Source organism: Microcaecilia unicolor, chromosome 1 (genome assembly GCF_901765095.1).
Source record: "Microcaecilia unicolor chromosome 1, aMicUni1.1, whole genome shotgun sequence".
In the NCBI taxonomy this organism is placed as follows: Eukaryota; Metazoa; Chordata; class Amphibia; order Gymnophiona; family Siphonopidae; genus Microcaecilia; species Microcaecilia unicolor.
In genome coordinates, this window is record NC_044031.1 from 30,117,674 (window position 1) to 30,189,762 (window position 72,089).

At 46.5% G+C, this 72,089-nt stretch overlaps 1 protein-coding gene across 1 annotated transcript; it reads left to right on the forward strand.

Moving 5' to 3' along the window:
- The first annotated feature begins 15,530 nt into the window (after positions 1-15,530).
- LOC115463080 (zinc finger protein 271-like) lies at positions 15,531-57,840 on the forward strand. The gene is made up of 6 exons (XM_030193320.1): positions 15,531-15,541; positions 15,782-15,887; positions 29,774-29,900; positions 40,223-40,339; positions 55,316-57,217; positions 57,302-57,840. Exons 2-6 carry the CDS (start codon positions 15,861-15,863, stop codon positions 57,838-57,840), a joined length of 2,712 nt encoding a protein of 903 aa, XP_030049180.1. The 5' UTR covers positions 15,531-15,541; positions 15,782-15,860.
- The last annotated feature ends 14,249 nt before the right edge of the window (positions 57,841-72,089 follow it).

The window sequence follows — 72,089 nt, forward strand, 5'->3', positions numbered from 1 at the left end:
AACATGGAGCGATACAAAGGCATTATAACATCCTCATTTTTGTTTTCCATTCCTTTCCTAATAATACCTAACATTCTATTTCTCCTCTTCCTCCACTTTCTATCTCAGTTGATAACACCCTCATCCTCCCCGTCTCATCTGCCCGCAACCTCGGAGTCATCTTTGACTCCTCTCTCTCCTTCTCTGCGCATATCCAGCAGATAGCCAAGACCTGTCGCTTCTTCCTCTTTAACATCAGCAAAATTCGCCCTTTCCTCTCTGAACACACCACCCGAACTCTCGTCCACGCTCTCATTACCTCTCGCCTGGACTACTGCAACTTACTCCTCACCGGCCTCCCACTTAGCCATCTATCCCCCTTCAATCTGTTCAGAACTCTGCTGCACGTCTCATATTCCGCCAGAACCGATATACTCATATCACCCCTCTCCTCAGGTCACTTCACTGGCTTCCGATCAGATACCGCATTCAATTCAAGCTTCTCCTTCTTACCTACAAATGCACTCAGTCTGCTGCCCCTCACTATCTTTCTACCCTCATCTCCCCTTACGTTCCCGCCCGTAACCTCCGTTCACAGGATAAATCCCTCCTCTCAGTACCCTTCTCCACCACCGCCAACTCCAGGCTCCGTTCATTCTGCCTCTCCTCACCCTATGCTTGGAACAACCTTCCTGAACCCTTACGCCAAGCCCCCTCCCTGCCCGTCTTCAAGTCTTTGCTTAAAGCCCACCTCTTCAATGCTGCGTTCGGCACCTAACCCTTACCGTTCAGTGAATCCAGACTGCCCCAATTTGACTGCCCCTATCGGACCGACCGTTCACTTGTCTATTAGATTGTAAGCTCTTTGAGCAGGGACTGTCTCTCTTTGTTAAATTGTACAGCGCTGCGTAACCCTAGTAGCGCTCTAGAAATGTTAAGTAGTAGTAGTAGTATTTGCTTTCTTAGCCGTAGCAGCACACTGAGCAGAAGGTTTCAACTATTTGTGGGACACCGCCCTAACTCATGGGAAATAAGCGGGGTTGACAACATGGTTTCTGTACAGGGAACTTGCCCACTTGGTTATATGAACCGTCAATCTTGTCAGTCCGGCCAGTTCTCAGTCACTATTGGCTGTCTCGGTTGCAGAGGCGGTGTCCATGCTGCTGCTCATGGATTGGCTGCTTCCTAGCCTGTTCGGGCAATTCAATTTGGCTATTGTGAATTAACTTATGAACTCGGGAGGGTGATGAGCAGTTGTGGTACTTTTAGGGTTTCCTGTAAGAAAACATCACCTTCATTTTTAGCGACTTGGTTGGGGAAATTGATAACGTATTAGTTAGCGTAACCAGAAATTACCATGGAAGTCCCATTACTTCAAGAGCTACAAGTACTCAAATACTCAAAGCTGCAAAAAGTCACCAAGAAAGCGGGGCTGAGGGCAAATTTGAAGGTGAGTGTGGAGAAGGACTTTGTGGTACATGGGTTCTGTGAACTGCGGAATGTTGAGCTGGGAACTGCCCCGTCAGTGCATCAAGGTTTTTCTTAGTGTGTTTGTTGTTATGGGCTTGGTAGGTTCCCCTCGCTCCTTTGGGCTTTCAGCTTAAGTGGAACCGACCTTCGTGCTGGGGTTATTTGCTGTCTGCAGCCTGTCAAGACAGGGTGATCTAGTTCTGTATTTTATTTAAAGCAGGTAGGGACTCTTACTCTTGTTTTATTACAGACTATCTTGGAAAATCAGTATTGTAAGTTTCTGCATATGATCGAGTAAAACCAGTTTTGAAAAGCTGGAGCCACTCAGAAATTCTAAATATGTTACTGTCAGAGACAGATGTAACCTTAAGGTAGACCAGGCGTACAGGAACGCTCTTCTTTTTTTTTTTTTATAGTTTACAATATTATTTTCAAGCTTACATTCTTGAAAGAAAGTGATAAATATGAAGAAATTTTTAAATTAAATTACTTTCTTTAAATATTACTAATACCACTCAAGTCCTCAATTAGGGATTCCAAAATCAAAACAGAGGAATTAAATAAAGAAAAAAATCAGAGGAAACAGCATTTGCGAAAAGACTGGTGTTACATTTTGTTATGAAGATCCAGAAGTTGTCTTGGAGGCGATGAGTGTTGAGAGCTGAGATGGATCCATAAAGGTATATTTAGTAGTACCAAACCTTATTATGCACTTGCAGGGGTATCTCAGAAAAAAAGGTACCGCCTGCTTGAATTACTGCTGGTTTCATTATGAGAAATTGTTTCCTTCTTCTTTGTGTCTCTCTTGAGAAATCCGGAAATAAGGAAATATGTAAACCCAAAAATGGCTTTTCCTTATGTTTAAAAAAACATCTGGAATATCCATTGTTTGTCTGGAGGTAAAGCCACGGTTGCAACCAATGTCGCAGCCGTGGCCAGTTCAGTATCGGATGTCTCTAAGAAAGCAGAAATATCTAAGTTCTTCACTTCCTGTTGTTGTTCCGTTAATTTTTCAAACAGTAACATCATGCTTTTTTGCAAAATAGAAATTACCCAACAAAGTCCAGGGCAAATATGTTAGCAAAACAGTTCTGTAACCAGGCGTGGGCCTCTGAGTATGATAACTGGTCAAATTTGGTGTGCAGATCTGCAATGTTACTTTAAGCCCGAGTTGGTTTTGATAACATTGCAGATCTGCACACCAAATTTGACCAGTCATCATACTCACAGAGCTGTCCAAAAAGAAAATCAACGCAGCTTTGTGAGTTCGTTACCAACACATCCCGCTTTTCACTAGCAGTTATTCATCCTGGGCACTCCTTGCAGCCAGGCTAGAGCCCCTTCCGGGGACTTGTAAGATCGCCGTTGCCCCTGGTCAAGAATTCGCAATTGCGCCGGATAACGCAACTGGAATTTATAGTTTCACTCCACTAGTTTCACACATATAGGGGAAAATAGCTTGCGTTTCGCTGACAACTCTACAGAGTAATCCTGGAACACCCAAATCAGAGCTCCCTCGTAGCGTGTCTCCTCCCGGTGTGTTCGATAATGTTGTAAAATCAGATCTTTTTGAGCTGAGCGATGGAACTTCTCCTCTTATCTCTCCCACCGTACCTTCAGAGTACATTCTCATGGATCTTCCTCCACCCCCATCCCGCTCTCTGTTGGAGTTCCTCAGGGATCTGTCCTTGGACCCCTTCTTTTTTCAATCTATACCTCCTCCCTGGGCTCGCTGATCTCATCTCATGGTTTCCAATATCATCTTTATGCTGACGACACCCAGCTTTATCTCTCCACACCAGACATCACTGCGGAAACCCAGGCCAAAGTATCGGCCTGCTTATCTGACATTGCTGCCTGGATGTCCAACCGCCACCTGAAACTGAACATGGCCAAGACCGAGCTTCTTGTCTTTCCACCCAAACCCACTTCTCCTCTCCCTCCACTCTCTATCTCAGTTGATAACACCCTCATCCTCCCCGTCTCATCTGCCCGCAACCTCGGAGTCATCTTCGACTCCTCCCTCTCCTTCTCTGCCCATATCCAGCAGACAGCCAAGACCTGTCGCTTCTTTCTCTATAACATCAGCAAAATTCGCCCTTTCCTCTCGGAGCACACCACCCGAACACTCGTCCACTCTCTCATTACCTCGCGCCTTGACTACTGCAACCTACTCCTCACTGGCCTCCCACTTAACCATCTATCCCCCCTTCAATCCATTCAGAATTCTGCTGCACGTCTTATCTTCTGTCAGGATCGATATGCCCATATCAACCCTCTCCTCAAGTCACTTCACTGGCTTCCGATCAGGTACCGCATACAGTTCAAGGTTCTCCTACTTGCCTACAAATGCACTCGACTGCAGCCCCTCATTACCTCTCTACCCTCATCTCCCCTTACGTTCCTACCCGAAACCTCCGCTCACAGGTCAAATCCCTCCTCTCAGTACCCTTCTCCACCACTGCCAACTCCAGGCTCCGCCCTTTCTGCCTCGTCTCACCCTATGCTTGGAATAAACTCCCTGAGTCCATACGTCAAGCCCCCTCCCTGCCCATCTTCAAATCCTTACTCAAAGCCCACCTCTTCGATGTCGCCTTCGGCACATAACCATTATACCTCCATTGAGGAAATCTAGACTACCCCAACTTGACATTTCGTCCTTTAGATTGTAAGCTCCTTTGAGCAGGGACTGTCCTTCTTTGTTAAACTATGAAGGTCAACAGACTTCAGCACATCCTGTTCACGGTAGCTAGAGGCCTGATAACGGTCATATCTGCAAACTAGAACAAAACAGTTTTAGCTGGAAATATAAGAATAACTGTAGGTAAAACGTGGTAATGACCAGACACATGGGCGGAGCCCTGTGTATGTGCAAGATTGCTGATTGGGTGATATATGAGGTGGTCCTCTGTGATGGGAAGGGCATATAAGTGACTGCTCATCTAAGGAGTCCTGAAATACGCCTCCTGGACAAGTTAGAGTTTTATTTCCTTGCTAGGGGCTATTTCCTGGGGGGGGGGGTGTACTCCCCCCCCCCCCAGGACTAAATCTTTGCAGCTAAGAATCTTTCTCTTTCTTTCTTTCTTTCTTATCTCCACCACTAACGCCTATGATAATGTAGTAATTTTCCAAACACTGTTTAGTTATTCCCCGGTAGTTAGGACCTGAATTGTTTCCTATTCTTTCTACAACCTTTCATTCTCTAACTTTGTCTTTTTAGGCTGATGAGCCTGGGTATAATAAAAATAGCTTCTCTGTACTTGCACACAAACTTACTTCCTGTGCTTCTGTGGTGAGTAATAAAACTTCCCTTTTTCTGTCTTTTGGGCTCTGACTGACTTTGTTCTTTTCTAAAGAACAGCATTGCCACATGCAGCATTAACACAACCTAATTAATGTTTAATGTGGGATATAAATGTCATAAATAAGTAAATAAAAAAAAAATAGATAGAAACTGAATGTTGAGCACCTGATTCTCATAACATGTCTGTTTTAGTGGGCCTTTACCAGGAGAAAAAAAATCTCTACACGAATATAAGAGTGCTAGGGTGTCCCTATAACCAGCCCCTCCAAATGACATTTATAACGAATTACTACTGTACCTATGAAAAGTTATTCCATTATTATACTTCCTTTGTGTACATCCGTATGCTGCACAAGCCGGCATATTTGATGAGATTAAATACAAATGCTATCAACAATAAAGAACGACAACGTGGATGCAGCGGCTCATAGGTTTCCTTGATTTGTTTTGAGTGTCCTACGAAGACAGTCCGCGGGAAAGGAGAAACAGAGACTAACCTAATTAGCTTTAATTCCTGTTCTCAATCAAACTTCCTTGACTAGAGCTAACAGCATTATCATCCCCCCTCTTGCGAGTCCAGCATACCTTTCTCATGGGCCGATGATCAGAAGCAAATGTGGGCACTAGAGGCTATTAGCGTCATACTAGCGCTTGCGTTTGCTACGGCCCCATTATCAGAGCCCCCCAAGCACGTGAAACAACGCACTTGTGGGCTCTGACTGCAAGCAGCATGCAAATACATGTTTGTTTGTTTATTTATTTATTTATTGTATTTGTATTCCACATTTTCCCACCTTTTTGCGGGCTCAGTGTGGCTTACAATACATTATGAATGATGGAAATACAATTTGTTACAATTCGGTTATGGATTACATTGTGAAGAGTTATACGAGACAAAATCAAATGTCGTTAAGGAATATATCAATGGAAAAGAACATTGAAACATTGGAAGGAAACAACGGGAAATTAAAGAGCAATATATAATAACAAAACACCATATGGTATACATTTTTCTGTGAGTAAAGGTATGAGTGTGGTGAGAATATGTTAAACATATTCCTCCCCAATGAACAGTGGGCAGCACGCCACACATTGGCGCACTGTCCACAGCAAACCCTATGCCAGCTCAGAGTTGGCATTAGGGTTTGAAGACCATTGGGGGAGGAATGGTAAGCCCTGACCAGCATGCATTAGCATGCTAGCAGGCCCCCAATTCCTTCCAATATAAACCCTCCAAAGGAGCCCATCACTCAGGAGTCACGACTCCCCCACCCAAATCCAGTGACACGGGGGCTGGAGGTTCGGTGGACCTCCAGTCCCTCGAACCCCCTGACACAAGTTTACGGGGCACTGGAGATCCAGTGGATCACCAGTCCCCCTAACTCCTCCTTGCACCCCCCAAGTGGTCTAGTGGCCCTCTTCCCTGTCCCCCTATACCTTAGTGTTGGAGGAGGGAGTATACAGGAATATATTTAGCACTAGGCCACCAGGGCCTTGCTTTTTCAGAGGATCTGATGTTCCCACTGACCTCCAGCCCCTGTGTTTGACAGGTCTGGGCTTTTGACAGCCCAAATCTGTCAATCATAAGTACATAAGTAATGTCATACTGGGAAAAGACCAAAGGCCCAACAAGCCCAGCATCCTGTCCCCGACAGCGGCCAATCCAGGTCAAGCCGGCACCTGACAAGCTTCCCAAACGTACAAACATTCTATACATGTTATTCCCGAAATTGTGGATTTTTCCCAAGTCCATTTAGTAGCGGTCTATGGACTTGTCCTTTAGGAAACCGTCCAACCCCTTTTTAAACTCTGCCAACCTAACCGCCTTCACCATGTTCTCCAGCAACGAATTCCAGAGTTTAATTACGCGTTGGGTGAAGAAAAATTTCTCCTATTTGTTTTAAATGTACTACACTGTAGTTTTATCGCATGCCCCCTAGTCCTAGTATTTTTGGAAAGCGTGAACAGATGCTTCACATCCACTCATTATTTTATATACCTCTATCATGTCTCCCTCAGCCGTCTCTTCTCCAAGCTGAAAAGCCCTAGCCTCCTTAGTCTTTCTTCATAGGGAAGTCGTCCCATCCCTGCTGTCATTTTCGTCGCCCTTCGCTGCACCTTTTCCAATTCCACTATATCTTTCTTGAGATGCAGCGACCAGAATTGGACACAATACTCAAGGTGCGGTCGCACAATGGAGCGATACAACGGCATTATAACATCCTCACACCTGTTTTCCATACCTTTTCTAATAGTACTCAACATTCTATTTGCTTTCCTAGCTGCAGCAGCACACTGAGCAGAAGGTTTCAGTGTATTATCAACAATGACAACCAGATCCCTTTCTTGGTCCGTAACTCCTAACATGGAACCTTGCATGATATAGCATAATACGGGTTATTTTTTTCCCACATGCATCACCTTGCACTTGCTCACATTAAACATCATCTGCCATTTAGCCACCCAGTCTCCCAGTCTCGTAAGGTCCTTCTGTAATTTTTCACAATCCTCTCGCGAGTTAACGACTTTGAATAACTTTGTGTCATCAGCAAATTAATTACCTCGCTAGTTACTCCCATCTCTAAATTATTTATAAATATATTAAAGAGCAGCAGTCCTAGCACTGACCCCTGAGGAACCCCACTAACTACCCTTCACCATTGCGAATACTGCCCATTTAACCTCACTCTCTATTTCCTGTCCTTCAACCACTTTTTAATCCACAATAGGACATTACCTCCTATCCCATGACCCTCCAATTTCCTCTGTAGCCTTTCATGAGGTACCTTGTCAAATGCCTTTTGAAAATCCAGATACACAATATCAACCGGCTCCCCTTTGTCCACTTGTTTGTTTACTCCTTCAAAGAATTGAAGTAAATTGGTCAGGCAAGATTTCCCCACACTTAAGCCGTGCTGACTTGGTCTCAGTAATCCATGTCCTCGGATGTGCTCTGTAATTTTGTTTTTAATAATAGCCTCTACTATTTTCTCCGGCACCGACGTCAGACTCACCGGTCTATAATTTCCAGGATCTCCTCTGGATCCTTTTTTAAAAATAGGCATTACATTGGCCACCCTTCAATCTTCAGGTAGCACGCTCGATTTTAAGGATAAATTGCATATCACTAACAGTAGCTCTGCAAGTTAATTTTTCAGTTCTATCAATACTCTAGGATGAATACCTGGTGATTTGCTACTCTTCAGTTTGCTGAACTGCCCCATTACGTCCTCCAGGTTTACCATGAATTCAGAAAGTTTCTCCGACTCGTCCGCTTGAAATACCATTTCCGACACCAGTATCCCACCCAAATCTTCCTCGGTGAAGACCGAAGCAAAGAATTCATGTGCAGGATGATTGATCCTGGGCGCATGCTCAGGCACAATCCTTCCACACTTTTACCCTATGATCAGAGATAATAGTGTGCATAAATTTGCATGCTATTATCTCTGATCATAGGGGCGATTTTTAGAGCGCTGTTTGGAATAGCGTGGGGCATTTGATCATCTGGGCATCAGCTTCCCACCTCAGATGATCCACTTCCCTCACCGGCCATCCTTCAAACCTCACTACTCTTCCAGCAGCTCTAGTGGCAGTGGCGTAGGTACGTGGGGCCTGAGGGGGCCTGGGGCCCCGTAGATTTCAGCCTGGACCCCCCCTCCCGGTGAACCCACCCCCGCCGCCGCCTACCTTCGCTTTTGCTTGTGGGGGACCCCAATCCCCACCAGCCGATGTCCTTTCCGTACTGCTGCAGTCAAAAAAGTCTTCTTCCTTCTGTTGCATGCTGACGTCCTGCACGCAGAGAACAGAACGTTCTGTTCTCTGAGTCTGACGTGCAGGACGTCAGCATGCAACGTGCAGGATGTACAACGTGCAGGATGTCAGCAGCATGCAACAGAAGGAAGAAGACTTTTTTGACTGCAGCAGTACAGAAAGAACGTCGGCTGCCGGGGATTGGGGTCCCCCGTCAGCAAAAGCGAAGGTAGGCGGCGTGGGGGGGGGGGGCTAAAATGTGCCCCCTCCCCTCGGGCTCTGGACCCCCCCTCCTACCGAAGTCTGGCTACGCTCCTGTCTAGTGGTAACATGCTGCCTCGCTGACCTGGAGCCTTTTCTCTGCCGTGTCATGCCCCACTGATACAACTTCCTGCTTACGTGTGGGCGGGATCTGAGAGAGCAAAGGCTCCAGGTTGGCCAGGCAGCATGTTAACATTAGTGCTGCTGGAAGAGTAGTGATGTTTGACAGATGGCGGTGAGGGGAAGCTAAGAGATATGCTGGACTCACGGGTGGGTGGGTGGGCAGGTGAAAAGGGGAGGAGGGAAAGTGGGAAGCTGAGAAAGTGTTGAAAGTATTTTCATGTAACTTCATTGAGTGTCCCCTGGTGTTTGTACTTTTTGAAAGATTGAAAAATCGGTTCACCACTTCTTGTTCTACACCACTCAGGATTTTGTAGGCCTCAATCATGTCTCCCTCAGCCATTTCTTTTCCAAGCTGAAGAGCCCTAACCTCCTTTAGCTTTTCCTCAAGTGAGAGGAATTCCAACCCACTTTATCATTTTGGTCGCTCTTCTCGGAACCTTTTCTAATTCTGCTATATCTTTTTTAAAATGCGATGACAGAACTGAACGCAGTACTCTAGGTGAGACTGCACCATGGAATGATGAGGCATTATAGTATTCAGTCTTACCATCCCTTTCCTAATAATTCCTAGCATCCTGTTTGCTTTTTTGGCTGCTGCCATACACTGGGCAGAAGATTTCAGCGTATTATCTAGACTGGCACCTAGATATTTTTCTTGGGTGCTGACCTACACAGTGGACCCTAGCATCAGGTAACTTGTTCTTCCCAATGTGCATTTGTCCACATAAATGTCATCTGCCATTTTGATCCCAGTCTTCCAATTTCCTAAGGTCTTCCAGCAATTTTTCACAGTCCGCATGTGTTTTAACAACCTTGAATAGTTTTGTCATCTGTAAATTTAATCACCTCACTTGTCTTTTGTGTCCTAGTACAGATCCCTGTGGCACTCCACTATTCACGCTCCTTCGTTGAGAGAAATGGCCATTTAACCCAATCCTCTGGTTTCTGTTTTATAACCAGTTCCTAATCCACAACAGAATATTGTCTCCTATTCCATGACTCTTTAATTTTCTCAGGAGTCTCTCATGACGAACTTTGTCAGATGTTTTCTGAAAATCTAACTCACCTTTATCAACACATTATTCACACCTTCAAAGAAATGAAAACTGAGTGGACCTGGTTGCTGGCAGACAAATCATCTCTAGCAGGGGCTAGGCTAGCAGTTGGCTCTAAAAAGTGCCCTTTGGGCGGACCCAAAGACCGGGACTTGGGATGGCTCTGGAAAGAGCCTTGGGGTCAGGCCCGGAGACAGGGACGAATCAGGCAGAGACCAGACTGGAAACACAGCTGGAAGCAGGATGCGAAACACGGCTGCAAATGCATTGGGAGGGAGAGTTCTGCCTTCTTAAATAACCTTAAATATGCCCCAACAGTTGAAGTCCACGGAGTGCCTTGTAGCCCTCCCTCTTCGGGTCTACAAAAGGAAGCTGCCTAGGAGGTCCCACCCCTGGCAGCTGTATGTACAAAGGCTCTGAGATTCAAGAAGCAGCAGCTTCCTCACCATTTTATAGTGGAAAAATCCACTGTCACAAGCCAAGACTTCAAGACTCGCTCCTCAGTGTCCCCTGGGGGAAGGTTCACACTTGAATCTTTTGGTAAGAGATTGTTTCAGAACTCTGTGCTCTCATCCCACACAGCACCCTGTCAGCTCTTCATGGGATGTATTTGTGGAATACTGTGCAAAATGTTGCTTAGTTTGTGGATACCCTTCTTAGAAATAAGGCCGACAATATTTTTGTTATGGCATCAAGAACTTGTCATGGGGATGAGTGGCCCAAAGTCTTGGCTGGCTATGAGCCTCAGACCTTATGCAAGATGTGCAGGAAAAGCTTGCTAATGTACAATACCATGAAGAGTATCTCTTTGGAGTTGAGTTGGTAGGAGGCTGCTGCTCTCATCAAGCAGCATAGGGGCACCCTTACCCCACTGAATATATTAGGGGGTTTCTGGGTCCCCTAAATTTAGGCTTAAGTGGGGAAGGCTGTTAGTAACCCCATCTGACTCCAATCATTGGACCCACTATCTTACAATCTAAACTGAATAACCATGAATCAATCATGGACCAGACAATCCTGTCAAGGGTCTGTCTAGGGATGTACATTTCCCCAGTCAGATCCAGAAGTCTTGTCATTGTATTCTGGTTAATCTTTTCACTGTCCATATCAAAGTAACAATTTTTCCATAAGTAAGAAACAAGGAAGATGAAAGACAGATTCAAGCTTGAAGTTTTATTACTCACCCAAATCAGATTACATAGACATAGAGATGGAACAGAGTATTCTTATGAAGTGATCTTTTGACAGAGATGACACAGGTCAGCCTCTAGACTCTAAGTCTTCTGTTACATACCAAAATGCCAACCATATTTATACTTTTTCCTTCCATTAAGTTCTATGGAGCTCTAAAAAAAAAAAACCTGTTCCTATGTAAGTAGCCCAGGTGGCCAAATGACGCTTAACCACAGATTTTGATAATTTTATCCCTGGAACAAAACCTCCCTCTTTTCCGGCAGATGGCCAGTCTTCTTCTAGCCACAATGTTCTTTCACTTCTTTTTTCATACACCTGTTATGAAGTCAGAAACTACCAAGCTAAAGTCAGCTTAGAAAATGTACTTTTTAAAACCAGTTCTTCCCTTAGCCTGTTTTACCCAGAATCCCTTAGGCTGAGCAAAGCTCTTCCAGCAGGTCCCAGGCTGGGTAGTAGGCCTCAGGCTTGTACTATATTTATACACCACTTTGGTCCTTATAAATTTGACCCAGATACCCCAAGCCCTTCAACTCCCATCACAAAAATTTTGTATTAATATTTTCTGAATCACTTTTTTTAACGTGTAAATGAAAGCGATGTTCATTATAAATAAAATTGATAATAAGAAAGGAATGCCAATATTATATAGGAAAGAACACTCATAAGAGCATTCATACAACTGTACACTGAACTGCAAAAGGCCCCTGTGACCCTGTGCACAGGTTTATAAGGGATAGTTTATTTTGCTAAGTAAGTAGGGAGACTGGTATGGATCACTTATCCCACGCATGTTTGAACGGTAACGGAATTCAAACATACGTGGGATAAGCATAAAGGAATCCTGTGCCGAAGGAATGGATCCTCAGGAGCTTAGTCAAGATCGGGAGGCGGGGCTGGTGGTAGGGAGGCGGGGATAGTGCTGGGCAGACTTATACGGTCTGTGCCAGAGCCGGTGGTTGGGAGGCGGGGCTGGTGGTTGGGAGGCGGGGATAGTGCTGGGCAGACTTATATGGTCTGTGCCCTGAAGAGCACAGGTACAAATCAAAGTAGGGTATACACAAAAAGTAGCACATATGAGTTTGTCTTGTTGGGCAAACTGGATGGACCATGCAGGTCTTTTTCTGCCGTCATCTACTATGTTACTATATGCTGGACTCACGGGCAGGTGAAAAGGGGAGGAGGGAAAGAGGATGATGCTGTTGGCTAGGGAAGGAGAAAAAAAAACCAGTGTGCTGGCTGCCTGGCTCTATTCAACAACTGGCTCACAAAATTCTGCAAAATTTAACAAGTGGCTCTTGCAAGCCAGTGAAAGCCTGCTCCAGAACACCACTGTCTGTGGTAATCTGGATTCTTCAGTATTTCCAGTAGGTGCTTCCTTTCCCTAGGTATGGTCCTTGTTATGTGAGTTTTGGGTTATGCCAGAATAGTAGATTTGTTCTAGGTCTTACGTGAATTTTTGTTCAGTTTTGTTTTACTTCACAATATGTAAGCCACATTGAGCCTGCAAATAGGTGGGAAAATGTGGGATACAAATGTAACAAATATGCTGACAAAGTTTATGTTGCTGTTAATGAGATTGTATTAGAAACAAATATTTGGTTTTGAACAGCATGTTTTATGGGGACGTGTCCTAGCTCTGCTATATAACAATTGTTGAGGGAGAGGCCAACCAATTCTATGAACAGAGAACATATTTGTGGATTTAATACTGTGTGGAGGAAGCCTATGTATGTTGAGAGACTTTGGCGGGAGCTGTGGTTCATTGGGGGCTGAAGAGTGCAAGCTGTTGTACTATCTCTTCCCAGCCCTCAATGTGGTGTGCAGGTGCTGAATACTACTACTATTTAACATTTCTAAAGCGCTACAAGGGTTACACAGCGCTGTACAATTTAACATGGAAGGACAGTCCCTGCTCAAGGAGCTTACAATCTAAAAGACAGGTGTACAATCTAGAGACAAGTGTAGAGTCAATCTGATAGGGCATACTATATTTCTCGAAAGGTTAGGTGCCGAAGGCAGCATTGAAGAGGTGAGTTTTAAGCAGAGATTTGAAGATGGGTAGGGAAGGGGCTTGGCGTAGGGGTTGAGGAAGATTGTTCCAGGCATAGGGTGAGGCAAGGCAGAATGAGCGAAGCCTGGAGTTGGCAGTGGTGGAGAAGGGCACTGAAAGGAGGGATTTGTCTTGAGAGCGGAGGTTACGGGTAGGAACGTAAGGGGAGATGAGGGTTGAGAGGTAAGGAGGGGCTGCAGATCGAGCTTACAATCTAAAAGACAGGTGTACAATCTAGAGACAAGTGTAGAGTCAATCTGATAGGGCATACTATATTTCTCGAAAGGTTAGGTGCCGAAGGCAGCATTGAAGAGGTGAGTTTTAAGCAGAGATTTGAAGATGGGTAGGGAGGGGGCTTGGCGTAGGGGTTGAGGAAGATTGTTCCAGGCATAGGGTGAGGCAAGGCAGAATGAGCGGAGCCTGGAGTTGGCAGTGGTGGAGAAGGGTACTGAAAGGAGGGATTTGTCCTGTGAGCAGAGGTTACGGGCGGGAACATAGGGGGAGATGAGGGTAGAGAGGTAGTGAGGAGCCGCAGACCGGGTGCATTTGTAGGTAAGGAGACTACTGCCCTCCAGGGGCATAGCCAGACCTCACGGTGGGAGGGGGCCAGAACCCAAGGTGGGGGGGAATTTTGGTCTGCCACCGCCCGCCCTGCAGCTCCCCCCACCCACTGCTGCAGCAAATACCTTGGCTGGTGGGGGTCCCCAACCCCTGCCAGCTGAAACCTTATCTAGTGCTGGTGTCCGGCGCCACCACGTTGCCTGCCCTGCTGTCTCTTCCCCCTCACGTCCTGCACGCTCCTTTTAGTGAAATTGAGTATGCGGTTTCACTAAAAGGAGCGAACAGGACGTGAGGGGGAAGAAAGAGCAGGGCGGGCAATGCGGTGGCGCCGGAGACTGGTGCTGGACAAGGTTTCAGCTAGCAGGGGTTGGGGACCTCTGCCAGCAAAATCAGGGGTCCAGAGGAAATTTGAGGGGGCCCAGGCCCCCGTGGCCCCACATAGCCATGCCACTGCTGCCCTCACTGCAGTTATTTGTTGGGGGGCGGGATGGGATTCGGCAAGGATCAGAACAGTGATGGAGCAGGACTGTGGCAGATGTCGGGTTTTTGTCAATCCTAGGTGCATCATTCACATAGCTGGTGAGGATCTCCAAGCTCCCATCAACTGAAGACACCCGCAGTCCGTCGAACCCTCTGTCAGAAAACCATGGCAGTCAGTGGTGGTGCTCCAAACCGTTAATACTAGCACCGTGGGCATACTCAGTTCTCATGCGTGTTCAGTTGATGCGCGAGAACTGAGCATGCTTGCGACGCTGGTGTCTGAGGCTTGGAGCACTGCCTTTGACTGCTTTGCTTTTCTAAATATGGTCAGTGGGCTAAGGAGCTTCACCAGCTGAAGTATTTAACTTTCAAAGTTCATTGGGGGGGGGGGGGGAGGGGAGGAAGAGAAGAGGAAATGCATGCCCACCGAACCTATCCACTGGCCCACTCAAAAATTGCATCCTGGCTTTGCCACTGGTATACAGTCACTAACATTGACTGCTTTTCAGTGGGGGAGGCATGTAACCTTCCTGCCTCCAGGTTTTCCCCTATTCACAGTCTTGCTGTCTCCTCAAAAAACAGGTTTAACATGGAATATTTTGGCACCTTTGCTTTTTCTCTCTGTCCAGGGGAGCTGACTGCTTCCTCCCCGTCGCACCAGTTACTTTTAACCTGGATTGGCCACTGTTGGAAACAGGATACTGGGCTTGATGGACCTTCAGTCTGTCCCAGTGTGGCAATGCTTATGTTCTTATATGAAAAAAAATTGTATATAATGATGATTACTGTAAAATGTTTTCTATTCACAGTGAAATTATATATTCAAGTCTAACACAATTTAATGACCGTATAATTCTACATGGTATTTTTGTCTAAGTAAGCTTTAGAAATATATATATATTTTTTGTTACATTTGTACCCCGTGCTTTCCCACTCATGGCAGGCTCAATGCGGCTTACATATACAGGTACTTATTTGTACCTGGGGCAATGGAGGGTTAAATGACTTGCCCAGAGTCACAAGGAGCTGCCTGTACCTGAAGTGGGAATCAAACAGATGTAGAATCAGTAATCACTGCTGGATGGGAAGGTTGGGGGGGGGGGGGTCATTCACTGCCCTTATTGTCTGAGGGCTGAGGTCACTGACAGTCTGTCTCTATCACCCCCCCCCCCCCCCCCCCCCCCCGTCACTTTACAGTCCAGGATCCATTCTGCAGCTCTCATTCCTGTTACTGTGAACACAGACAAACTGATCCACCCCCATAACTCCAGGAACTGGCTTTATTATTTCTAATCTTCTTGCCTTTAGAAGGTAACACAGCACTGTGTGTACAAATTATCCTGTAATACATTTTCTTGGTTTGAGTCTGGGATAGTCTGCACAAGATCAGCTGCTCCTCTGGCTCAGTGCTGGACAAGTGCGGGAGATGGCAGCAGTCAGAACTTGTGTCTCTTCCCCCAGCCTGGCCTCTTCCTTCACTCTCTGTCCTTCTTCTCTCTGAACTGTCACTAGAAAGACTTCCCCCTTCTGTCTCTCTGTGGGAAACCATAGGAGAGAAGCTGAGCGCCTGCACTGAACCAGCAAAGAGGGAGCCAGGGCTGGAAATCCTGCAGTGGAGAAGGGCAGAAGAATGGCTGCAGGGCTTTGTGCTCAGCAGGTAGGAGACTGGCAGGAGGTGGGCAGCAGGGGATGCAGTGCCAGGCAATGTCATGCAACCTCTGATACACACATGGTGCATGGATCAAGCAGATGAAAAAGAAAGTTCTTCTTCCTGGTTCCCCTCCCTTCACAGGGCTGCTGCTCCTGAACCGGGGCTAGAAATGGTGCAGGGCTTTGTGCTCAGCAGGTAGGAGACTGGCAGGAGGTGGGCAGCAGGGGATGCAGTGCCAGGCAATGTCATGCAACCTCTGATACACAAGCAGAAGAAGAAATTAGCCTGGCACTGCTCAGTCCAGTCCTGGGGCTCCAGAAAAGAAAGTTCTGCTCTTTATTTTTTTGTTGCATTTGTATCCCACATTTTCCCACCTATTTGCAGGCTCAATGTGGCTTACATAGTACCGTGATGGCGATCGCCAATTCCGGTAAGAGAAATACAGAGTGGTCTAGTGTTCATGTTCATAGATGACAGAGCATTTTAACTTATCAAGGAGAGAGAGTTTTAAGAAGCAAAACAAAAGGAGCCCAATTTCCTTGCTTAAACCAAACTTTGAAACATAACTGAATTGTCTAACACCAAAGACCAAAGTAATTCATACAAGAGGTGAAAATCAGTGCTGGCTTAAAGACTTTACTTCTATTCAAAATTTAAAAAAAATATATAAAAATCAGCTGATATGAATACTAACCTAACTTGACTTACCTAGTGCTAGATTCTAGAACTGAAGAGTATGAGCACAAGAAAGGACCAAACTTAGCAATTGGAGACAAAACCCTCCCCCCCCCCCCCCATCCCCCTGTTTGTACCATAAACACTTCAATTTCTCATCAATGTCACCAGATGGCCTGGAAGTAGATTACATATTCAGCATGGAAAATATTGAAAATGACACATCCTTTCAGAGGAAACAAGTCACCCTTGCTTCAGATAAGATCTGTTTGTTTTTCCTAAAGTTAATTTTTTAACACAACCACTCATTTCTGAAGCTTTATCCAGAAACTACCACAAAGCAGTAGAGACAATTTCTAGTGATGGCAGAAAGTTGCAGCGACAATAACAAATAAAAACACTTCTGTCAACTTTGTGTTTATCCAAGTTAAAAATAAGTCTATAGCCAATGGAAATCAGAAAAATTAGATTTTATAACAACAGAACAAGTATCAGCATTTTCAAGACCAGAAATTTTGCCAGCTGGAACAAAAAGCCAGCCCAGGGAACCCCCCCCCCCCCCACACACACACACAATACTCCATAGCCATGGCAAAGGCAATACCAACAGGATCAATGAGGATTGTACATCGCTGTGAGAGGCAGTTGGACTCAATTTCCCCACAGAGGAAAGGGTAGCAGAAACAGTACCACAGGACACAGACTATTTTGTGTCTGACACGGAAACAGAGCAAATATCTTTACCAATCTAAGGTGCTGGTGGAAAATCAGCTCATCTTCCTTGAACAATACTAAGTATCAACAATGCATTAACCTAGCAGGCAGAATTGTCTCACAGCCATAATCTGAACCATGCTGGCTGCAAGTTACAAGAATATCTAACAAATAAAACACACAGCCCCAAAAGTTACAGAATAAAGCTAAGAACACGTAACATACTACTACTACTACTATTTAGCATTTCTATAGCGCTACAAGGCATACGCAGCGCTGTACAAACATAGAAGAAAGACAGTCCCTGCTCAAAGAGCTTACAATCTAATAGACAAAAAATAAATAAAGTAAGCAAATCAAATCAATTAATGTGAACGGGAAGGAAGAGAGGAGGGTAGGTGGAGGCGAGTGGTTACAAGTGGTTACGAGTCAAAAGCAATGTTAAAGAGGTGGGCTTTCAGTCTAGATTTAAAGGTGGCCAAGGATGGGGCAAGACGTAGGGGCTCAGGAAGTTTATTCCAGGCGTAGGGTGCAGCGAGACAGAAGGCGCGAAGTCTGGAGTTGGCAGTAGTGGAGAAGGGAACAGATAAGAAGGATTTATCCATGGAGCGGAGTGCACGGGAAGGGGTGTAGGGAAGGACGAGTGTGGAGAGATACTGGGGAGCAGCAGAGTGAGTACATTTATAGGTTAGTAGAAGAAGTTTGAACAGGATGCGAAAACGGATAGGGAGCCAGTGAAGCGACTTGAGTAAAGCGACCCTGGCGGAAGATGAGACGGGCAGCAGAGTTTTGAACCGACTGGAGAGGGGAGAGGTGACTAAGTGGGAGGCCAGCAAGAAGCAGATTGCAGTAGTCTAAACGAGAGGTGACAAGGGTGTGGATGAGGGTTTTGGTAGAGTGCTCGGAAACATACAGGTATGCTTTTGACCAGGGAAGCTCAAATGCTAAATTACATTTGCTTGCATTTCTAGCCTTTTAGTTTTCACAATGCACTAGGTTATCAATAGAAATCAAACAAAATAAAACATGGAAAAGAAAATAAGATGATACCTTTTTTATTGGACATAACTTAATACATTTCTTGATTAGCTTTCGAAGGTCGCCCTTCTTCCTCAGATCGGAAATAAGCAAATGTGCTAGCTGACAGTGTACGTGCAGGACGTCAGACTCACAGAAGCAGAAGCCTGCGCGGCCACATTGGTGATCTACAAGGGCCGACTTCTACATGGAATGTTGCTAGTGGAATAGCAACATTCCATGTAGAATCAATAGAAATCAAACAAAATAAAACATGGAAAGAAAATAAGATGATACCTTTTTTATTGGACATAACTTAATACATTTCTTGATTAGCTTTCAAAGGTTGCCCTTCTTCCTCTGATCGGAAATAAGCAAATGTGGTGACAGATAGTATATATGAGAGAAACAATGCACTATAAAGCAAACTACCAAAAGGTCTGAAAAATTAATGCCCCTTGAATCTCTACAGAAAATGTACTGCACAGCTTTCCCAATGCGCTGTTTTATAGAACTCAGTTAGAGGACCAGTAACTTCATTTGGAAACCAGCCACAAGATGACTAACAAGAAGCTGATGGCTACAGTTCAATTGCTACTCAATCAGGAGCAGCAGTGGGTACAGATTTGGTAGCATGACATCATTAAAAAAACTCCAGACAACCCAAAACACGGCAGCCAGGCTCATCTTTGGAAAACCTAAATATGAAAGCGCGAAGCCCCTAAGAGAGAAACTGCATTGGCTTCCACTCAAGGAACAAATTGAATTCAAGATTTGCACAACCGTGCACAAAATCATTCACGCAGATTGCTAACCCTAGTGGACCTACCGCCCAGAAACGCCAAAAGATCGGCCCGCAAATTCCTAAACCTGAATTTCCCCAGCTGCAAAGGAGTGAAGTACAAACAAGCTTATGCTACGACCTTTGCATACAAAAGCACACAGTTTTGGAATGCGCTACCCAAAACCCTGAAAACCATGAACAATCTAACCAGCTTCCGCAAAGCTCTGAAAACACACCTCTTTAACAAAGCTTACAATATCCACCCTCAATGATACAATTCATCCCCCAAATCACCCAAACACACCTAAAACATTTCTCATACAACCTACCCAACATCAGCCCATCTATCACCTCTCTTACCTCAGCTTATGATCAACTGTATTTAAATCATGTACTGACTTTATCATAACCTTACTCTGTAAGCCACATTGCGCCTGCAAAAAGGTGGGATAATGTGGGGTACAAATGCAATAAATAAATAAGAATTTTTGCTGAAATCGCATTCAGAAAATGTACTACTACACTACAATGTGCACGTTATTGCTAATGCCACCTTTAGATGAAATTCCAGTATTACACAATGCTTTATGCAGGCTCTCTATGCTACACTTCCGTTTACATACATCATAGGACTGTACTGCCAAAAAAAAAAAAAAAAAGCTACTGTCCACAAATTACTGTTTCAATTATACAAATGAAAAAAATCTACTTAAATAATTCTCACCTCCAATTCTGAAGCTCACTGTGTGGCAGGGAAACACTGAAGCCCTGTACTGTTCTTCTAGGCTGTCAGCACCACTCACTGTGACTCTCAGTCATAGATCCGCCCTCAGCCACGCCCCATCCAGACATAATTCACAACCCCAACGTTCTAATGAAGCCTGGAGCTCCGCCCACTTCTGTAGTTGTGTTCTCCCATGAGTGCAAATGGGCTGCAGTGTTACTCCTCCCAGCTTCCCAGACAGCATGCAGGGACTGTGAAGGGAGGAAACCTACACAGACACCCAGGAAGGGCCAGCCCATTCACACAGAAACTCACAGACAACCGAAACAGCTCTGTCTCACACAGAAGGAAACAGCAGGAAGGTATGTGCAACATACAGAAGCATACATAGTAACATAGTAACATATTGCTAGCGCCCGTTTCATTTGGCTTTTTTTTTTGCTAGTGGAGGAGTGGCCTAGTGGTTAGGGTGGTGGACTTTGGTGCTGAGGAGTTGAGTTCGATTCCCGGCACAGGCAGCTCCTTGTGACTTTGGGCAAGTCACATAACCCTCCATTGCCTGCCGCACTGAGCCTGCCATGAGTGGGATAGCGCGGGGTACAAATTGTTAATTGCAGACAATGCCAAGGAAAGCAAACAAATACACTTAAAAAACATTTTTTTGTAATAACAAAGTATACACAGCGCTGCAATTCTGATTAAAGCTTTTTTTTGGGTGTTATGTAAATATTGCTTCCATTTGAACTGCTATAAATATAGCCTTGGGGCCTGTCACAATGATTACAATGAAGCAGCAAAGACTTCACCAGTTCTTTGTGCAGTCACTAGAATCACAGCAGAACTGCTGGAAAATAAAAGGGGTGTGATCACTTCAGAATGGATCCTAAGGAGCTTAGCCGAGATTGGGTGGCAGAGCCAGCCGGTGGTGGGAGGCGAGGATAGTGCTGGGCAGACTTATATGGTCTGTGCCAGAGCCAGTGGTGGGAGGCGGGGCTGGTGGTTGGGAGGCGGGGATAGTGCTGGGCAGACTTATACGGTCTGTGCCAGAGCCAGTGGTGGGAGGCGGGGCTGGTGGTTGGGAGGCGGGGATAGTGCTGGACAGACTTATACGGTCTGTGCCCTGAAGAGGACAGGTACAAATCAAAGTAGGGTATACACAAAAAGTAGCACATATGAGTTTGTCTCGTTGGGTAGACTGGATGGACCGTGCAGGTATTTTTCTGCCGTCATTTTTTTTTTTTTTATTATTATCTCAAAACAAGAAATTTGCTTTCATTCAACAAACAGCAATGGATTAACTGACAGCCAATTTCTAGTTAGAATGCTAGTACCATATACAATTGGCACTCTTTGTAGGGTGAAAGGCTTGACAGTGTTTTCCAGCTGTTGTACGTACTACATATTCACAGTATATTGGGAACGGCCTTCAAAATTTTTCTTTTAATCAGTTCTATCATAGGAAAAAGACAAGTTTTAAAGCAGATCTAGTTTCCCCACATCCATTAACTAAATTTCATATTTAATTACATAAATTTCATACCGCACGGGGGGGGGGGGGGGGGGGGGGAGGAGTTGTTCTTCTACAAAGCCATGCTGGCATTATGTTTATTCCGCACTTGATATACCACCTTTCGACAGATACAGTCAAAGTGGTTTATACATACTATTTTACGCTAAACGTCGAGACGCTCATAGGAGTATAATGGGTGCCTCAGCTTTTAGCAGAAGCCGATTTTTAGCACGGCTTTGTAAGAGACCCCCTATATTTTAACTGAACAAAGTTAAATGCATCAAAACAGGGAGTTTATTCCAAGCATAGGGTGAGGCGAGGCAGAAAGGGCGGAGCCTGGAGTTGGCGGTGGTGGAGAAGGGTACTGAGAGGAGGGATTTGTCCTGTGAGCGGAGGTTACGGGTAGGAGCGTAAGGGGAGATGAGGGTAGAGAGGTAAGGAAGGGCTGCAGATCGAGTGCATTTGTAGGTAAGTAGGAGAAGCTTGAACTGTATGCGGTACCTGATCAGAAGCCAGTGAAGTGACTTGAGGAGAGGGGTGATATGAGCATATCAGTCCAGGCGGAAGATAAGACGTGCAGCAGAGTTCTGAACAGATTGAAGGAGGGATAGGGTATGATACATACCTGTAGCAGTTGTTCTCCGAGGACAGCAGGCTGATTGTTCTCACGACTGGGTGACGTCCGCGGCAGCCCCCACCAACCGGAAATAAGCTTCGCGGGACGGTCGGCACGCAGGGCACGCCCACCGCGCATGCGCGGCCGTCTTCCCGCCCGTGCGCGACCGCTCCCGCCAGTTGAATGACTAGCAAAAAATATGAAACACACAACTCCAAAGGGGAGGAGGGAGGGTAGGTGAGAACAATCAGCCTGCTGTCCTCGGAGAACAACTGCTACAGGTATGTATCATACCCTTTCTCCGAGGACAAGCAGGCTGCTTGTTCTCACGACTGGGGTATCCCTAGCTCTCAGGCTCACTCAAAACAAGAACCCAGGTCAATTAAACCTCGCAACGGCGAGGGTACAACAGAAATTGACCTACGAAGAACAACTAACTGAGAGTGCAGCCTGACCAGAATAAATTCGGGTCCTGGAGGGTGGAGTTGGATTTACACCCCAAACAGATTCTGCAGCACCGACTGCCCGAACCGACTGTCGCGTCGGGTATCCTGCTGGAGGCAGTAATGAGATGTGAATGTGTGGACAGATGACCACGTCGCAGCCTTGCAGATCTCTTCAATAGTGGCTGACTTCAAGTGGGCCACTGACGCTGCCATGGCTCTGACACTATGAGCCGTGACATGACCCTCAAGAGTCAGCCCAGCCTGGGCGTAAGTGAAGGAAATGCAATCTGCTAGCCAATTAGATATGGTGCGTTTCCCGACAGCGACCCCTAGCCTGTTAGGGTCGAAAGAAACAAACAATTGGGCGGACTGTCTGTTGGGCTGTGTCCGCTCCAAGTAGAAGGCCAATGCTCTCTTGCAGTCCAATGTGTGCAACTGACGTTCAGCAGGGCGGGTATGCGGCCTGGGGAAGAAAGTTGGCAAGACAATTGACTGGTTAAGATGGAACTCCGACACCACCTTCGGCAGGAACTTTGGGTGGGTGCGGAGCACTACTCTGTTGTGATGAAATTTGGTATATGGAGCATGAGCTACTAGGGCTTGAAGCTCACTGACCCTACGAGCTGAAGTAACTGCCACCAAGAAAATGACCTTCCAGGTCAAGTACTTCAGATGGCAGGTATTCAGTGGCTCAAAAGGAGGTTTCATCAGCTGGGTGAGGACGACGTTGAGATCCCATGACACAACAGGAGGCTTGATAGGGGGCTTTGACAAAAGCAAGCCTCTCATGAATCGAACGACTAAAGGCTCTCCAGAGATGGCTTTTCCTTCCACACGATAATGGTAAGCACTAATCGCACTAAGGTGATTCCTTACTGAGTTGGTCTTGAGGCCAGACTCTGATAAGTGCAGAAGGTATTCAAGCAGGTTCTGTGCAGGGCAAGAACGAGGTTCTAGGGCCATGCTCTCACACCACACGACAAACCTCCTCCACTTGAAAAAGTAACTCTTTTTAGTGGAATCCTTCCTAGAGGCAAGCAAGACCCGGGAGACACCCTCAGACAGACCCCAACGCAGTGAAGTCTACGCCCTCAACATCCAGGCCATGAGAGCCAGAGACTGAAGGTTGGGGTGCAGCAACGCTCCGTCGTTCTGCGAAATGAGAGTCGGAAAACACTCCAATCTCCACGGTTCTTCGGAGGACAACTCCAGAAGAAGAGGGAACCAGATCTGACGGGGCCAAAAGGGCGCGATCAGAATCATGGTGCCGCGGTCTTGCTTGAGCTTCAGTAAGGTCTTCCCCACCAAAGGTATGGGAGGATAAGCATACAGGAGGCCGGTCCCCCAATGGAGGAGAAAGGCATCCGACGCTAGCCTGCCGTGTGCCTGAAGTCTGGAACAGAACAGAGGCAGCTTGTGGTTGGTCTGAGAGGCGAAAAGGTCCACCGAGGGGGTGCCCCACGCTCGGAAGATCTTGCGTACCACTCTGGCACGGAGCGACCACTCGTGCGGTTGCATGACTCTGCTCAGTCTGTCGGCCAGACTGTTGTTTACGCCTGCCAGGTACGTGGCTTGGAGGAGCATGCCGAACCGACACGCCCAACGCCACATCCCGACGGCCTCCTGGCACAGGGGGCGAGATCCGGTGCCCCCCTGCTTGTTGACGTAATACATTGCAACCTGATTGTCTGTCCGAATTTGGATAATTTGACAGGACAGCCGATCTCTGAAAGCCTTCAGTGCGTTCCAGATCGCTCGGAGCTCCAGGAGGTTGATCTGCAGATCCTTTTCCTGGAGGGACCACAGACCCTGAGTGTGGAGCCCATCGACATGGGCTCCCCACCCCAGGCGAGATGCATCCGTCGTCAGCACTTTCGTGGGCTGCGGAATTTGGAATGGACGTCCCAGGGTCAAATTGGTCCGGATGGTCCACCAGAGCAGTGAAGTGCGGCAACTGGTGGAGAGGCGGATGACATCTTCTAGATTCCCGGTGGCTTGAAACCACTGGGAAGCTAGGGTCCATTGAGCAGATCTCATGTGAAGACGAGCCATGGGAGTCACATGAACTGTGGAGGCCATATGACCCAGAAGTCTCAACATCTGCCGAGCTGTGATCTGCTGAGACGCTCTGGTCTGCGAAGCCAGGGCCAAGAGATTGGTAGCCCTCGCTTCGGGAAGGTAGGCCTGAGCCGTCTGGGTATTCAGCAGCGCTCCTATGAATTCCAGAGACTGAGTAGGCTGGAGATGGGACTTTGGGTAATTGATCACAAACCCCAGCAGCTCCAGAAGTTGAATAGTGCACTGCATGGACCGGAGGGCTCCTGCCTCCGAGGTGCTCTTGACCAGCCAATCGTCGAGATATGGGAACACGTGCACTCCCAGCTTGCGTAGATACGCCGCCACCACCACGAGGCACTTTGTAAACACTCGTGGGGCAGAGGCGAGCCCAAAGGGCAGCACACAATACTGAAAGTGCCGTGCGCCCAGGCGGAATCTGAGATACTGTCTGTGAGCTGGCAGTATCGGGATGTGAGTGTATGCGTCCTTTAAATCCAGGGAACATAGCCAATCGTTTTTCTGAATCATTGGCAGAAGGGTGCCCAAGGAAAGCATCCTGAACTTTTCTTTGACCAGGAATTTGTTCAGGCCTCTCAGGTCTAGGATGGGACGCATCCCCCCTGTTTTCTTTTCCACAAGGAAGTACCTGGAATAGAATCCCTGCCCTTCCTGCCCGGGTGGTACGGGCTCGACCGCATTGGCGCTGAGAAGGGCGGAGAGTTCCTCTGCAAGTACCTGCTTGTGAAGGGAGCTGAAAGACTGAGCTCCCGGAGGACAATTTGGAGGCAGGGAGGCCAAATTCAGGGCGTATCCGCACCGCACTATTTGGAGAACCCACTGGTCGGAGGTTATGAGAGGCCACCTTTGGTGAAAAAATTTTAACCTCCCTCCGACCGGCAGATCGTCCGGTACGGACACTTGTAGGGCGGCTATGTTCCCGTGGATCCAGTCAAAAGCCCGTCCCCGGCTTTTGCTGTGGAGGCGCAGGGGGCTGCTTAGGCGCACGCTGTTGACGAGAACGAGCGCGCTGGGGCTGTCCCTGTGCCTGGCGAGGCCTTCGGGCCGGCTGGTTGTACCTACGCTTTGCAAAAGAATAGGGTGCAGCCTGCCGTGCCCGGGAAAAACGCCCACCCGTGGGGGCGGGTGCTGAAGGCGCCCGGTGGGAGAGCTTGTCGAGAGCGGTTTCCCGCTGATGCAGTTGGTCCACCATCTGCTCGACCTTCTCACCGAAAATGTTATCCCCCCGGCAAGGGACGTCAGCCAGTCTCTGCTGGGTGCGGTTGTCCAGGTCAGAGGCACGCAGCCATGAGAGCCTGCGCATCACTATACCTTGGGCCGCAGCACGAGATGCCACGTCACAGGTGTCAAAAATCCCCCTGGACAGGAACTTTCTGCACGCCTTCAGCTGCCTGACCACCTCCTGATAAGGCCTGGACTGCTCCGGCGGGAGCTTATCGACCAGGTCCGCCAGCTGTTGCACATTGGTCCGCATGTGGATGCTCATATAGAGCAGGTAAGATTGGATGCGGGTCACGAGCATGGAGGATTGGTAGGCCTTCCTCCCAAATGAGTCCAGAGTGCGAGACTCCCGCCCCGGGGGCGCCGAGGCGGTATCCCTCGAACTCCGTGCCCTCTTGAGAGCAGAATCCACGACCGCTGAGTCATGGGGCAACTGGGGCCGCATGAGCTCTGGGTCAGAGTGGATCCTGTACTGGGACTCTGCTTTCTTGGGAATGGTGGGATTAGTTAGTGGTCGCACCCAGTTCCGGAGCAGCGTCTCCTTCAGGACATTGTGCAGCGGTACCGTGGAGGACTCTCTAGGTGGTGATGGATAGTCGAGGACCTCGAGCATCTCGGCCCTCGGCTCTTCCACAGAGACCACGGGAAAGGGAATGCTTATAGACATATCCCGCACAAAGGAGGCAAAGGAGAGACTCTCAGGAGGTGAGAGCTTCCTCTCCGGTGACGGCGTGGGGTCCGAGGGAAGGCCCGTAGACTCCTCTGAGGAGAAATATCTCGGGTCCTCCTCTTCCCCCCACGAGTCCTCATCCTCGGTATCGGACATTAGCTCATGTAGCTGCGTCCGGTACCGGGCCCGGCTCGACGTCGAGGCACCGAGGTCTCGGTGTCGTCGAGCGGTGGACTCCCGCGCCGGCGGGGACGGAGCTCCCTCCATCGACGTCGACGGGGACTCCACCTGCGTGGCTGTCGAGACCGGCACCGCAAGCGGCGGCGGTGTCGACTGCCCCGGCGCCGGGCTAGAGCTCGCCGGCGCCACAGTCATCGGCGCCGAGGGCGCAAGCACCCCCGGCGCCGGCACAGCCTGGCGCATCAGCCCTTCCAGGATCCCGGAAGGATGGCTCTGAGGCACTCGTCCAGGCCCGCTGCCGGGAAAGGCGGTGGTGCGGTAAGGGTGTCGGTGCCGGAAGCTGCTGGGGGCCAGGAGACGGCACCGAGGTGCCGGAACCCCGACGCGTCGGTACCTCCACCACCGACGGAGATCTCTCCTCTCTGCGATGACGCTTCGGCGTCGACTCCTCTTCAGGGTGCACCGAGGGCTCCCGGTGACGGCGCTTCTTGTCTTTTTTCCGGTGCACGTCACCGGTGCCGGAGGGCATGGAGGAGGAGGAGGTCGATCCCCCTCGGTCTCGGGGTACCGGGTCCGACAGGGTTCGGTCCCGTGGCTCACGAGTTGAGGGAGTGACCGGGGCCGACTGCCCACGCGGTCTCTCTACCCCACTCTCGCCGGCGGACCGGCGGGCCGACGGGACCTGTTCTCCTGGGGTCGCTGCCATCGGTGCCGATGTCTCGGGCATCGATACCGGTACCGAAGAACCGGTCTTCGATACCGATGCCGTCGAGGTCGACGTCGAGGGGCCGGCGCAAGTTCCAAAAAGACGGTCCCGCAGAACTTGCCTCGCAACCTGAGTCCGTTTCCGGAGACCGAGACACAAAACGCACGACTTGAGATTGTGCTCCGGCCCGAGGCACTGGAGGCACCAAGCGTGGGTGTCGGTCTGCGAGATCGGCCGGCCGCAGCGACCACACTTTTTAAATCCACTCGGGACCTTCGAGGACATCGACGGAAAAATCGCGTCGGCGAAGTCAAAGTCGGCAATGGTGGCTAAAATCACACCACGAAAACTGAAACCGACCGAGCGGCCACTAGGCCGCAACGAGGCGTCCCCGCTAGAAAGCGAGGGAAAAGAAGGAGCGCGTGCTCCACACGCGCAAAATTCTTTTTTTTTTTTTTTTTTTTTTTTTTTAATAAAAGAGAAAGAAGAAGAAGAAGAGGCCGAACAGGCCAAAAGCGACGATCCGCGTAAACGCGGTCGAAAAAATCCGGCGGCTGAAACGAGAGAGAGGGGAAAACACAACTCTCTCAGTCGCGGAAAAAAAGTAACTGGCGGGAGCGGTCGCGCACGGGCGGGAAGACGGCCGCGCATGCGCGGTGGGCGTGCCCTGCGTGCCGACCGTCCCGCGAAGCTTATTTCCGGTTGGTGGGGGCTGCCGCGGACGTCACCCAGTCGTGAGAACAAGCAGCCTGCTTGTCCTCGGAGAAAGATGGCTAAATGGGAGGCCAGTGAGGAGTAGGTTGCAGTAGTCAAGGCGAGAGGTAATGAGAGAGTGGACGAGTGTTCGGGTGGTATGCTCAGAGAGGAAAGGGCGAATTTTGCCGGAGAAAGTGGTGAAGGCGGTTAGCTTAGCAGAGTTTAAAAAGGGGTTGGACGGTTTCCTAAAGGACAAGTCCATAAACCGCTACTAAACGGACTTGGAAAAATCCAAAATTCCAGGAATAACATGTATAGAATGTTTGTACGTTTGGGAAGCTTGCCAGGTGCCCTTGGCCTGGATTGGCTGCTGTCGTGGACAGGATGCTGGGCTCGATGGACCCTTGGTCTTTTCCCAGTATGGCATTACTTATGTACTTATGTAAGAAGCGACAGGTCTTGGCTATCTGCTGGATATGCGCAGAGAAGGAGAGGGAGGAGTCGAAGATGACTCCGAGGTTGCGGGCAGATGAGATGGGGAGGATGAGGGTGTTATCAACAGAGATAGAGAGAGGAGGGAGAGGAGAAGTGGGTTTGGGTGGAAAGACAATAAGCTCGGTCTTAGCCATGTTCAGTTTCAGGTGGCGGTTGGACATCCAGGCAGCAATGTCAGATAGGCAGGCCGATACTTTGGCCTGGGTTTCCACAGTGATGTCTGGTGTGGAGAGGTAAAGCTGGGTGTCGTCAGCATAAAGATGATATTGGAAACCATGGGATGAGATCAGCAAACCCAGGGAAGAGGTGTAGATTGAATAAAGAAGGGGTCCAAGGACAGATCCTTGAGGAACTCCAACAGAGAGCGGGATGAGGGTGGAGGAAAATCCATGAGAATGTACTCTGATGGTGCGGTGGGAGAGATAAGAGGAGAACCAGGAGAGGACAGAGCCCTGGAATCCAAATGAGGACAGTGTGGCAAGAAGTAAGTTGTGATTGACAGTGTCAAAAGCGGCAGATAGGTCAAGGAGGATGAGGATGGAGTAATGACCTTTGGATTTGGCAAGGAACAGGTCATTACAGACTTTAGATAGTGCTGTTTATGTCGAGTGTAGAGGGCGAAAGCAGTTTTAGTGGGTGCAGTGCACATCAGGCAGGCGGACCCAAGCCCAGCCCCCTACCTGTTATACTTGTGGTGGTAAATGGGAGCCCTTCAAAACCCACCAGAAAACCACTGTACCCACATCTAGGTGCTCCCTTCACCCCTTAGGGCTATGGTAGTGGTGTACAGTTGTGGGGAGTGGGTTTTGGGGGGCTGAGCACCCAAGGTAAGGGAGCTATGCACCTGGGAGCAATTTGTGAAGTCCACTGCAGTGCCCCCTAGGGTGCCCGGTTGGTGTCAGGGGTACCAGTGCACTATGAATTCTGGCTCCTCCCATAACCAAAGGGCTTGGATTTGGTCGTTTTTGAGATGGGCGTCCTCTGTTTCCATTATGGCCGAAAACCGGGGACGACCATCTCTAAGGTCGACCATCTCAACATTTAGGTCGACCATCTCTAAGATCGGCCTAAATGTTGAGATTTGGGCGTCCCCGACCGTATTATCGAAACGAAAGATGGACGCTCATCTTGTTTCGATAATACGGGTTTCCCCGCCCCTTCGTCGGGACGTTCTTAGAGATGGGCGCCCTTAAAGATGGTCGTCCCCGTTCAATTTTGCCCCTCCACATCTGAATTTCTGGAAGAAAAAGGTCTTGGCATCCTGTTATCCATGTTATAACATTAAGAGAATCAAGTCATCTAAATTCTAAAGTATTCTGAGCTCCTCCACATCACTGAGTTTAATTCTGGTTTGTGTTTCAGATGCCAGTGACGTTTGAGGATATCACTGTCTATTTCTCCCAGGAGCAGTGGGAGTATTTGGATGAAGGGCAGAAGGAGCTTTACAGGGAGGTGATGAAGGAGAATTATGAGACCCTAATCTCATTAGGTAAGAACTGCATTATTTGCATTTTTAACAGAGACAGGGGCTGTTTTAATAAAAGTAATTTGAGACATTTATTGTACCTTTTCCATTCTTGAATCTTCCAAGTATGATCAGGACCTGTCTCAACCCTGCTCCCTTTTTCAAGATGGTAGTGTTAGAGCCAGGAATGATGAACCATTAGATGATCCTGTCTGTCCTATAACATTCATTGCGTTTAAATCAGAGACAGACTCTCTTCCAATTCTTAGGGCAGGCCTGAAAGCCACAGGCATAGCAGCACAAATAATCAGGAATAACACTGAAGCAGAAAACAGCACAAAACAATCAGTTTAACAAAGAAGCCTATTACAGAAAGAAAGATTCCACAAAGCCAGGCAATGTTAGGCAGCCAGCTAGCAAATGCTGGAAGACAAATTTCAAAGGTCCTTTTCTGTTCAATAAGGGTAAAATAATACATTCCTTCAAATTCCTCGCACCCATGATTGGCCCTAAGGAGCAAATAATCAATGACCAGGCAGTTTTGGATAACCACTTTCCTCAAATTATGGTTCCTGGATCAAGGCTAAATTTAATGAGAGAAGAAGATATGCATTGATTACCTAATTCAGTAGTTTATCACAGTTCGAAGTTCAAGAACAGACATAAGTAGGTTAGGGCTCTTCAGCTTGGAAAAAGAGACGGATGAGGGGAGATATGATTGAGGTCTACAAAATCCTGAGTAGTGTAGAACGAGTAGATTGATTTTTTTACTCATACCAAAAGTACAAAGACTAGGGGACACTCGAGGAAGTTACATGGAAATACTTTTAAAACAAATAGTAGGAACTATTTTTTTGCTCAACGAACAGGTAAGCTCTGGAACTCTTTGCCCTCTCCACTCAACCGAAACTGCGCTTACTAAAGTCTCCAATGACCTATTACTGGCTAAATCCAGAGGTCAATATTCCATCCTCATTCTTCTTGATCTTTCCGCTGCTTTTGACACTGTCGATCACAGCATACTTCTCGATACCCTGTCCTCACTTGGATTCCAGGGCTCTGTCCTTTCCTGGTTCTCTTCCTACCTCTCCCTCCGCACCTTTAGTGTTCACTCTGGTGGATCCTCTTCTACTTCTATCCCTCTGCCTGTCGGCGTACCTCAGGGTTCTGTTCTTGGTCCCCTCCCCTCATTAATCTCATCCCATGGCTTTTCCTACCATCTCTATGCTGATGACTCCCAAATCTACCTTTCTACCCCTGATATCTCACCTTGCATCCAAACCAAAGTTTCAGCGTGCTTGTCTGACATTGCTGTCTGGATGTCTCAACGCCACCTGAAATTAAATATGACCAAAACCGAGCTTCTCATTTTCCCCCCCAAACCCACCTCCCCGCTCCCCCCGTTTTCTATTTCTGTTGATGGCTCTCTCATTCTCCCTGTCTCCTCAGCTCGAAACCTTGGGGTCATCTTTGACTCTTCTCTCTCCTTCTCTGCTCATATCCAGCAGATTGCCAAGACCTGTCGTTTCTTTCTTTACAACATCTGTAAAATCCGCCCCTTTCTTTCCGAGCACTCTACCAAAACCCTCATCCACACCCTTGTCACCTCTCGTTTAGACTACTGCAATCTGCTTCTTGCTGGCCTCCCACTTAGTCACCTCTCCCCTCTCCAGTCGGTTCAAAACTCTGCTGCCCATCTCGTCTTCCGCCAGGGTCGCTTTACTCATACTACCCCTCTCCTCAAGACCCTTCACTGGCTCCCTATCCGTTTCGCATCCTGTTCAAACTTCTTCTACTAACCTATAAATGTACTCACTCTGCTGCTCCCCAGTATCTCTCCACACTCGTCCTTCCCTACACCCCTTCCCGTGCACTCCGCTCCATGGATAAATCCTTCTTATCTGTTCCCTTCTCCACTACTGCCAACTCCAGACTTCGTGCCTTCTGTCTCGCTGCACCCTACGCCTGGAATAAACTTCCTGAGCCCCTACGTCTTGCCCCATCCTTGGCCACCTTTAAATCTAGACTGAAAGCCCACCTCTTTAACATTGCTTTTGACTCGTAACCACTTGTAACCACTTGCCTCCACCTACCCTCCTCTCTTCCTTCCCGTTCACATTAATTGATTTGATTTGCTTACTTTATTTATTTTTTGTCTATTAGATTGTAAGCACTTTGAGCAGGGACTGTCTTTCTTCTATGTGTGTGCAGCGCTGCGTACGCCTTGTAGCGCTATAGAAATGCTAAATAGTAGTAGTAGTAGTAATGTGGTAACAGCGGTTAGTGTATCTGGATTTTAAAAAGGTTTGGATAAATTCCTAGAGGAAAAGTCCATAGTCTGTTATTGAGATGGACATGGAGGAAACCACAGCTTGCCCTATGGAGTGTTGCCACGATTTGGGTTTCTGCCTGGTACTTGTGACCTGGCTTGGTCATTGTTTGGAAAACAGGATACTGGGCTAGATGGACCATTGGTCTGACCCAGTATGGCTGCTCTCTTATGTAAGTACTAGTAAAAAAGCCCCGTTTCTGATACAAATGAAACGGGGGCTAGCAATGTTTTCTTCTGTGTGCATGTGGGAGTGTGTGTGTCCCTGCCCTCTGCCCTCTCTCCCCTCCCCCCTCTGAGTCCTTCAGTAAAAAAGCCCTGTTTCTGATGCAAATGAAACGGGGGCTAGCAAGGTTTTCTTCTGTGTGCATGTGGGAGTGTGTGTGTCCCTGCCCTCCGGCCTCTCTCCCCTCCCCCCTCTGAGTCCTTCACTGTTACAGAGCCAGCGATTTCGTGCTCTGCTGTTTTCCTTCACTGACTGTTTGTGTTACAGAGAGGGCGGGGCAGACACTCATGGGGAAACCGGATATCTCTCCCCCTTCACACTTCCGTCTGGAGGCTTCATAGAATGTTGGTGTTGCCTTTTATATAGAGAGATAGTTCCTCATTTTCTTTAAGCTTGAGACACAATGTACAGGATATATCCCTTGCAACACCCAGTTATGCAATCTATATATTAGTGTACATCCAAATATACATAAGTTTCATCCTATCGAGAACATACTGCACCTAAGGGAACAAGTCAGTAAGCACCTTCACGCGCAAGAAAGTACTGCTATCTGCATGTTGTCCTAAAAAGGCTTTGACCAGTGCAGACTGGGTTACTCTGGAAATCTTCCAGCTGTTCTACAAGTAGAGGTGATAAAGGTTCAAAGAAGAGCGACCGAAATGATAGAGGGGATGGACCTGCTCCCGCATGAGAAAAGGCTAAAGAGGTTAGGGCTCTTCAGCTTGGAAAAAAGATGGCTGAGAGGGGATATGATTGAGGTCTACAAAATCTTGAGTGGAGTGAAACGGGTGGAGGTGAATCAGTTTTTCTCTCATTCAAAAAGTACAAAGACCAGGGGACACTCAATGAAATTGCATGGAAATACAACAAATAGGAGGAAATATTTTTTTCACTCAAAAGAATAGTTAAGCTCTGGAGCTCGTTGCCGGAGGAGGTGGCAATGGTGATTAGTGTATCTGGTTTAAAAAAAGGTTTGGACAAGTTCCTGGAGGAAAAGTCCATAGCCTGTTATTGAGATGGACATGAGGGGAGCCACTGCTTGCTCTGGGATTTGTAGCGTGGAATGGTGCTACTAATTGGGTTTCTGCCAAGTACTTGTGACCTGGATTGGCCACTGCTGGAAGCAGGATATTGGGCTGGATGGGCCATTGGTCTGACCCAGTATGGCTGTTCTTATGATCTAAAGTCTGGGTGATCATGCTAGAATCTCTTATGCTCTCATGTTCAGCATGCCACTTCCTAATCCAGAAACTTCCACCCCTCTGGATGAGGAAAGTTAAGATTCAGTCATGAGGCAGCATCTGTTGCAGTAGCCATGGCTCCCATCTCTTATCAGCAGGTGGCATCTTCTCTTTCTTCCCTGCACTCGTACCAGGTGTCACTTCAGCTGGGCAGCAGGGAGAACAGGGAGAGAGTCTCTGATGGGACCTGCGCCACATGAACGCCAGCTAGGACCTGGCGTTATTCTGTGGCGCTGTTTTTCGGCATAGCACCGTTCAACACCTCTGTTCATGAGGCGCTAGTTTTCGATCATCCAGGAGGAACGCAAAATGACATTATTTACATGAGATTGACTACATTTAAATGTCATGTGCGCAAGTGCCTGGCGCTTGCAGTTTATGGCGGTAACCATGTTGATCATCTCACATTGTTAAAAACATGCGCAAAAACGGTGCTAATGGACTTGCGCGCTCGCATTGACTTTTGATCATCTGAGCATTGGAGTATAAATACGGAACAGACATAAGATTCAAGACAGGATGAAAATATACAGGGTTTTTTTTTCTCAAACATTTACTATCACTTTCTTTCAAGTTTTTTTCCCCACAAACATAGTAATAATCCCAATAAGACACACGGGACAATACTTAATATATAAGTACATAAGTAAGTACATAAGTAATGCCATACTGGGAAAAGACCAAGGGTCCATCGAGCCCAGCATCCTGTCCACGACAGCGGCCAATCCAGGCCAAGGGCACCTGGCAAGCTTCCCAAACGTACAAACATTCTATACATGTGGATTTTTCCCCAGTCCATTTAGTAGTGGTTTATGGACTTGTTCTTTAGGAAACCGTCTAACCCCTTTTAAAACTCTGCTAAGCTAACCGCCTTCACCACTTTCTCCGGCAACGAATTCCAGAGTTTAATTATACGTTGGGTGAAGAAAAATTTTCTCCGATTTGTTTTAAATTTACTACACTGTAGTTTCATCGCATGCCCCCTAGTCCTAGTATTTTTGGAAAGCGTGAACAGACGCTTCACATCCACCTGTTCCACTCCACTCATTATTTTATATACCTCTGTTACAAGATACCATTACACCTCTATCATGTCTCCCCTCAGCCGTCTCTTCTCCTAGCTGAATAGCCCTAGCCTCCTTAATCTTTCTATGTGCTAAAGGAAAATAATGCCGAGTGTTTATGTTATGACTACCTTTTGTATTATTGCTTTCTTGGTTGTAATAATTATTATTGAATTGTCATCAATAAAAACATGATGAAACACAAACTTCTAAAACACCATGAAAATATGTCCTTAGTTGCAAGAAAAACAAAAACTAGTTATGAAGCTTGTACTGTTCAGTCTCATAAAATTTGGTGCAACTGTAGACAGTTGGATGATGTTGAAAAACCGGGCGTGACACAATCATCTTCGCACTACAGGTGTTCTGGAGAGGGAGGGGGAAGAAGATTCAGGCCATATTGCAGGCTGTCTGCCATCACATTTTACATCCAGAAATTTTATCTGCCTCTTCACCAGAATTGGACACACCAAGAGAATATGATCCTTTCATGACGGGTCATCCTAAATCGGACCATGCCATCTGGAATCAACTTATCCGTTGTCCAGAAGTTGTTCTAGAAAAGCTCCCTGCCCCAAATTCAGAGCATATATGCTCACCAGTATCATTTGAGTTCCATGAATGGTACCCGCCCAAATGACCCATCCACCCCCTTTATCCTTGTAAACCTCTTCCATAACCACTGAGGCCATTGAGGTAAAAAGTATCCCCACCCCTACTGAATTTATTGATTGATTGATTGATTGGGATTTATTAACTGCCTTTTTGAAGAGATACAGAAACAGTAGATACAGTTTAACATAAAACTTACAATTTTGTTAACAGCATATAACAATAGTAAAATAACCAAGAATAAAAATAAGTGCAATAAATGAGGTAAACTTGAAAACGGTAAATTGAAACCTAATAATAGAACTACCGTGAGACAGTATCAAAAATATACACATTTAACAGCACTGAAATTCAAATACCAGAGATATAATACAATGTTAGCATAATACTAATGATACACCTAATAAACATGAATTAGAACATTCAACTAACATAGATATGATGCTAAAGATTTTCTAATATGGCTTACCATAGAGCTGAGGGACCAAGAGAAAATATATGATGGGAACAAGATGCGTAGTACAGAGTCAGTTGGGATAATTTGATGGTTAGCTAAAATCAAGGCAAGTTCTTTGTATAGTTAAGCAGGAGATAAGGAACTGATCTATGCAAGAGATAAGGAACTGATGCCATACAGATCCAAGAAAAGTCTTTTATACACAGCAGTTTCCCATGAGACTTAAGAAAGTGTGTCTCCTGCACAAAACATAACTGCGTTTCCAATCGAGACAATTCTTTGACTAGCAATTGTCATTTGCGGGGACAATTAAACCCTTGACGTTGGAAATACAAAAATTACAGAACAAGTAGACAAACATGGTTTAATGGGACAGAGTCAGCATGGGTTCAGCCAAGGGAAGTCTTGCCTCACCTGTTTGCTTCATATCTTTGCAGGGGTGTAGCCAGACTTTGGCGGGAGGGGGGTCCAGAGCCCAAGATGAGAGGGCACATTTTAGCCCCCCCCCCCCCGCCATTGCCAACCCTCGCCGCCGCCACCACCACCTTTGCCCCCCCCCCCCTGCCGATGACCCTCTCGACCCCCCCTCCCGCCGCCAACCCGCTGTCGCCTACCTTTGCTGGCGGGGGACCCCAACCCCCGCCAGCTGAGGTCCTCTTCTTCCCGCAAATGCTTCCTTCTGTTTCTGACGTCCTGTACGTTATACGTGCAGGACGTCAGAAACAGAAGGAAGCCTTTTGTGGGAAGAAAAGGACCTCGGCTAGCGGGGGTTGGGGTCCCCCGCCAGCAAAGGCAGTTGGCGGCGGGAGAGGGTCATCGGCAGGGGGTCCAGGGCCAAATATACTGGGGCCCAGGCCCCCCAGGCCCCACGTAGCTATGCCACTGCTTTGAAGGTATGAGCCGCTTGATGTAGTGTATCTAGATTTTCAGAAAGCTTTTGAGAAAGTTAATGAGAGACTCCTGAGAAAATTAAAAAGTCATGGGATAGAAGGCAATGTCCTTCTGAGGATTAGAAATTGGTTATTGGACAGAAAACAGAGGGTAGGGTTAAATGGCCATTTTTTACAGTGGAGTGCCGTAAGGATCTGTACTGGGATCGGTGCTATGTAAAATATTTATAATGATCTGGAAATCAGAATGACGAGTGAGAGATAACATAAAACTATTCAAATTTGTCAAAACACATGTGGACTGAAAAATTGCAGGAAGACCTTAGGAAACTGGAAGACTGGGCATCCAAATAGCAGATGAAATTTTATGTGGTCAACTATAAAGTGATGCACATTCAGAAGAATAATCCGAATCATAGTTACCTGATGCTAGGGTCCACCTTATGAGTCAGCATTCAAGAAAAAGATCTAGGTGTCATTGTAGATAATACACTGGCATCTTCTGCCCAGTCTGTGGAGGTGGCCAACAAAGCAAACAGGATGCTAGGAATTATTAGGAAAGAGATGGTAAAGAAGACCAAGAATATTATAATGCCTCTGTATCGCTCCATGGTGTACACCTCATCTTGATTATTGCATTCAGTTCTGGTCACTGTTTCTCGGAATTGGAAAAGGTTCAAAGAGCGACCAAAATGATAAAGTAGATGGAATTCTTCTCATATGAAGAAAGGCTGAAGAGGTTACGGTTCTTCTGCTTGGAAAAGAGACAGCTGAAGGGAGATATGATTGAAGTCTGCAAAATCCTGAGTGGTGTAGAACGAGTAGAAGTGAATCGATCTTTTTACTCTTTCAAAAAGTACAAAGACAAGGGGACACTCAATGAAGTTACATGGAAATACTTTTAAAACAAATAGGAGAAAATATTTTTTCACTTAGAGAATAATTAAGCTCTGGGACTCGTTGCCAGAAGTTGTGGTAACAGCGGATAGCATATCTGGGTTTAAAAAAGGTTTGGATAAGTTCCTGGAGGAAAAGTCCATGGTCTGCTATTGAGACAGACATGGGAAAGCCACTGCTTTCCCTGCGATTGGTAGTATGGAATCTTGCTACAATTTGGGTTTCTGCCAGGTACTTGTGACCTGGATTGGTCACTGTTGGGAACAGGATATTGGGCTAGATGGACCCTTCGTCTGACCCAGTATGGCTATTCTTATGTTCTTAAAGTAACAAGGGTAAGACTCATTTAGTAACCTATGTAACAATGCTCAATGCCCACCTCCATTGAACCCTAAAAACATGCTCAGCAAGGAAATATTGCTCTGGACCTATCCCCTCCCCTCCCCCCTTATCCTTAAACCCCCCTCCCTGTACCCCTCGTCCTCTACATACACTCCTGCTCCTCTCCCTAGACTTCCAATGCATTCAGCAAGACCCTGATGGCACTGAGGTCACTATACTTCAGTCACCCCTCATGTGCAGACTCACATCATGTCCCCTCACCATTCAACCAACTTATACCCCTTCTTCTCATTCTCTCCCCACACAGATAATCGCTGGCATACTTTGTAAACTGGCTACAAAACCCCTAGTCCACAGATTAGAGCTCTACACCAACATAGATCCAATGACAACAGGACCTCCTGCCACTCAGCCGCCTCTATCTCCTGAGTCTGGCTTTTGAACCTGCAATGTTGGTCCCCGGGCTGGCAGATTCAGCACCTGCCAGCAGAATTTATCCAGCTTTTGCACTGATGCTTTCTCTAGATTGCTCCACCCTCATCACAAGAGCTCCTGCTTTACAGAGGGTAGTTCTGGCTTCCTGCATTGTAGTAAGTCTATGATTATGTCCCTCGATGGTAATGAGGAGGGTGAAGGGAATGTGCCACCTGTAGCACGAATATTAGCTTGATAAAGCGCCACCACAGTGTTCCAGAATTCTCACTGCCATTGCAAAGTTAAGGCGGAGAGATCATGAAATATCTCAGCTTTATGGCTGTCCAAAGTTGTCGGGACTATTCTAGCAGGAGAATAAGGAAGGTGCAATTTGAGTACAGGGCCTTCTGCAGAAGAGGGGCTGGCAGACTTGGCAATATTACCCATTATCTTTGGGCCTGTGCCGTGGCCAGTCTCCTTTCATTCTTCTTTCTTGTTCTGATGTTTGTTTGTTTCCAAATTTAGTTGAAGGTTTTCAGTTCATCAACTTTGACAATAGTATACTGACAAGATCCAGGACTGCACCAGTTCTTGTACTGGTAATGATGTCACTGAAAGTTCTGTGTCTCCATCTGCTGGTGGGGGATCACAATCCACGTGTCTGGACTGGTCTAGCAGGACTTAAGGAAAGGAAATAGCAGGTAAGAATAAATTTCACCGTTTCAAACAGTGGCATATTGCATCATTTTTATGAACACCCTTTCAAACTGGGTTCAAGACAGGGTGAAGATACCACTGATTTTATTCTTGGGACTTCATCCTGCACTGCAAGAGCAGCAGCAGGAAAGCTACAGGAATACAGAAATGTGATTCACAAGATGAGCCCTCACACTGTCCTTCCAGTGAAGAAGGCAGGCATGCAACTCTGATGCTCTTCTAAGCAAATCACCATGGAGGAGATAGAGTGGTGATCAGCATCATTATCTCACGGTAAGTAGCAGGCTCCATCAAAGGCGGTGACACAGTTTATAAAGGACATGATTTCTCTAGATGTCCAGACTCTGCAGATGGTTGACAGCAAGGAATTTAAGAGGCTTCAGTATCTCTTAGCCCCCAATTATCAAGTGCCTTCCAAGACGGTTTTTATAGATAGGAGATTCCCAACCCGTATAATTAGTTGCATGCCAAGCTGCAGACACAGGTGATCAATGCAAAGGGTAGTGTTGTGGATTTCAAGAGCGGTATTTGGACTAGTTAGAATTCTAAAAATGCTTAACTCTCCCTGACAGCACACTGATAGCAATTAGACTAAGCGGGTGCAGGCTGAAGATATAATGAGTGTGCACCAGCAGCTGGATACGTGTGAGCTGTGTTCCACGCCGAGGTGACGGGTGGTGCCCATATCCTATTAGAAATAAGGGCAATCATGGAGGGTTGGCAACTGGCCATAGAGAGAGAGAGAGATAACCATGGGGCCTGTCTGATTTTTTTAAACACACAATGGGAAGAACATGTTTAAGGCAGTAAAAGAGGCGGCTTTGCACTCTAGTTTTGGGGATTAGGGAAGCAGCAGTCCTGCCCTGAAGTTATTGAATGATACAGTGATTGCTGAAAAATAGGGTATCTTCACTGGAATGTGAAATCTGAGCATGAGCTGGATCAGATGCAGGAAGCACTGGAGGCAGCTGTGCACCAGCTTATTCAGGTTGTTAGACCCAGGTGGAATTTCACTTACCTAATGCTGGAGAGGTTAATGGAGCTATAGTCAGTCCTACATTAGATGTCATTTAATATCGGTGAGAACTTCTTCTGTGTATTTTTCTGTGAAGAATGTAAAGGAAATAAACCTCAATTTTCTTTTTAATTCCTAGGCATCGACCATGAAAGCATCAATCCTGAAACAATATTAAGGATTAATGAAGAGGAAGGGCTGCCTACCTGGGATCCAAAGGAGTCAAGAGATAGAAAAGTTACTCAATTATACACAGGTGAGTAATAGTGTCAAATAGTGTAAGAGACTAATAGGAAATGATACACAGTAAACGTAAATAATAATCAGTACTCTGTAAAGAGGGTTTCTATTACATAGCTTCCCACTGTTCCATAACCTGTGGGGTAGTTGTGTCTATCAACCAGCAAGTAGAGACAAAAAATTGAAAACTGAGCTGAGTCATATCTCTCTTGGCATCCAGTCCAGCTCCTCAGTATTTTCTGTCTCCAGCAAGTGGATGGACACACTTTTCAGTCTCTGGTCCCCAGTTGAGCTTTGTGAGTTGAAAAAAGGAAAGAGTCTTACTGGAGAACGTGGGACAGAGTATCAGTCCTAATCCTTTTTCATCTGTGGTAAGGCTTGTGAGGGAGGGGGACATAGCCAGCAGTGGCAAGTATGACTAAAGTTTGACTCAAAACAACTTGGGGGTAGCAAGTTCTACTGACTCACCGCTTGGGACCGCATTGTGCTGTGATTGTGACAGTCAAGGTGAATGGCGACTCCTGCGTTGGCAGTTAAGCGGTGTTCCCAGCCAGTGGCAGTACGTGCAAGCCAGGAATCCCACAGAATGCAGAGGAAAGTGTTGGTGTCAACACGTCTTTGGTTTTGGTGTAGCATTTGATTATGCTGGGGACTTCGGGTTCTCCAACAGGGCTGGTGTACAATTTGACGCAAGAGAGTGTGGGAACGGGCACCATTTTGTCAGTAAGGAACAACCTGTGGCTGATCATGTGCAGTGCACAGCCGCCATTCTACAGCCTCAGGGCCTAACAGAGCATTCAGCTTCATCGGGATCTTTGTTTTCCCTGGATTTTATATTGCTTTTACAACAGGTGCTTCAGTTTCTCACTCCACTGCCCCTCCAGCTCCTAAGAGATCTCATTTAGACTTCCAGGAGTGGGCAGATGAGGTTATCTCTGTTTCTTCCTCCTTATCTGAGGTGGTTTTGGTCTGTTCAGAGGAGCCATCGTTGAAGGAGCCATTAGAGGAGGGAGAGCTCCCCCCTCGGAGGGGGATGATCAAAAGTACTGAGGTTGTTTCATAAAGAGGAGCTCAGTACTCTTATTTCCAAGGCACTGGCAGTGCTTTCCATTGAGGAGACTTCTGCTTCCACGTCAGGAGTACCATCTTCATCGATCTTGAGGAAGCAGGGGGCCTTCTAAGGCCTCCCCGATGCAGCCAGACATTCAGGACTTGATTACAGCAGAACGGGTCTCACTGGATGTGGGGCTGAGAGTGAGAAGAGCCATGACTCGTCTCTACCCATTGGTTCCAGAGGAGAAAGATAATTGCAAGTTTCAAGGGTGGACTCCCTTGTTACAGCAGTGACTAACAAGGCCACCTTGCTGGTGAAAGGGGCATTGCCTTAAAAGACCTACAAGATAGGAAGCTAGAAGACTCACTGAAACAAGCCTTTGAAATGGCCTCTTTAGGCCTTCAAGCGACAGTGTGCTGCTCGCTCTTTGTAAGAGCATGACTATTTATTTATTCACTAAACCTAATAAATAGAGTTTATATGTTGAATAAGTTTGAAGGTGTCCCTTTAAATGGGTGAAAACAATTTTTTCACCCCATATACAATCTGAGTCTAACAAATGGAACCTCAAACCTCCTAGCAAGAGGCCATGCCAAATATTGCCAAACTCTTGTATATATAGGAGTAGGTTAATATCATAGGTTCCGATTTAGGAGAGACAAGAGAGAAAAAGATCCCAACGCAAAAACTCATACAATATGAGAAAACCGTATAGGATAAAAAACTCTTTCTCCCTCCCAAATAATATAAATCAAAAGGACACCAACAAAACCCAAACTACCCAAAACTGGCCCCAGCCTAAACCCGACTACCTAAGGAGCCCCCTAGGGAGAAAACTTGCAGTGCAATAAATAATAACAAAATAGTAACAAAAGACCTATCTGAAACTGTATAAATAGTAAGGTCAAAACTACTTAGCTTATTGCTGGAATAACTGCTTCAAAAAGATGAAAGTCAAAATCAAAAAGTCCCCCCGGGTAGGGCTCCGGAGCCTTGAAAATTTGTATAGCGGCGAAAAAACGCCGTCCCTTCTTGTGTGATGGCGAAAATATCGCCAACCCTTCTACAAGAGCGCCTTGTTTCGCCAACCTCGTGGCTGCCTCAGGAAGGGCGCTTCACATCCATCTGAAACATTGATACCAATCAACACTGAAAACTAAAGCTCAGTAATATGGAACTCAAAGATGGCATACTGTAACTTAGATCAGTTCCTTATCTCTTGCTTAACTATATAAAGAACTTGTCTTGATTTTAGCTAACCATCAAATTATCCCAACTGACTCTGTACCACGCATCTTGCGGCCTCCCTTTCATACGCCGTGTCCTTTGGACTCTTCAGAAGCCTCCTTTTGAGCCACTCCGGAAGGCTTCCTTGACAGATCTTCCACTAAAGACACCTTTCTTAGTGGCTGTTGCATTGGTATGTAGGGTTTTGGAGCTTCAGACTTTGTATTGTTGGAATCCCTTTCTCTGTTTTTCAGAGGTGGGGGTCTCCCTGCTCACGGTTCCTTCCTTTCTTCCGAAAGTAGTATCAGTATTTCATCTCAACCAATCTGTGGAGCTTCTGTCTTTTCACAGAGAGGATGAGGAGACTCAGTATTCTTCATTGAAGCATAGAGTCCTTATCAGATATCTGGAAGTCATGAATGAGTTTCACAAATGCACAGTAGAGACCGAACTTTCAAGGAGCAACACTCCAAGCCCCGCCTCCACCAGCAGCTCCTGTTCTGGACGTAATGCAGCCAATAGGGAGGGAAGGAAGGGGGCGTGGAAATCGGAGGGGGAGGAGCCATGTACATCGGAGGTGCACAACAAATCTGCAACTACAGAGGAGGGCATGGAACTTGGCAACGGGAGGGACGGTGGAGGAGGGAGGGAGACAAGGGTGATGCAGTACACACACACAGAACAAGTCAGGAACACAGGATAGAGGACAGTTGGTGGAAATCGGACGGAGAGGAGCAAAGGAGGGGCGTGGACATCTGTGGGGGAGGGAGTGAGGGAGGATGGACAAGCACAAGGATAGGAGCAGAGGGAGGAGCCGTGGAAATCGCTCTCAAATGGCAGGCTGTCTGTTGTTCGACATGGCATGGAGGGGGCGTGCAAATCTGAGGGGGAGGAGCCATGTACATCGGAGGTGCACAACAAATCTGCAACTACGGAGGAGGGCATGGAACTCGGCAACGGGAGGGACGGTGGAGGAGGGAGGGAGACAAGGGTGATGCAGTACACACACACAGAACAAGTCAGGAACAGAGGACAGTTGGTGGAAATCGGAGGGAGAGGGGCGAAGGAGGGGGCGTGGACATCCCTGGGGGAGGGAGGGAGGATGGACAAGCACAAGGATAGGAGCAGAGGGAGGAGCCCTGGAAATCGCATGGGGAGCAGCAGTGTAAATCGCTGGGAAATGGCAGGCTCTAGGGAGGGACAGCAGGACCACTACTATTTTCACTCAGACAACAGGAAGGAGGTCTGTTGTTGGACATGGACATGGGCATGGAAATCGGAGCAGGAGGCAAGACAGGAGGGGGCGTGGACATCAGAGGGGGTAGGGAGGGGGAGACTGGACAAGAACTAGGATAGCAGCAGAGGGAGGAACCGTGGAACAAAGATAACCAATGGCCAGAACCGCTACCATCCTGGGAGCAGCCAATGCGGAGACCTGGCCGACAAGAAACCTGTCATGCCCCTTTGGCTCACTGAACAGCACCAGTCAGCAGAAGGGGCGGAACAACAACAACATGTATGGGGGGGGGGGGGGGGGGAGAGACCGGCACTGGACTGCAAAACGAGCCTGCCTTTCAAACTGCTCCAACAACTGCCTACAGGAGACACTGAACCTCCACTGAGACAGGGAGTACTAACAGCTCACTAGCACTCTCTCTCACTCACTCACACACTGTCTCACTCACACACACACACTAGCAGCTCACACTCACTGTCAATTTCCCACATAAAAACACTTTCTCTTTCATTCTCACACACTGGCACACACACACACAATATTAAACGAAGGGGTGGGGGAAGGCAAATAAAAACAAAACCCTGATTTACACCTTGCAACAAATGGATATAAGGAGCCACTAACCACCACCACTGTGACAGCTCACTCTCATGCTCTGTCTCTTTCCCAGAAATACACACTTTCTCTCTCTCTCTCTCTCTCTCTCTCTCTCTCTCTCTCACTCACTCTCTCACCCAAGCACACACACACACACACACAATATTAGAAGAAGGGGTGGGGGCAGGCGAAACAACAACGAGCACTGATTTTAACCTAAACAAAAAAAAACCATAAGGACCAACTGACCCACTCCACTGACACCTCACTCTCATGCTCTCTGTCTGTTTCCCAGAGAGACACACATTATATATCACTCGCTGACTCACACACACACAATATTAGAAAAAGGGGTGGGAGCAGGCAAGTGAAATAAAAAGCACTCATTTGTACCCTAAAATAACTCGCTATAAGGAACCAGTGACCCCCTCCACTGTGACAGGGAGTCCTAGCAGCTCACTGACACACACAAACTCACTTTTCAAAGCCCACAAACACCGGCTACAAGGAGCAACTAACACTCACTCTCTAATACACATACACGCTCTGTCTCTCACTCAAACACACAGCCGCACACACACTTTCACACTGCACACTTTGTCTATCACACACACACACACAAAATATTACAAGGAGGGGGGGCCACACAACAGAAAAAACATCAAACCATTGACCCTCCACTGTGACAAGGAGTACTACCACCTCACTCTCACACAGACACACACTTTCTCTAACGCTCTCTCTCTCACACACTCAGCTACAACAACATTACAACTGATTTGAACTACTGTGACAAATCAGAACAAGAAAAGGACTGTAACAAAACAGAAACACTACTATTAAAAAAGCAACCTAAAACAACTAATATGCCATGACGAAAACTAGACACCACAGGAACTGAGCAGGCAGCTCATGATTTAGAATTGAAGAGGAGGAAAGCTTGGTCACTCGCAATTTATATGTTTGATCGTGTCCTCTTCCCCCTTCCATTCAGCATCTCCCCCTCTCTCTCTCTCCCCTTTGTAGCATATTCTATCTCTCTGTCCCTCTCATTCCTATCGTGTCCTCTTCCCCCTTCCATTCTGCATGTCCCCCCCTCTCTCTCTCCCCTTTGCAGGATCTCCCATCTCTCTCTCTCTCTCAATCTTTTCCATTGTGTCCTCTTCCCCCTTCTATTCAGCATCTCCCCCCTTTCTCTCTCCCCTTTGCAGCATCTTCCATCTCTCTCTCTCTCTCTCTCATTCCTTTCCATCGTGTCCTCTTCCCCCTTCCATCCAGCATCTCCCCCCTCTTTCTCCCCTTTGCAGCATCTTCCATCTCTCTCTCATTCCTTTTCATCCAGTGTCTTTTGGGGTCTCCACCCACCTTACATAAACCCCAACTGATTACTGCTAGAAACCCACGCTCTTGGATTTGTTTCTTACACTAATAAAACACATAATACTCACTCAGAAGTGAAATAAAAAAGAAAAGTTTATTCAGGAAACAAGTAAAAGTTGCTCAAGCAGAGGCTATAGCGATACACAGAAGAAATTTTAGATGGACTTTCTTGGGCAAGGAAGCTCAACTTACATAGATTTCCTTCATTTTTATACAATAGACTAGGCAGATGTTATACAAGAACCCGGAAACCAATTACCATCTTAGCACATCCCAGCTGACCTTGTGGTTAAGCTAGCAAACTGTTCCGAACTTCCCCTTTTCACCATCCAGATACAATGTGGTTTCAAATTGTATGAAACACATGAAAACTTGACCCAAGATTTAATACAAATTTAAATAGCCATTAAAGTTATCTTAATTACATTGGACCATTCTATATGCACGTACTTATCTTCTAAAAGCTTGTAACAAAGTTCACAATAAAAGTCTTAAGTTGTCTTGTACAGTATCTTGCCCTAGACATGAACATAACACTGGTCAGCAAAAATACAGAAAAAACTGGGGGGGGGGGGGGGTTCCATTCTGTGACGTATCTCCCTCCCCAAGATCTTGTATAACCGTCTCTCGCCCACACATCTGGCTCAGTAAAAAGTTCCATTTCCTCTTCTCCCATGACTTGCCCAAGAAATCACACTAAATGCGTAAACATGTTTTTAGGTCCAGAGGAGAGTGTGGGAGTCACATGGCTGTCCTTGCACAATTTCCAAAGGCCACCTTGCAGCCTGATCTAGTTAGCAAGGCTTGAAAACAGCACACAGAATAATTAGTGGGGGGGGGGGGGGGGGTGAAATCTTACAGGTAACCCATGTTTGTTTTGTATCCACAGGAGTGATATGCATATACAAACATTAGGGGTCCCAAGCCCCCCAAGCTCCCCACATGCCTCCCCTTCATCCCTCTATCGAGCATCTCTGCCTCACCCCTCCATCAAGCATCTCCCCTCTCTCTCCCCTTTGCAGCATCTCCCATCTCTCTCATTCCTTTCCATCCAGTATGTCCCCTTCTTCCTTTCCATCCAGTATCTCTCCCCCCCTCCTCATTCCATTGCCTCCCCCCTTTGATTCACTGTCTCCCCCCTCTCTATCCTCATCCATTCACTGTTTCTCCAAGCTTTCTCCGTTGCATCCAGTCTCTCCCTTCCATCTAGAATATCCTCTCTCACTCCCCTTCCTTGGTGCAGCCATCCAGGATCTCTTCTCCCCTGCCTCACCTGTCCTCTCGCTCACTCTCTGTAGCCACCCCCCCCCCCCCAAGGTTAGGGACATAGGCGCCAAACTACTACCTATGCCTCCCGGCTGCTGCTGTAGCAGCCTGGAGGAACTTCGAGCTTCTGTGCTTTACCCTGCCCTTCCCCTCCTCTCGCCGGGAAGTCAGCAGCAGCGTGCACAGCAGGAGTACGGCCCCGCTCGCGTTTTCATTATGCTTTGCCAAAGAGAAAGGAGGGGGGAGGGAGTGAGCGAGAGGCAGGAAAGGAAAGGGAAGAGCACAGAAGCTCGCAGTTCCTCTAGGCTGCCATAGCAGTGGCCAGAGAAGCTAGTGGTGGGTTATGTCCCTACCCCTGCTCAGGTAGGGGAGCCTGTTTGGTTGCTAGATGGCTGAAGGCGACTATTGCATCAGTTTATTTGATTGCGGGTAGGCAGGTTCCTTGCGGACTCATTCTGCAAGGCATAAGGTGACATCCTGAGCAGAGACTACTTTACTGTCTCCAGCAGATACTTGCAAGGTGGCGATATGGTTGATGCTGCATACCTTTTCCAAGCACTAGAGAGTGGACGTTGTGGCACACTCAGAAGCCAATTTTGGGGCTTTGGTCCGAGGTGGTGCCAGGATCCCACCCAATCTAGGGATTACTTTTAAACATCCCACAGGTTCTGGAATAGTGGGAAGCTACATAATGGATGAAGAAATTAGGTCTTACCTGATCATTTTCTTTCCATTAGTCCTTCCCACTATTCCAGAGGCCCACCAAAGGTTTCTGAGATGTTTAGTTGGTGCAAAGTAATGGGTGAAATAATGACTGTCACCTTGCACGATGCTTTCTGCATATCTCTTGTTCTTTACAAGTTGTCCAGAGATGAGAGGATCACACATGTTTACTCAGCTGGTTAGTGTTAGATTAGCAAGATGTTTAAGGTTGCTGTGTTGATTCTGAGTTTATCCTTACTGCTTATCTATGTGAATACTGAAGAGCTGGACTGGATGCCAAGAGATATGTCTCAGCTCAGTTTTCAGTTCTCTATCTCCACCTGCTGGTTGATGGCCACAACTATCCCACAGGTTCTGGAATAGTGGGATGGCCTAATGGAAAGAAAATGATCAGGTAAGACCTAATTTATCCATTACAGCATGCGATTGAGTAATACTAAATCCTATAAGAAGCAGTCTGCATAATGAAGGCAATTTCCAAAAGTAATTTACCCAGCTAAATAGAATGTATTCAAAAAGTGCTCTTAATCCTTACATCTTAATGGTTCTTTTCAGAGCCTACTATTTGATTTGACCGCAGCCGCCCTTTGCCATTCTCCCTCTTCCCCCTCCCCCCAAACCGCTGTCTTAGTCTGCTTAATAGTTAAGCCTGCCATAAAGTCATCCAGGGTAAAATTCTTACAGGAAACAAAATGCAATGTAAAATCTTAAAGAATAAAAAATTTCCTGTGTGATGGTAGTGGCTTGCAAGGGATTCTCTGAATCTCCACTCCCCAGCTCAGCCCAGCCCTACCACTATGCTATTTTACATTTGATTCAGTTGGTCTCTTCCCTTGTCAGCAATAGAGCAAACAACGCGATTGGTGCAAAGCAGGGACGTAGCTAGGTGGGGCCACGGGGGCATGGGCTCCCACAGATTTAGTCCTGGCCCCCTCTACTTTTGACCCCCATTGCTGCTGCAAGGTACCTTTGCTGGTGGGGGTCCACAACCCCCGCCAGCCTTAGTCTTCTTCAGCTCCAGTCTCCGGTGCGTTCGCACGCTGATCTGTGCTGTGAGTCCTGACATCAGGACTCACAGCACAGATCAGTGGAGACCTTGCAGCAGCGGGGGGAGTCGGTGGGGGGTTGAAAGTGGCAGGGGAGGGTCAGCAGCTGGGGGAGGTGGGCTAAAATTTGCTCCCCCACCTTGGGCTCTGGACCCCCCTCCCGCCGAGGTCTTGCTACGCCCCTGGTGCAAAGGAGTAACTCCGCTTCACAGGGTCTTCAATGGATATTTTGAATCTCCAAAAGTTTAGAGGGCTCTTGTCAGATGTGCTCAGGACTCAGGAGACTAAGGGCCCTGTTTACTAAGACATGCTAGTGTTTTTAGTGCGTGCCAAAACTTAACAAGCGCTAAACGTTAAAGACACTCCATGGGTGTCTTTAGTTTATAGCGTGTGCTAAAAACGCTAGTGCACCATAAATAGGGTTAGCATATTTTGTCCTCTCAAAAAGAGGACGCATGTCCCGCCCCTGCCCCGCCTACACCCCCTGCTCCACCCCTTTTGCATCCTCACCCCGCCCACTGTCACATATTCCCCTCCCCCGGGTCACATATTCCCCTCCCCTGCCACCTCCCCTCCCCCGGGTCACCTCCCGTCCCCTTACTATCTACTGCCCTGGTGGTCTAGTGACCTCTTTGGGGCAGGAAAGAGCCCCCTCTTTCCTTCCCGGAGCTCTGTCCTTGCCCAGCATCCTGTTGCTGTGACGGTCTCAGGATTCAAAATGGCCGCCGAGAGTTGAAGTCTCGCGAGGCCGCTTCAACTCTCGGCGGCCATTTTGAATCCCGAGACCGTCACAGAAACAGAAGCCTTGCAGATCAGCAATGTGGCTGCGCCGGAGACCCCCGCCAGCAAAGGTACCCGGCGGCGGGGGAGGGTTGGCGGCGGGAAGGGGGTTGAAGGGGTTGGTGGCAGAGGGCCAGGGCCGAATCTACAGGGGCCCATGCCCCCGTGGCCCCATGTAGCTACGCCCCTGAAGGAGATAAACTTGCATGTTTGCTCTGTCATATAAAAGTTTAGAGAACCGAAGAAAAGAGAGTACAAGCCAATGGACAGAGAGTGGCAGTACAGCTGAATGTGGCTTCCTAAAAAGCTGGGGTAACCTGCAAGAAATGCTCACTCGTCACAGTAGCTGCCATCACTTCTACCACTTTTCATTTAAGACGCACTGGAACTCGATCCTCTTGGTGGTAGAGTTGGATGTCTTTGGATCTAAGAGAACATAAGAACAGCCATACTGTGTCAGACCAATGGTCCATCTAGCCCAGTCTTCTGCTTCCAACAGTGGCCAATCCAAGTCACAAGTACCTGGCAGAAACCCAAATCGTGGCAACATTCCATGTAACATTGTAAATGACGGCAGATAAAGACCCTAATGATCCATTCAGTCTGCCCAACAAGATAACTCATTTTACATGGTATGTGATATTTTATATGTATACCCGAGTTTGATTTGTCCCTGCCTTTCTCAGGGCACAGAGAACACAACAGGGCTATGGTCAGGCGCAAGACACTGCAGACACCAAGAATGAGTGTCCTTCCCGAGATTGTCCGATTGCACAGGTACAGTGCTTGATGCCACTGGGAATCTTTGTGGACATGGATGGAAGAACTTCGCCAGCTAAATTAAACAACGCGATAGTGGCTGAAAAAGGGGCAAGGCACGGCAAAAAGGAAAGTCCCGGCCGAAGTCAAGGCCTAAAAGCTTACTGATGACAACAGAAAAACAATAAAACTTAAAACGGAGCAAAACAACCGTAAGGAAAACAAGTTCCAATAAAGAGGAGCTCAATTATTAAGGTGGAAAAAATAGCCAGAAGGCACAAAAAATAGCTCTCTAGACCGAGCGAATGAGGAGAGGGCAAGAAAAACACCTTCTCACGCGTAAAAAGAAGAGCTGAGGAGACCGAGTTTGTGAGGCGGGTGGGAAGGCACTCATGCATGAGTAGCAGGATTCCATTCAGAATCTCAAATAGTAGCAATATTCCATGTAGAACCCTAAAGAACAGCAAGATTCTGGAATCCTAAAGAATGATGATTCCATGCAGAATCTCAGAGCAGCAACATTCCATTCTACAAATCCAAGGGCAAGCTGTTGCTTCCCATGTCTATCTCAATAGCAGACTATGATAAGAACATAAGAGTAGCCATACTGGGTCAGACCAATGGTCCATCTAGCCCAGTATCCTGCTTCCAACAGTGGCCAATCCAGGTCACAAGTACCTGCCACAAACCCAGTTAGTAACAACATTCCATGCTACCAATCCCAGGGGGGACCGGAACTGAGAGAGGCTATGGGAAGCCTTGTGCCATGTCCTCTTCCTCTGCTGCCTGGGGCTGGTGTCATGCTTTGAATCACAGGTGGCACCATCGTACTGTGTAGTTAGTGGACACCACTAGCCACTGGTAGCAAAGGAAAGCCACATGGCCTGAGAAACCAAACTGCCCCTGTCATCCTCCTAGTCCCAACCAGGAATGGAAGTGTAAGTGAGGAGGTCAGAGGGGTGCAGTACGAGGGAGAAAGAGTGAAGGAATGGGAGAATGTAGGGAAGAAAGATGCACCCGGGAATCTTGAGACTAGGGGCTCCATCTAAGACCACCTGAAAGATTATGCCTGTCTGTTTCTAGGCATATAAGATTGGACAAACCATGATCTGAACATAGAAACACAGAACTTGATGGCAGATGGCACTCGGACAACCTGAAAATTCTCGGAGTTACAATTGACCGAAATCTCACACTAGAAAGCCACCCGAAAAATACAACAAAGAAAATGTTCCAGTTAATGTGGCAACTCAAAGAGTAAAACCTTTCTTCCCAAGGGAAATATTCTGCATACTGGTACAATCAATGGTGTTAAGCCACCTAGATTACTGTAATGCCATCTACGCCGGATGCAAAGAACAAATCATTAAGAAACTCCAAACTGCCCAAAACACAGCAGCCAGACACATATTTGGAAAAGTGAAATACGAAAGCGCCAAACCCCTAAGAGAAAAACTACACTGGCTACCACTAAAAGAACGAATTGCATTCAAAATCTGTACCCTGGTCCATAAAATCATCCACGGCAAAGCCCCGGCATATATGTCAGACCTCATAGACTTAACCAACCAGGAACACAAAAAGATCAGCATGCACATTCTTGAATCTCCACCACCCCAGTTGCAAGGGACTTAAATATAAATCAACATATGCATCCAGCTTCGCCTACGTTAGTACGCAACTATGGAATGCACTACCAAATGTCATAAAAACAATGCATGACCTAACAACCTTCCGAAAATTACTAAAGACCAACCTGTTAAAAAGTCATACCACAATGACCCATCCTAAATACCAGACAACGAAACTCTACCAGAACCAGATAATATCGAACTCTCTACACCGACTGCTCAGTTATTCTGTCACCAATGAACGTTAAATCACTACCACCTTATTTCTCACGCTGGAAATGATCTGATTACCTAACTTAATCTGACAGAGTGGGAGGGTGGCTGTCAAAGTAATGCTTTGATGTTTCTCTTATATATACTATCTGTTAACACATTTGCTTATTTCCGATCTGACAAAGAAGGGCAACCTTCGAAAGCTAATCAAGAAATGTATTAAGTTATGTCCAATAAAAAAGGTATCATCTTATTTTCTTTTCCATGTTTTATTTTGTTTGATTTCTATTGATAACCTTTAAGAGTGGACTAACACGGCTACCACTCCTTTCTAACTTAATCTATAATTCACTTTATCATTTATGAACTTTAATGCAATACCACTTCGTATTTCTCATTCCGGAAATGGCGATCGCCATTACGGCATAATGTAAGCCACATTGAGCCTGCAAAAAGGTGGGAAAATGTGGGATACAAATGCAACAAATAAATGTAGGGGAAACAACTGTAACCGTGCCCTTCCCTCAACACACACACACAATCCCAGGGGACGGTACCTTAGACATGTAAATTAATGGCACTTCGTCTAACAAATGGTTCCAGAATTCAGAATTCCCTCTTATTATTCACTGATGAGCCACACAGACCACACTGAGTAAACAGAGAAGGATTTATATACAAAGAAAGTGCCAAACAAAATGTGAACGGAATAAAAGTTTTAGGACAGGAGTAAAAGTTCCTGATAGAAATATGTAGGATGATAAAATGATCAGAAGTCAGATGAAATAAACACACACTTCCTAAGAGCAAAGCCACCTAAAGGACCCAACTGTCAGGGACTTTTCCAGCCCAGTTTTTCAAAGGAAAATTCTATTAATATGAAAATGATTCCACCAGAGAAAAGTACAGAAAAAGAAATGCACTCTTTTTTTGTTCTTCACAGACACAACAGACTCCAGAGATTTTAAAAATAAATATATGTTAGAATATTGGTTTCAGTATGTTTTAAACAACAAACTACAAATTAAAAGGAAATGAAAAAGCCAGAAAGACTAAAATAAAATGCAAAACACATCCTTTTTTATTATTGTGTGATCACAATTACTGGGTAAATAATTTTGTCTTTTTATCTCTGTTCTTGTGGGACTGTATCAGCCAGTGTCCCGATATCAAGCAGCAGAGAATAGCTCTCTATTTCCTCCTCCATCCTCTCCCCTCACAAGCAGCAACTTTGGAGAACCATTGCTTATTCCTGGAAATGAGCTACGATCTACGTTTTGGAATGTGCCACGCATTTGTGACCTGGAAGACAGGATGCTGGGCTCAATGGCTTTTCTTTTATTCTTGTGTCTATGTGGATGACCTGTCAAAACAACCCAGACAAAAGAGCCCACAACAAAAGAGCCTAGAGAGAAAGGCCCCGCCAAGAAAGCCCAAAAGCACGGGTCTCCCTGCCCTCCATTTACTATTTGACTTTTATATTGTGCTATTTTATTTTCGTTGGTACATTTTTTTCTCGCCGCCTTTAGGGATCCCTAAATTTCTGGTCCCACCTGAAGTTCAGTCTGCAAGTAAGGGAGCATAAGATCTGTGGAGAAACCCCTCAGGTAGGGAAAGTCTGCTCCCTCCCACTGTCCTGGGGTCAAAGCGCTACTGTTTTCATTCGGAGTACCTCCACATGGTCAGGGTGGCTGCAGCGAAGGGGGTATGGACTCCTTTGCTCCAGCCTGGCGTATTATCTATGTGGCTGCTTCAGTGCCCACCTTAGTGCCTGTATCCTGGCTCTAACCTAGACCAAGCTGCACAGCCTCTGTAATGGCAACAAAAGGAGATTGCCCAGTTCAGGGACACAGGTGCATAAGGTGTGCACCGCACCAGAAGCTGTGATGCTGTCTGATCTCTGTCACCGAGAATCTGCTCCATTTCCCGTGCATCCCACAGCACCGATGCTGGCCGGCACAGCATGGTCAGCTTCCCTCACGTGACTCCACTTTGCAGCATATATACAGGGAGAGTCAATTGCCTCAGCTCCAGTGCAGAGTGCCTTGCCTCAATCACTTCTGACACCTCCCAGTGCACCAACATGAACAGGAACAGCAGAACCCTGGTGCGCATTAGGTGAGAAGCAACAGCACTGCTCTGCCCCATGCAGCTATGTCTGGCTCTACTAGAGTACATAAGAACATAAGCATAGCCACACTGGGACAGACTGAAGGTCCATCAAGCCCAGTATCCTGTTTCCAACAGTGGCCAATCCAAGTCATGTACCTGGCAAGATTCCAGAACAGCAAAACAGATTTTATGCTGCTTATCCTAGAATATGCAGTGGATTTTCTCAAGTCCATCGAAATAATGGCTTATGGACTTTTCTTTTAGGAACCTTTTTTAAACCTCGCAAAGCTAACTGCTTTTACCACTATTCTCTGACGACAAAATTCCAGAGTTAATTACACATTGAGTGAAGAAATCTTTTCTCCAATTTGTTTTAAATTTACTACTTTGTAGCTTCATTGCATACCCCCTAGTCCTAGTTTGGAAAGAGTAAACAAGTGATTGATGTCTACCCATTCCACTCCACTCATTATTTTATAGACCTCTATCATATCTCCCCTCAGCTGTCTTTTCTTCAAGCTGAAGAGTCCTAGCCACTTTAGCCTTTCCTCATTGGGAAGTCATCCCATCCCATTTATCATTTTTGTCGCTCTTCTCTGTACCTTTTCTAATTCCACTGTATCTTTTTTTGAGATGCAGTGACCAGAATTGCGCACAGTATTCAAGGTGTGGTCGCACCATGGAGTGATACAAAGGCATTATAACATCCTCATTTTTGTTGGGAGCTGTTTTATTTTGTCAGGGCCATTTTATTAGGGTATCGCCTATGTAGCATGACTGAAAAAGCACTTTTAAATATTGATTTGTATATAATCATGGATTCTATCAATATCTCTTGCAGCTATCAGCTTGGAAATGTTAAATTCCCAGCATCAAGGGGCTGAATAATTCATAAAGGGATATTATATTGCTGAATTGTTCTCCTACAATAATACCCAATATTCACTTTTTTTATTTTTTAATCTAGAAAAAGATGATCCCAGAAACAATAATCGCTGGAAACTCAATGAGAAGCCTGAAGAGGAAAAGAGGTTATCAGAAAGAAAAAATCAATGGATCTTGAAAAATAAACAAAAAAATTCAACGGGAAACTCAGCTCTGTGTGAGTACAGTACCAATACTATCGTACAAACAGAAAAACAGAAAAAACAGATGAAAGATCAAAGATGTCTGTGTGATGTATGTGAAATTTTCTCCAGTGATCATGTAACTCTGAAATCACATCAGAAATCTGACACTGAAGAGAGACCGTCTAGCTCTACAGAATATATAAAAAACAGTCAAAAGAGAGAAGTTTGGGGACAACAGAAAACATGCACAAAAGAGAAACCTTTTCCATATTCTGAGCCCGAGAAAGGCTTAAGTAAGAAGAAAGAGCCAATACAACCCCAGGAAACTAGAACGTGTACTTGTACAGGACACGGAAAAAGCTTCATTAATAAAGCAACCAATACAAAATATCAGGAACACCACACTGATGGGAGAATACCTTCATGTCCCGATTGTCACAAAAGCTTCAACCAGGAAGAAAATTATAGAAAAACTACAGATTTACATCCAGAAGAGAGAACAGCTTCAGGTACTGAACAGAAGAGAAGATTCAGTCAAACATTCACAAAACACTCTAAAATAGAAATTGGTGTGAAATCAGTTACTTCTGTTAAATCTGAAGATATCTTTTATAAACAAGAAAACATCTCAAAACACCAGAAAATTCAGACAGAGGAGGGTCAGTATTCTTGTTTGGACTGTGGTAAAAGCTTTGTTTATAAAGCTAATCTCACAAACCACCAAAGAATCCACAGGGCAGTGAAATCATATGCATGTACTGACTGTGGAAAAAGCTTTAGTCAGAAGATACACCTCACTGGGCACCAGAAAACCCACTCAGGAGTGAAACCTTTTACCTGTACCGAGTGTACTAAAAGCTTCAAACACAAAAAAAGTCTCAAAATCCATGAAAGAATCCACACAGGTGTGAAACCATTTAAATGTGCAGAGTGTGGGAAATGCTTTGGTTATAAAAATACCCTCAAAATTCACCAGAGAAATCACTCAGGGGTAAAACCATATCCATGTACAGAGTGTGGTGAAAGTTTCAAGTGCAAGGCAAGTCTCATAACCCACCAGACAGTCCACACAGGAGTAAAACCATTTACATGTTCTGAGTGTGGTAAAGGCTTCAGTAGCAATCAGAGCTTGAAAAACCACCAGAGCATGCACTCAGGAGTGAAACAATTTACATGTAAAGATTGTGGTAAAAGCTTTGGTTATAAAGGTTCACTTAAAACCCACCAGAGAAATCACTTAGGAGTAAAACCATACACATGTACAGAATGTGATGAAAGCTTCAAATACAAAGAAAGTCTTGAAACCCATCAGACAGTCCACACAGGAGTGAAACTATTTACATGTTATGAGTGTGGTAAAGGCTTCAGTAACAATCATAGCTTCAAAATCCATCAGAGCTTCCATTCAGGAGGGAAACAATTTCCGTGTACAGAGTGTGGTAAAAATTTCATGCGCAAAGCAAGTCTAATGACTCATCAGGTAGTCCACACAGGGGTCAAACCATTTTCATGTACTGAGTGTGGTAAAAACTTCAGTAGGAAGGTAAACCTCACAACCCACCAGATAATCCACTCAGGAGTAAAACGATTTAGCTGTGCAGAGTGTGGTAAAAGCTTCCAGAAGAAAGAAAATCTGATAATTCATGAGAGACTCCATACAGGAGTGAAACCATTTACATGTTCAGTGTGTAGTAAAAGCTTCACACACAAAGGAAGTCTCAAAAGCCATCAAAAAATCCACTCAGGAGTAAAACCATTTGCCTGTTCAGAGTGTGATAAATGTTTCACGCACAAAGGAAGTCTTACAAGCCATCAAACAATCCACTCAGGAATAAAACCATTTGCCTGTACAGAGTGTGGTAAAAGTTTCTCACAGAGTGTAGCTCTTATAGCCCATCAGAGAATCCATACAGGGGTAAAACCATTTACATGTACAGTGTGTGGAAAAAGCTTTACACACAAAATAAGTCTTTCAGTCCATCAAACAATACATACAGGAGTAAAACCATTTTCATGCACAGAGTGTGGAAAAAGCTTCAGTTGTAAAGGTAGTTTCAAATTACATCATAGAATCCACACAGGCATAAAACCATTTGTATGTACTGAATGTGGTAAAAGCTTCAGTCATAACAGAAAGCTTACTGTTCATCAGAGAAGCCACACAGGAGTAAAACCCTTTAGTTGTATGGAGTGTGGTAAAAGCTTCACTCAGAAAGGTAACCTTACAGTCCATCAGAGAACCCACACAGGAGTAAAACCATTTACATGTACAGAGTGTGGTAAAAGCTTCCCGAAGAAAGAAAATCTGATAATTCATGAGAGACTCCATACAGGAGTGAAACCATTTACATGTTCAGTGTGTAGTAAAGCTTCACAGACAAAGGAAGTCTCAAAAGCCATCAAAAAATCCACTCAGGAGTAAAACCATTTGCCTGTGCAGAGTGTGATAAATGTTTCACGCACAAAGGAAGACTTACAATCCATCAAACAATCCACTCAGGAATAAAACCATTTGCCTGTACAGAGTGTGGTAAAAGCTTCTCACAGAATGTAGCTCTCGTAGCCCATCAGAGAATCCATACAGGAATAAAACTATTTTCATGCACAGAGTGTGGAAAAAGCTTCAGTTGTAAAGGTAGCTTCAAATTACATCAGAGAATCCACACAGGCATAAAACCATTTGCATGTACTGAATGTGGTAAAAGCTTCGGTCATAAGAGAAGGCTTACAGTTCATCAGAGAAGCCACACCGGAGTAAAACCTTTTAGTTGTACGGAGTGTGGTAAAAGCTTCCCTCAGAAAGGAAGTCTCACAGTCCATCAGAGAACCCACACAGGAGTAAAACCATTTACATGTACAGAGTGTGGTAAAAGCTTCAGCCAGAAAGGAGGCCTCAAAATCCACAGTCAAAAACATAGAGGAGTGAAACCGTACTCATGTTCGGAGTGTGATAAGAGCTTCAATCAGAAGACAGATCTTACAGCCGATCAAACAAGTCACACAGGAATAGAACCATTTACATGTACATAGTGTGGTAAAACCTTTAGTCGGCAGGCACATCTCAGAACGCACCAAAGAAGTCACTCATGACTGAAACCATTTATATGTACAGAGTGTGATCAAAACTTCTGCCACAAGGTAGACCTTAAATAGTAGAGAAAGCACACAGGCAGGCAAGTGCTAAGAACCATAAGAACATCTTTGCTGCTAGCTCCCATTCCCAGATAGTACAAATGTGCTATTAACAAATGTATAAAATAAACCCTGTTTTGATTAAGGACAAGGTTCAAGGTTACATTCATTTAATCAATCGCTTAAGGCAAGGCCGTCAAAGCGATTTACATGTAATAAAATCTCTGACATACAGTCCAATACACTATCTCTTAAAAATGTTACAGCATAAGCAAGTAGCATAAAGCAAACAAAGAAATAAGAACAGAATGCAAGCAAACCTGTGGAGTGGAGGAGTAGCCTAGTGGTTAGTACAGCGGACTCTGATCCTGGGGAACTGGGTTCGATTCCCACTGCAGCTCTTGTGACTCTGGGGAAGTCACTTAACCCTCCATTGTCCCAGGTACAAATAAATACCTGTATATAATATGTAAACTGCTTTGAATGTAGTTGGAAAAACCACAGAAAGGCGGTATATAAATCCCATTCCCTTTCCCTTCCCCTTTCCTTGCTGTGTCCCACAGTATTCTAGGCTAAGACAGACCAACAGCTAAGGAGAACAAAATTTACCCCCCCTGTTTACTAATCCGTGTGGCAATGTGAATGGGCTGTGTTGGCATTAGCACACTGCCTGCCACTTGGGTGGCTTAGTAAACAGGGGGGTTAATTAGCAAAGGCTGACTGAAAGAGATGTGTTTTAAGTAAGGCCTTACATAAGGGGAGAGAGGTATCTTTACGTAAAAGTATGGGCAGGTTGTTCCTTAGTGGAGGTCCCGCTATGCTAAACATCACTTTCCAAAATGTTGAAGATGGAATTGCACGCAGCAAAGGAACAGACAACAAACGACTGTTGGCTAGAGCGGAGAGTTCATCCAAACAAAGTGACAAAAACACAGGTAACCTTCATGCTTATTTTCGAAAGAGAAGGACGCCCATCTTTCGACACATATCAGGAGATGGGCGTCCTTCTCACAAGGCCGCCCAAATCGGCATTCAGTTCAAGCTTCTCCTAACGACCTTCAAATGCACTAAATCTGTAGCCCCCCATTACCTCTCTACCCTCCTCTCCCCCTATGTCCCCACCCGTAACCTCCGCTCTCAGGACAAATCACTCCTATCTGTACCCTTCACCACCGCTAACTCCAGACTCCGTCCCTTCTGCCTCGCATCACCTTATGCCTGGAACAGACTCCCCGAGCCCATACGCCATGCGCCCTCCCTGCCCATCTTTAAGTCCTTACTCAAAACCCATCTCTTCTCCCTTGCTTTTGGCGCCTAACCACCTTCCCCATTCATGATACACTGACTACACTGACTGCATAGTTTGTTACCTTTAGATTGTAAGCTCTCTTGAGCAGGGACTGTCCTTCCCCATGTTTTAACTTGTACAGCGCTGCGTAACCCTAGTAGCGCTATAGAAATGCTAAGTAGTAGTAGTAGTAGTAGTATAATCGAAAGCCGATTTTTTTGACACCCTTGATGGCTTTCCGTTGCGGGGACGATCAAAGTTCACGTGGGCGTGTCGGCAGGGTAGCGAAGGCGGGACTGGGGAGTGATTTGGGATCGATAATGGAAAAAAGAAGGGCATCCCTGACGAGCACTTGGCCGACTTTACTTGGTCCATTTTTTTCATAACCAAGCCTCAAAAAGGTGCCCAAACTGACCAGATGACCACTGGAGGGAATCGGGGATGACTTCCCCTTACTCCCCTAGTGGTCACTAACCCCCTCCCACCATAAAAAACAGGTTAAAAATACTTTTTTGCCAGCCTCTATGCCAGCCTCAAATGCCATACTCAGGTCCATTGCAGCAGTATACAGGTCCCTGGAGCAGTTGTAGTGGGTGCAGTGTACTTCAGACAGGCGGACCTGGGGGGGGGGGGGGTTGGGGGGCTCAGCACCCAAGGTAAGGGAGCTATGCACCTGGGAGCAATATCTGAAGTCCACTGCAGTGCCCCCTAGGGTGTCCGGTTGGTGTCCTGGCATGTGAGGGGGACCAGTGCACTACGAATGCTGGCTCCTCCCATGACCAAAGGGCTTGGATTTGGACGTTTTTGAGATGGACGTCTTTGGTTTCCATTATCGCCGAAAACTGAGGTTGTCCATCTCTAAGGTTGACCCAAATGTTGAGATTTGGGCGTCCCCGACCGTATTATCAAAACGAAAGATGGACGCCCATCTTATTTCGTAATACGGGTTTCCCCACCCCTTCGTGACGCCGTCCTTAGAGATGGGCGCCCTTATAAATGGGCGTCCCCGTTCGATTATGCCCCTCTTTGTGTGGAAAATTTTGAACACCAAAAGCAATATTTTATAAGTAACATGACATTCCACTGGCAGCCAGTGTTCAGTTTTCAACAATGGAGTCACATGATCATATTTGCTACATCAAGTTCACCATGAAAATGTGGCAATCCACCCTTTGCCATTCCTAACATTAAGGTTTAGCGAGGAATGTTTCAGGGAGACCTCCCTGTCGCCACTCATTTCTTATGGCACTTAATCCACTGAGTAATTTTATAAACTTCTTGAGCTATGGGTTTAGTCCTAAAGATGATAATAATCTAATATGTCGATCCAAACTGTACACATGAATGGTTAATGAGAGGCAAACTGAAACCTGAGGATGAGAGATTGATATTTGCAGCGCAGGACTGTGGATTATGAATGAGATGGTTCAAAACAAGTATGGAAAAAACTGACAAACAGACATATCTAGGTTCTGTAAGAAAGTTCTTTTCTGACATTGCTGCCTGGATGTCCTACAGCCATCAACAATTTAACAAGGTCAAAATAGAACTATTTATCTTTCCCTCATAGTCATTGTCTCTCTTTCCTTTTCTCTATATTTATGGATAACACCATCAGTCTACTCAGCCCAATTCATTGACTCCCCACATAGAAGTGCAGTGCAGTTCCTCATTACCTCTCCTTTCTTATCTCTCCCTATTCCATTCCTGGGTAACTCTATGTCATGTCCCCTACCTCAACACAAGTGGCGTCCTCGGGCTGCGCGGGGTCCCGTTGACACGCACACTTGACTGGCACAGCCCTGAGCCACGTGTGTGTAGTTCTTCTCTGGCTGCAGGCTCCTTGATTGCTTTGCTTCCATGCACCTGGCTCTGCTCTCTCTCTGCCTGGCTTCCAGGCTCCTTGATTGCTTTGCTTCCATGCACCTGAGTCTGCTCTCTCTCTCTGCCTGGCTTCCCTTGCTTCTCTCCTATTGGTCTTCCAGTTCCTCCTTCCCCTGCTCTTGTCCTATGGCTGTGCCCCTTCTCCCTGCTGGTCCCTGCTGATGTCAGATGCCAGCACTTTATCAGCTGAGCTCTTCCTGAACTCATGCTTTGGCTTCTACTTTGGTAAGTGTTACTTGCTCAGTAGTGTGCTTCTTCTCTACTTTGTCCCTCGTTGCTGACTTTGCCTGTGCCTGGATTACTTTCTTGCCTGCTGCCTGCCTACTAACTTTGCCTGTACCTGGATTACTCTCTTGCCTGCTGCCTGCCTACTAATTTTGCCTGTGCCTGGATTACTCTCTTGCCTGTTGTTTGCCTATTGACATTGCCTATATCTGGATCACTCCCCTGCCTGCTGCCTGCCTGTTGACATTGCCTGTTCCTGGATTACTCTCTTGCCTGCTGCCTGCCTATTGACTTTGCCTGTACCAGGGGCGTAGCCAGACAACAGATTTTGGGTGGGCCTAGGCAAGAAGTGGGTGGGCACCAAGTGTTCTCCCTCCCCCAACCACCACCCAAAAAGTATCTCAGCTGGTGGGAAAACGCTTCTTTCCAATTTGGCAGTCTGCAGCAGACATGAGCTGAAAATTGAGCATGTGCAGGTGCTGGTATCATGGAGAGTAGAGTTTTCATTACCATCAGGGAGACGTCTTCAGCTGACAGAGCTTGGGATCCCCGCCAGCTACCTCTAAACATGTGCTACTGTTGGGTGGGCCTGAGCCCTAAGTGGGTGGGCCCAACCGTAATTTTTTGTTATGTACCATTAAATTCTTGTGCACCTCTGTAGTTCAAAGTACTGTATTAGTCACAACTCACAAGGTCCTGTATGAAGGCATCCCATCTTACCTTAATGCCCTTGTTATTCCATACATCCCCAACCCGGACTCTGCAATCCATTAATTATAACAAACTAGTTCCACCCACTCCATCTCACATAAAGTGGGAATCCGACACTGTGGAATTCTTTACCTCTACAAATTGGACTTGAAAGAAACATACACAACTTTCCATTCCCTTTTGAAATCCTCTCTCTTTCAATTGTCCTTCAATTGGCCATGACGGTTGATGGGATTGGCCACAGTTGAGAGGACGAGGAAAAGACTGGACTCATGTATCTTATTGTTTTCTTGTGTGAATGAGTGTCTCTTTCCTTTCATACAATGTAATTCCTTTTTCTATTTAGTCCTGTTTTCTGTTTTTAACTGATGTTTAGTTCTTAATGTTTAATCTTCTTAATTTTATGAATTGCTTTGACTTGTATGGCAAGCTAAACCATATATCAAGCCTAATAAACGATAAATGATCATTGTTGACAGAAAAACGGACTTTGCTTGTTGGCTATTTGACTTTCTTTACACGGATGTGTTTCCAAAGACTTTGTGGGACATACCGTCTCCGTGCTAACGTTCAAATCATCACCCTTAATCCTCACAAACTTTCCAGAACTTTGTACTTCTTCCTTATCTTCTCCTTTGTATGCCATTGTGGGCTTGTTTCACATTTGCAGATGTGGCTCGCCATCCTGAGGATCGGAGTTGGCTGGAGCTAGTGTAACAAGTAGAAGTCTGCCTCAATGTGGATCGACTGCCTTCCTCGGACTAGGACTCGGTGATATACCTGTCACAAAAAGTTGTAAGGCAATTTTATCTTCCTGAGCGATGTGGGATTGATTAGACGGAGCATAGGAACCAACTTTTCAAAATTATTGGGGGTGCTAAGCCCAGTGGAAATAACCCCTCCCTGGACACATACAAGGAATTTTCTCAATATTGGGGGTGCTCAAGCACCCACAGAGTCGGCTCCTATGATACGGAGGAATTTCATTTGGTCTGGGAAGTGTGAGTCAGACTTTCTGATACTCTGACTTAGTTCATTAGGAAAACTAACTAGTTATGAGGAAATAATATTTTGTAATGAAACTGCTGCTAAGGACCATTACAGCTTTATGCTTTTGTTTGCTTTATTTTGCTTTGCCACAAAAAATCGGTGTGAAAGGAACTTCTCTCTTTCTCAGCCTTCCTATTGCCAGCAGGTAGTGGGAACCTGAGACAGGGAGAAGTGAAAACATTTTTCTAGGCACAGACAACCTCCCTACTGTTTGGGGGTTCATGCTGAGATAGTGTATCGCCTCCTACAGGTTTTGGGGCTTGTCTGCAGGATCGCAACCACTCTTCTCCATTTTGGGGACTCAGCAGTGGGATAGTCATTATTATTTTTGATATACCGCAAAGTCATAAGGAATATCTCATAGAGGGGAGCAAGTAGGGTATAAAACAAAAGACAAATAATGGGAATGGGGGAGGAAAATATACCAAAAGGAAAACGGGTTGTCATGTATCATACCTGCCAATGTTATGGAAGGAGGGAGGGGAAAGACGAGGAGAAGCACTGACAGAGAAGGGTAATAGAAGCTAAGTGGAGAGAATCGAGGATGAAGCAATGCTCGAGTGAAAAGATATATTTTTGGACACTTTTACATTTCTGGAATGAGAACTCAATTGTAAGTGAGAGTGGAAGGCCATTTCAGAAGGTGGGTGTCACAACAGAAAAGCAGATGTGGCAGCGTGAAAGAATAGTGGGAAGATGGGTAGAAAAGCAGAGCGTGTGCCATGGTAGATACAGAATGAGAAGGTCAAAAAGAAAAGCTGGTAGACCAGAGTGCAGGACTGTTATAAGTGTTTAATAACCATTCAACTGGGAGCCAGTGCTCGGAGTATAGAAGATGGGTGACGTGGAGGGGAATAATCGAACATCGCCGGCGAAATAGGTCGCCGGCAATCTATTTTGGCGGCGGCGCATCAGCTGGCCAGAACCGTATTTTCAAAAAAGATGGCCGGCCATCTTTTTTTTCGATAATACGGTGTGGCCCGGCGAAATGCCTTGGATTTCGCCGGGTTTGAGATCGCCAGTTTTGTTTTTCTGCGATAATGGAAAAAACTGCCGGTGATCTCAAACCTGGCGAAATACGAGGCATTTGGCCGTGGGAGGAGCCAGCATTTGTAGTGCAATGGTCCCCCTCACATGCCAGGACACCAACCGGGCACCCTAGGGGGCACTTCAAACATCTTTTATAAACAACCAAATTTGCTTCCAGGTGCATAGCACCCTTCCCTTGTGTGCTGAGTCCCCCAAATCCCCCCAAAACCCACTGCCCACAAGTGTGCACCATTACCCTAGCCCTAAGGGCTGAAGGGGGGCACATACATGTGGGTTTTGGGAGGTTTGGGAGGGCTCAACATTACCCACCACAAGTGGAACAGGTAGGGGGGGATGGGCCTGGCTCTGCCTTTCTGCAGTCCACTGCAACCAACAACAACTGTTCTAGGGACCTGCATACTGCTGTCAGGGTGCTGGGTATGACATTTGAGGCTGGCATACAGGCTGGCAAAAAAGATTTGTATTTTAATAATTTTAGTGTGGGAGGGGGTTGGCGACCACTGGGGGAGTAAGGGGAGGTCATCCCCCATTCCCTCCGGTGGTCATCTGGTCAGTTGGGGCACCTTTTTGAGGCTTGGTTGTGAAAATAAAAGGACCAAGTAAACCTGACGAAATACTGCTTATCGCCGGGTTTTATTTTTCCATTATCCGCGAAAGCCGGCCATCTGGTAGCCACGCCCAAGCCTGCCCATGTCCCACCTTCGCTTCGCCGCCAACACGCCCCTTTGAACTTTCGCCGGCGAGGCGAAGGGAAAGCGGCGAAGCTATCACAAATGTAACTTTCGATTATAAGCTTTTCGCCGCTTTTGCGAAATCGCCGGCCATATCACGATTTGTGTCGGGAAATAGCCAGCGATTACTTTCGATTATAAGCTGGATAATCATATCTCCTTTAATTAAACAGATGTTTGATAACAGTGTTGTGAACTAGTTGTAATCTACTTGGTGAAAGTGGTAAGCCTTGGTAGAGTGAGTTGCAATAGACAATGTAAGGAATCACGAGAGAGTTTAGCGCAACCAGACGCACATATTTTAATGAGCGCCAATTAAATTCAATAACTGGTTCTTGGCACCCAAATATTGATAGTTAAGCGTTCGTTACACAATTCATTTGCATGCGCAAATCTGGGTACCATATATAGAATCCGGGAGGGTCAGTGGATAGAAAAATCACATACCAGCCAATTTTTAAAACCAGTTAACAGCCAGGAACGGCTCCTGGCCAGTTTAATGGCACTTAATTGGCTATCCGGCAATATTCAGCGGGAGATAGCCGGCTATGTTTAAAATCTCTTTATTGGTATATAAGGAAGAGTCAACACAATATACAGCCAACCAAGACAGTGGTACAATCATGTAACTATAATCCAATAACAGCTCAACAGTTCTCTGACGTTCCATGGATTGTTAGTATCTGACTGAACTTGGCTGGATGTAATAAACCTTGTGTAACATATAACAAATATGATCAAAAACCCAACTCCCGCTTCCCTCCCTCCTGTCCCTTCCCTAACCCAGCAACCAACCGTCCAACAAATGAGAATGCCTGATGGGTGAAAGAGCACTGACTTCTTGGAAAAGCAAAAAAAAAAAAAGTATGTATGTGTGTAAGAAATGGTGGAGGAGAGAGTACAATTTCTGCTGATCTTTTTATTTTACTTTGCTTTCTAGGCAGTGGTTCCAATACTTTTTAGTTATTCAACAACTTGCTGCGTGCTTAATGGGATAATGTCAGCCAGAAAAGTTCCCATGCCAGATAGCCGGTTATATCTGGCGATATAATCGACAATCCACCAATATTTAAACATAGAAACATGACAGCAGATAAAAGGCCATATGGCCCATCCAGTTTGCCCATCCTCTGTAACCCCTAATTCTTCCTGTTCCTAAGTCATCCCACATGCTTATCCCATTTCTTTTTAAATTCTGGAACAGTCGGGAATAGCCAGACACCCAATTTTGGGTGGGCCTGGGCCCAAGATGGGTGGGCAGAAGAATCCCACCCAGTCCTACAGGTGATTTGGTCTCAAACAACCCCCCTCTCCCACGTACCTTTTCAATAGCAGATTTTCACTGGCAGTGAGAAGCAACTAATACTCTCTGGTCATGTTGGCCCTACAGCCTTCCCACTGCTGCAACTTCCTGTTTCCGCATAGGCGGGAATACGTCAGAGGGAAGGCTATGGGGCCAGTGTGAGCAGTATGTATCAGTCGCTGCTCGCAGCAGGTGAAGATCTGTTATTTACAAGGTATGCAGGAGGGACAGTTGTTGGGAGTTTTCAGCTAGTGGGGCTTCGGAATCCCGGCCCACCACATCATAGATGTGCAACTACTGGGTGGGCCTGTCCAAAGTGGGTGGGCCTAGGCCCACCCAGGCCCACCCTTGGCTATGCCACTGGGAACAGTCCTCGACTCCACCACCTCCACCGAGAGGCCATTCCATGCCTCCACCTCCCTTTCTGTGAAATAATACTTCCTTAGGTTACTCCTAAGCCTATTCCCTCTTAACTTTGTCATATGCCCCCTCATTCCAGAGCTCGCCTTCATTTGAAAAAGGCTCTCTTCCTGTACATAAATGCCCTTGAGATAGTTAAACGTTTCTATCATGTCTCCTCTCTCCCTCCTCTCTTCCAGTTTAAACTTAACCAGTGCTGAATATCAGATATTCAGTGCCGGCTACCGGAACCAGCACAGCATTGACTATCCAGACTCAGCACCAACCACGGGAGGCAACCTGGTTAACCTCCTGTGGTCTGAATATTGGCCCCATAGACTATAGAACAGTATATTCGGTTGTGTTGAATGTGCCACACTTTATATCACAAGCACAATTAATTAATGGAGTTAGAAATTACCTTGGGAGGAAAGGAACCAGAATTGTTAGAATAAAAATTAAAGCAGTCACAAGAAAATGAATGTGCATTACGAAGATTCAGAGTTCACAGTTGGTTTAGGAAACAAGAGACTTTGTTTTGCCAGATAAGAGCACAAAGCAAATGCAGGTTATGCAAGCAAGGTTTGTGACTTAGAAAAGGAGGGGTCGATATTCAGCCACCGGCAGCGAGACCTTTTTTTAAGCCATCGGCAGCGTTATTCTTGGATATTAAAGGTCAGGGCCATGTCCAGCCAGTGGAACTGAATATCTAGGTTTATGCGGTTAAGTGCACTATTTAGCACTTAACAACATAAACAACACCATATAAAGATAGGACTGACTTGTATGTGGTCCAATTTAACTATTAAACTAAGGTGGTTAAGTGCATAAGTACTGACTCCATCCACGGACAGCCTTCAAAATAGCCGGCTTTGAGTTTAGTGGTCTGTGATGAGATTCAGCGGCACTTACTGGTTAAGAATCTCATCAGAAAGGCGATTGATTTTCAAATTCCTATCCTGCACAATCTTGCGTTCTTGGCGGATTACAAAATTACGCACACAGAAATAAAAGACATCACTAGCCCCGCCTCCCAACCAGTAGCCCTGCCTCTTAACCACCGGTGCTGCCACCCAATTTCTCCTAAGCTTCTGAGAATCCATTTCTTCTGAACAGGATTCCTTTATGTTTATCCCACGCTTTTTTGAATTCCATTACCGTTTTCATCTCCACCCCCACCCCCCCGCGGGAGGGCATTCCAAGTATCCACCATTCTCTCCATGAAAAAAATACTTCCTGACATTTTTCTTGAGTCTGCCCCCCTTCAATCTCATATCATGCCCTCTAGTTCTACCGCCTTCTCATCTCCGGAAAAGGTTCGTTTGCGGATTAATACCTTTCCGATATTTGAACGTCTGTATCATATCAGCCCTGTTTCTCCTTTCCTCCATGTTCAGGTCAGCAAGTCTGTCCTCATACGTCTTCTAACGCAAATCCCATACCATTTTTGTAGCTTTTCTTTGCACTGCTTCAATTCTTTTTACATCCTTAGCAAGATACAGCCTCCCAAACTGAACACAATACTCCAGATGGGGCCTCACCAATGACTTGTACAGGGGCATCAACACCTCCTTTCTTCTGCTGGTCACACCTCTCTCTATACAGCCTTGCAACCTTCTGGCTACGGCCACCGCCTTGTCACACCGTTTCGTCGCCTTCAGATCCTCAGATACTATCACCCCAAGATCCCTCTCCCCGTCTGTAGATATCAGACTCTCACCGCCTAACACATACATCTCCCGTGGATTTAATCATTCTGACTTCAAAGGTCTTATGCTCCTGGACTGTCTTAATTTTTCCTTTTAGTAATCTCACCATAAAATCATTGACACAGTGTCTTAATAGAAAAACATATTTTTAAATACAGTTACATTATTCCATATCTTAAACTTGACCAGACATAAGTCTGCAATAATGACAAACATCTCAACACACATGACAGGATCCTGCAATATAATTACAGCAATGGCATATATCCTTCAAACATTGCTTTATAACAAATGCCTGATTAAGTAAACTTTGAAGTCTTTTTCTCTTCCTCTGGCCAGTGGCGATCCTAGCCGGCATGACACCCGGGGCGGATCACCGATGCGCCCCCCCCCCCGGGTGCAGCGCGCCCCCCCCCCCGGCGAAATGACACCCCCCCGGGTGCACGCCGCTGGGGGGGGGTGCCGTGGCGCGTGCCTGTCAGCTGAGTTCGCTGACTTCGCTGCAGCTCCCTCTGCCCCGGAACAGGTTACTTCCTGTTCCGGCCAGGGCAGAGGGAGCTGCAGTGAAGTTAGCGAACTCAGCTGACAGGCGCACGCCGCGGCACCCCCCCCCCAGCGGCGTGCACCCGGGGCGGACCGCCCCCCCCCCCCCTTGGTACACCACTGCCTCTGGCTATACTCTATCTCCCTTCTGATGCTGACAAAATAAAATGACCACAGTTTGGCACATAATCTTCAACTTTTCATTATAATAAATATATATGCCTTAATAAGCTATATTAATCAAACATTTAAAAATTGATAAATATACCTTTGAAGACTTCTTCCTATACAGCCTAGCAACCTTCTACTTACGGCCACCGCCTTGTCACACTGTTTCGTCGCCTTCAGATCCTCAGATACTATCACCCCAAGATCCCTCTCCCCGTCTGTAGATATCAGACTCTCACCGCCTAACACATACGTCTCCCGTGGATTTCTACTCCCTAAGTGCATCACTTTGCATTTCTTCGCATTGAATTTTAATTGCCAAACATTAGACCATTCTTCTAGCTTCTGCAGATCCTTTTTCATGTTTTCCACTCCCTCCGGGGTGTCCACTCTGTTACAGATCTTGGTATCATCCGCAAAAAGGCAAACTTTACCTTCTAACCCTTCAGCAATGTCACAAATATATTGAACAGAATCGGCCCCAGCACTGATCCCTGAGGCACTCCACTACTCACCTTTCCCTCATCCGAGTGAATTCCATTAACCACCACCCTCTTGCATCTCTCCGTCAACCAGTTCCTAATCCAGTTCACCTCGTCAGGTCCTATCTTCAGCCTGTCAATTTTATTCAAGAGCCTCCTGAGGGGAACCCTGTCAAAAGCTTTGTTGAAGTCTAAGTAGATTACATCTATAGCACGTCCTTGATTCAATTCTCCGGTCACCCAGTCAAAGAATTCAATGAGATTCGTTTGGCATGATTTACCTTTGGTAAAACCATGTTGTCTCAGATCTTGCAACTTATTGGTTTCCATGAAATTCACTATCCTTTCCTTCAGCATTGCTTCCATCACTTTTCTAATAACCGAAGTGAGGCTTAACGGCCTGTAGTTTCCAGCTTCTTCCCTATCACCACTTTTGTGAAGAGGGACCACATCTGCTCTTCTCCAATCCAACGGAACCTCTCCCGTCTCCAGTGGTGTGCTGGTAAATGTTTAACAGCAGGCTCTCTTCCCAGTCCCCCTCTGTGCCACCCCCCCCCCCCCCAAATTGCAGAGCTGGCTATAGCCGGGGAGAGAGCCTGGTGGGGGGGTGGCAATGCATTACTCCAGGAAAAAAAAATTAAATGATCCCAGGTTCCAATCTAATTCATGTTTAATGTGCGATAAAATGCCATAAATATGTAAATAAATATAAACTTTTAATGTTGAGCACCTGATTCTCAAAGTGGACATATTCCAAACACTATAATGAAAATAAAATGATTTTTTTCTACCTTTGTTGTCTGGTGACTGTTTTCCTGATCATGCTGGCCCAGTATCCGATTCTGCTGCTATCTGTCCTTTTAACTCCATTTCCAGGGCTTCCTTTCCATTTATTTCTTTCCTTTCCTCCTTTCTTCTTCATTTCTGGTCCTCCGCAGACTTGACTGTCCAGTGGATCCAGCTTCTGCCTATTTTCTTCATCCATGTGCAGTTTTTCTCCTCTTTTCCTTTTCCCTCATCTCATCTCCTTCGTCACTCTTCCCTCCCCTCCATCCATGTCCAGCATTTCTTCTCTCTCCCCTCCTCTGCCCTCAATCCACCCATGTCCAGCGACCCTCCTCTCCCCTGCCCTGCCCTCCATGCACCCATACCCAGCGACCCTCCTCTCCCCTGCCCTGCCCTCCATCCACCCATATCCAGTGACCCTCCATCCACCCATGTCCAGTGACCCTTCTCTCCCCCTGCCCTTCCCTCCATCCACCCATGGCCAGCGACTCCCTTCTCTCCCCTGCCCTCCCCTCCCCTCCAGCCACCCATACCCAATGACTCCCTTCTCTCCCCCCACCAGCCACCCATGCCCAGCGACTTCCTTCTCTCCCCTGCCCCCCCTCCAGCCGCCCATACCCAGTGATTGCCCTCTCTCCCCTGCCCCCCTCCAGCCACCCATATCCAGCGACTCCCTTCTCTCCCCTGCCCCCTTCCTCCTCCAGCCACCCATGTCCAGTGACTCCCTTCTCTCCCCTGCCCCCTTCCTCCTCCAGCCACCCATATCCAGCGACTCCCTTCTCTACCCTGCCCCCCTCCAGCCACCCATATCCAGCGACTCCCTTCTCTACCCTGCCCCCTTCCTCCTCCAGCCACCCATGTCCAGCAACTCCCTTCTCTCCTTGCCCCCTTCCTCCTCCAGCCACCCATATCCAGCGACTCCCTTCTCTCCCCTGCCCCCCTTCCTCCTCCAGCCACCCATGTCCAGCAACTCCTTTCTCTCCCCTGCCACCCCCTCCCGAGTTGTTCAGCAAATTCTTCGGGGCAGGCAGTCTTGCCTGCCTGCTGCCGGCGCTGACTCTCCCCCGCTGCCGGATCACTCTTCAAAATGGCTACCGAGACTTACAAGGGTGGCCTCCAAGACTTCAGCAGAAGTCTCACGAGGCCACCTCTGGAAGTCTTGGTGGCCATTTTTAAAGAGCGAACCGGCAGCGGGGGAGAGTCAGCGCCG

Bases quoted from the DNA above. Each gene is read 5' to 3' on its own strand.
- LOC115463080 (XM_030193320.1), top strand. From the start codon at position 15,861: ATGGCTGCAGGGCTTTGTGCTCAGCAG. The intron at 40,340-55,315 runs GTGAGTAATAGT...TTTTTAATCTAG, and splicing joins AGTTACTCAATTATACACAG to AAAAAGATGATCCCAGAAAC. The intron at 57,218-57,301 runs GTCTTACAAGCC...CACAGAGTGTAG, and splicing joins ATGTTTCACGCACAAAGGAA to CTCTTATAGCCCATCAGAGA.